The sequence below is a fragment of the Schistocerca serialis genome, chromosome 6, assembly GCF_023864345.2.
Source record: "Schistocerca serialis cubense isolate TAMUIC-IGC-003099 chromosome 6, iqSchSeri2.2, whole genome shotgun sequence".
Taxonomy (NCBI): Eukaryota; Metazoa; Arthropoda; class Insecta; order Orthoptera; family Acrididae; genus Schistocerca; species Schistocerca serialis.
The window spans coordinates 107273327-107345415 of record NC_064643.1 but is presented as its reverse complement, the minus strand read 5'-3'; positions in this window follow the sequence as shown (position 1 = coordinate 107345415).

Here is a 72089-nt window from a genome sequence, read left to right as displayed (position 1 = left end):
AGTTTACACACTCCTTAAACTAACTTACGCTAAGGACGACACACACACTCATGCCCGAGGGAGGACTCGAACCTCCGACGGGGGGAGCCGCGCGGACCGTGACAAGACGCCTCAGCCCCTACCCTGCGCGTCACAGAAGAAGGAAGTCGGAGACTCGCCTGGTCTGTAAAGCAGAATAAGCGGCTAAGTGTCGCAGACCTGACGGTTGACTCCATTGTTGGTGGAAGTGCACAAGTGTTGGGAGAACATCGTTCGGCGCACATTCTTGAACATGGGCTCCTCAACGTACGAGCCCTACCTGTTCCCACGTTGACGCAACGTCATAGTCAATTATGACTGCAGTGGGCGTAAGACTGGACTGGGTACCAATGGAAATAAAACGCCTGGTCCAAAGAAACGCGTTTCTTGTGACACCAACTCGTTGGTCGTCCAGGGGGACGGCTACTAGCATGATACCGGCAGGTGAGAGCTGCCTTATACTGTGGGGGACATTCACCTGGGCTTCCTTCGTGGTAGTACTCGAAGGCACTACGACAGCTGTGTACCGCATGAACATTGTTGGGGACACCTCTTCGTGCTTGGTATCTTCATCTACAGCGATGGCATCTTATAGCAGTATAACTGTGCGAGTTACAATGCTAGAATTAAGGCTTTTGGTGCATGATAGTGAACCCAATAATACCTGATAAATGCATGAATTTTTACGTGAAGCGTTTCTATGACTGGTGACGGAGAAGAAGGGAGGTAAAATGTAGGAGTAAGCTAATGTCTGATACGCTTTGACTAATCACAACGAAACGTTTTACATATTACAATTGATATGTGCTGTTGTTGTGCTCTTCAGTCCAGAGACTGGTTTGAGGCAGCTCTCCATGCTACTCTATCCTGTGCAACCTTCTTCATCTCCCAGTACCTACTGCAGCCTACATCCTTCTGAATCTGTTTAGTGTATTTATCTCTTGGTCTCCCTCTACGATTTTTACGATCCGCGCTGCCCTCCAATATTAAACTGGTGATCCCTTGATGCCTCAGAATATGTCCTACCAAGCGATCCCTGATTCTAGTCAAATTGTGCCACAAATTTCTCTTCTACCCAATTCTATTCAATACCTCCTCATTAGTGATGTGATGTACCAATCTAACCTTCAGCATTCTTCTGTAGCACCACACTTCGAAAGCTTCTATTCTCTTTTTGTCTAAACTATTTATCATCCACGTTTCACTTCCATACATGGCTACACTCCATACAAATACTTTCAGAAACGACTTCCTGACACTCAAACCTATACCCGATGTTAACAAACTTCTCTTCTTCAGAAACGCTTTTCTTACCATTGCCAGTCTACATTTTATATCCTCCCTACTTCGACCATCATCACTTATTTTGCTCCCCAAACAAGAAATCTCATTTACTACATTAAGTGTATCATTTCCTAATCTAATTCCCTCAGCACAACCCGATTTAATACGACTACATTCCAGTGTACTCGTTTTGCTTTTGTTGCTATTCATCTTATATCCTCCTTTCAAGACACTGTCCATTCCATTCATCTGCTCTTCCAGGTCCTTTTCTGTCTCTGACAGGACTACAATGTCCTCGGCGATCCTCAAAGTTTTAATTTCTTCTCCATGGATTCTAATTCCTACACCGAAGTTTTCTTTTGTTTCCTTTACTGCTTGCTCAATATACAGATTGAATAACATCGGGGATAGGCTACAGCCCTGTCTCACTCCCTTCCCAACCACTGCTTCCCTTTCATGCCCCTCGACTCTTATAACTGCCATTTCGTTTCTGTACAATTTGTAAATAGTCTTTCGCTCCCTGTTTTTAATCCCTGCCACCTTCAGAATTTGAAACAGAGTAATCCAGTCAACATTGTCAAAAGCTTTCTCTAAGTCTACAAATGCTAGAAACGTTGGTTTGACTTTCCTTAATCTATTTTCTAAGGTAAGTCGTAGAGTCAGTATTGCCTCACGTGTTCCAACATTTCTACGGAATCCAAACTGATCTTCCCCGAAGTCGGCTTCTACCCGTTTTTCCATTCGTCTGTAAAGAATCCGTGTTAGTATTTTGCAGCCGTGGCTTATTAAACTGATAGTTCGGAAATTTTCACATCTGTCAACCTCTGCTTTCTTCGGGATTGGAATTATTATATTCTTTTTAAAGTCTGAGGGTATTTCCCCTGTATCATACATCTTGCTCACCAGATGGTAGAGTTTTGTCAGGGCTGTCTGTCCCAAGGCTATCAGTAGTTCTAATGGAATGTTGTCTACTCCCGGGACCTTGTTTCGACTAGGTCTTTCAGTGCTCTGTCAAATTCTTTACGCAGCATCATATCTCCCATTTCATCTTCATCTACATCCACTTCCATTTCCATAATATTGTCCTCAAGAACATCGCCCTTTTGTAGACCCTCTATATACTCCTTCGACCTTTCTGCTTTCCCTTCTTTCCTTAGAACCCCGAATGGGAGACTATTTTACCTCCGGAATATTTTACCCAAGAGGACGCCATCATCATGTAATCATACAGTAAAGCTGCATGCCCTCGGGAAAAATTACGGCTGTAGTTTGCCCTTGCTTTCAGCCGTTCGCAGTACCAGCACAGCAAGGCCGTTTTGGTTAATGTTACAAGGCCAGATCAGTCAATCATCCAGACTGCTGCCCCTGCAACTACTGAAAAGGCTGCTGCCCCTCTTCAGGAACCACACGTTTGTCTGGCCTCTCAACAGCTACCCGTCCGTTGTGGTTGTACCTATGGTACGGCTATGTAGCCTGATTTAGGACGCCCCCGATGAAATTTATGTCCGGGTTTTATCAGACAGAAATATGAACAGCCTTGAGGAAATATTTATGGACGAGTTAAATTCAGTACAATTTTTGGAAAGAACGGCAAGAAGCCTTTTGCCGATGCCCTTATTGTCTCAGAGATAATTCATATTCCTGTACACATAAATGCAGTCACTGGCGTTTATAGAAGAAAAGGGAGGAGTCAAGAGAAATATGGCGTGGGGGCGGAAATTAGGGTTAAGTAACTGAGCAGCGGCAGGCAATCGAGTAGGGTGCTTCACAGTACTTGATAAGATCGTATGCTTCTTTAGAACGTGTGGTGCGTCTGTGACATGCAAGGTAAATTTATTCTGCTAGAAACACACAGATGTTAGAGAAACGAGTTTCGTTTAACGACTTCTTCTTCTTCTTCCCCTTCTTCTTCTTCTTCTTCTTCTTTTCATTTTGGCCATCTGAGGACCATGTTAATTCGCGTCAGCTTCTTTTCTTCTGGTCTCTGTCCTTGTCCAATATTCTTTCATTCTCATATTTTGCAATCTTCTTCGTTCTCCTGTCCATAAAGATTTTGTTCTGGGCCTAGTTAGGACTTATTAACCAGTAAAAGCCAGATTTTTTTTTATTTGAAAATCACTTCGTTGTATATTTCTGGTTTCTGTATTCTCATTCCTTCCAGATATCTTTGTATCTCTTGGACCCAGCGTACTTTGGTTTCCTTGTTCACCAGAGACTATTATTTGCTTTGTTAACTTCCTCTGGTCCATTATAAGGATGTGTCCGAAGAACACGCTCCCTTTTTAGCTGATGATGTCCGAGATTGTCACTATCTTCGTATACGGTTCTTGCTTCACTCGTCTTAAATTGGCCGACTTCTGTTCTTCGAGGTCCACATAACCTCATACGAATCTTTCGTTTCACCATTTATAACCTCTCTAAGTACTCCTGTTCTTCTAGGATAAGAGTTTCTACTGTGTAAAGGCTTCAGGACGGGTCACGGTCTGATAATTTCTTAATTTTGCATTAATTGATATTTAGTCTGTACGTTAAATTCATTTCGTTTATTCGTGCTCCCATTGCTACCTTTTCTGTCAGATCATTTCTGTCCATTCCCCTATGTATTTAAATCTCTCCACCTTCTGAATTTCTCTCCTTCTATTGTCATGCACCTAGGTACTGCCTTGATGTTTCTCACATACTGCGTCTTCTCGATAGAGATTTGCAGGCCTGCTTTAGCCGTTTGTCTCTGTAGCTGCGTGGTTTGGTTGACCGCCTCTTCTAACGTTTCTAACAATAGCACAATATCGTCTGAGGTCTTAACGCTTGAAAAACTTTTCTTAGTTTAGAAATTCTGTGAGATCCTGAATTCATTTAGTGTATTCAAAAACCTGTGATTCGTGGCGCTTTCCAGTAGCTGTGTTTTGCCGAAATAGTTATAGGTGTGGATCCGTCTGCTTATGAATATCCGCATTCCTAAACAGATAAAACGGTCAGGTGCTGGTTGCCTGTCTAACGGCGTCCAGGGACCACAGTTGTTAGACACTGGACTCGCATTCGGGAGGACGACGGTTCAATCCCGCGTCCGGCCATCCAGATTTAGGTTTTCCGTGATTTCCCTAAATCACTCCAGGCAAATGCCGGGATGGTTCCTCTGAAAGGGCACGGCCGACTTCCTTCCCCATCCTTCCCGAATCCGATGAGACCGATGACCACGCTGTCTGGTCTCCTTCCCCAAACCAACCAACCAACCAACCAACCACAGTTATTAGATTTTCAGTATTTCACACGGTTATTGATCGAATACAAAAATATAAAATGCTGCCATAATATGCCCAGGAAGAAGTATAATCGTAGGGTAAAACTGGCAGAGTAATTCACAGCGTGAAAATTATCTAGAATATACCGAGGTGACAAAAGTCGTGGGATAGCAATATGCGTATGGGGCCAGTATCGCGTTCGCAGGGAATAAAAGGGCAGTGAATTGGAAGAGCTGTCGTTTGTACTCAGCTGATTCATGTGAAAGGGTTTCCGTTGTGCTTCTGCCCTCACGATGAGAATTAACAGACTTTGAACGCGAAATGGTAGTTGGAGCTAAACGCATGGGACATTTCGTTTCGGAAATCGTTAGGGAATTAAATATTTCAAGATCCGCAATGCCAAGAGTGCCCAGAATACCAGGTTTCAGGCATTACCTCTTACCACAGACCACGCCGTGGCAGACGTCCTTCACTTAACGACCGAGAGCAGCGGTGTTCGCGTAGATTTGTCAGTGCTAGTGGACCAGCAGCTCTGCATGAAATAACCACAGAAATCTATGTGGGACGTGCGATGAACCAATACCTTAGGACGGTGCAGCGTAAGCTGGCGCTAATGGGCTGTGGCAGCAGACCATCGACGCGAGTGCCTTTGCTAACAGCACGACATCGCCTGCAGCGCCTCTCCTGGGATCTGACCATATCTGTTAGACCGTAGACGATTGATCAGATGAGTCCCAATTTCAATTGGTAAGAGCTGATGGTAAGGTTCGAGCGCGGCGCAGACCTCACAAAACAATGGACCCAATTTGTCAACAAGGCACTGGGCAAACTGGTGGTGGCTCCATAATGGCGTAGGCTGTGTTTACGTGGAATGGACTGGGTCTTCTGGTCCAACTGAACCAATCGTTGACTCTAAATGATTATGTTCGGCTACTTGGAGATCATTTGAGGCCATTTATGGACTTTATGTTCCCAAACAACGGAATTTTTATGGCTGACAGTGAGCCATGTCACCGGGCCACAAGTGGTCGCGACTTATTTGAAAAACTTTGTGGACCATTCGAGTGAATGATTTGGCCACCCAAATTCCCGACATGAATCCCATAGAATATTTGTGGGACACAATCGAGAGGTCAGTTAGTGCACAAAATCCTGCACCGGCAACACATTCGCAATTATGGACGGCTACAGAGGCAGCTTGACTCAATATTTCTGCAGGGGTTTCCAACGACTTATTGTGTCCATGCGACGTCGATATGCAGCAATACGCCCGGCAAAAGAAGGTCCGAGACGATATTAAGAGATCCCATGAGTTCTGTCACCCCAGTGTATGGTCATGCAGTATTTGACAAAGAGAGCACTTCGTGACTTCCGAGAATGTTAACACATAATTTCAAGCCTTTTCGATGGTTTCTCCTGCTTCCGCCCGCGCTCCCCCCCCCCCCTCCCCACACACACAAAATGAAAGGAAGAAAAATTTGTTCCTCACTACACTCTCGATGCTCGTGCACCACTAATTTATACGTCTTTAATACTAATTCTATTCGCAACACATTTTGCCAACAGTAACCATATATACCACTGAATGTATCTAAGACACTGAAACTGTTATATACTTGGGATTTTGATTCTTTAAAGAATCGCGCGATTCGGGGAAGGGGGGGGGGATCACTTGTTATAAGGAAGAAGTAAGATTCTAGAACGGTCAGAAGCTTTTGAGATCATTGTCCACTTAATTATAAATTACAGCGAAGACCAAGTTGGCGCGTGATAAGACACTGGATTCGCATTCGGAAGGGCAGCTGTTCGAATCTCTGTCCGGCAACAAGATTTGGTTTCTCTAGTCTAAATCCCTCTCCGCGTGTGCGAGGATGGCTTCTTTCAAAAGGACCCTCCCGATTTCCTCCCCTACCCTCCAGCATTCCGAGCTTGTGCTATACGTCTGACGACCGCGTCTCTTTCTAACAAATAAACATACACCGTCTGGAGCACAACCTTTTATATACCGACTACCGGTTACAATCTGCGTTGCAGAACATCTTTGCGTGTGGATTGGAACAAAAAAGCAGCAACAGTACTGATTTTGTAGAAGTGCGATATTGTAAACACTTGTCTTACAAATAACAACAAAACATTAAGAACTTTAACAAAGCTGGCGCTGCAACGTCCAGTTCGTCAACAGTTGTGTAAAATTAACATAAAAAACAAAGATGTGGTGGGAAAAAAGTTTTATATAGTCGCATGACGTATCGGTAAGACATAGATGAGAGCATTAAAACAATCTAAACCAATTCTCCGTAAATAAATAAATAAAAAGGTAATAAAAATTCAGACTGAAGGACACGTTACTGTAGTACATTTCAGCATGCATGATTCGTTACACAATAACAAATAAAAAAAAATGTTATCAACATACTGACGGCAAACTGTGCATCGTAAATTTTCGTTCTTGTTCACATATTTTAAAAGACAGTGCGAAATTACCGAACATACGTGAATTAATAAATAAGAATAGAAATACACTGAGGACTCTTACTGTAAGCTAAACAGTGGTGGAAGGAAAAGGAATCTAGATACCAAATAACCACAAAAAAATTTTTAGCAAACAATTAGTACAAATCATCGAAGGTATTCGTCCACTTGCAGTCATTCTGAAGGCAGCGTTCTTTTCTGCTTATATTAGTCGGGAGCATTCTGTCGTTCCGTATGTTCATTACATATCATGGATATCTTGAAATCGATACTGAATTCATTCGTCCGTTTTTGTAGTGGAATAGTGTGCGAATTCGGTCTGCCAAGATCACATTGTTTTCTAGGTGTGTGTGTGTGTGTGTAAGTGTGTGTGAGAGAGAGAGACAGACAGAGACCTTATCTATGATCTTACTCGATGTCAGCGTCATTAGTACTCGATAACGACTCCAAACGCGCAGCTGTTCTCTGAAATCTGTCGCATTAGGTCTTGTACATGGTTACCTTTGCAGGTGCTCCTCACGTTCTTGGAATACTCCCAACAAATGAAACACTTCAGCTAGCTTTCCCTGCATCTCGTTTCATGTTGCTGTGCCAGCAAAGTGGTCTTAAATCGTGGTACCACCATCTTTCGTGCATAATAATGTAGAATGTGCACGTAGTTGCAACGGAACTTAAAGCGATTATGTGTTCTCACGCATGCTGTGAACGTGAACTGGGCGTGTCTCTATGTTATATGCACTACTCATTGGACTTAATCACAAAGCTCGTTTATCGGTATTTGAAGGTCTGTGTAGGAAAACTGTTATCAGCCTGTAGCGCACGTGGACGCTGCATTGTGTACTTTGGAAGTAAAATAGCGCGTAGTTTTTATCGACGAATGCTTATTCGCTTGGCTCAGTCTTATCTGATGTTGAAAACTTAGCTGATGTAAGGAAAAGATAACAAGAAAAATTTTTACCTGATCGTGAAATATTTTCTCAACAAAAGAAAATCACCTGTTTCAGGCACTACACATAATTCAGGAACATCTTTCCCTAGCCGTGTATTTGCAGTACTGCACTGATTTGGCATAAGAATGAAAATATGTTCAGAGACACTAACATGAAATATACATTGCTGGCCATTAAAATCGCACCGGCAAAAAAACGGCGTGCAATGAACGTGTAATTAGCTTGGATACGGAAATGAGGAGTATTTCGGTGCTCCACAAAGTGGGTATGGGTAATGCCATATACGTACATTCTGTGTATAGTGCCTGACGAAAGAAACTAACGTACCCATGAGACGCGGTCGGATGCCAATGTAACATCGTACACATGCACAACATCGACGGGTATGCGAATGGTTAGAGCTGCAGTTCTCTGTGACCGGTAGGACGGCCTCCAGAGTGCGTTAGTGTTATTAATGTTGAGTGGTGTTACAAGGTCCGGTAGGACATGCCAGTGGGGTGAACAGCTTTAGATGTTGAGAGATTACTGTGAAGTCCACGAAGTGTGGTCAGCACCTGACAGAGTTTGGAGCCTCATTCTGGGTCTCCACTTTGCCCAGCTGGTCGAATCGTACAGTACCGAAATTTGTGGGGCATTCGGATGTGACACGGCCCGATACTGGCGTGGGAGTGAGGGGGTGGACACTCGATGTCATGGCTCCAGTCGATCACGTCTGATCACCATAAGGGAAGATCACTGTACTCTGCACGTGACAGATGCCAACCCCGTCACGACTATGTCATAGAATGGAACACTTACAGCCGTCCTTATGATGATATTTATTATATGGCTACCAGTTTCGGTTCTTCAGTGCACCATATTCAGGAATTAACGCCGCGGGGGTTAGTCGCGTGGTTTGAGGGACCTTGTCACGGTTCGCTCGGCGCCTCCCGTCGGAGGTTCGAGTCCTCCCTCGGGCGTGGGTGTGTCTGCTGTCCTTATCGTAAGTTAGTTTAAGTTAGATTAAGTAGTGTGTAAGCTTAGGGACCGATGACCTCAGCAGTTTGGTCCCATAGGGCTGTACTCCGCACGTGACAGATGCCAACCCCGTCACGACTATGTCATAGAATGGAACAGTTACAGCCGTCCTTATGATGATATTTATTATATGGCTACCAGTTTCGGTTCTTCAGTGCACCATATTCAGGAATTAACGCCGCGGGGGTTAGTCGCGTGGTCTGAGGGACCTTGTCACGGTTCGCTCGGCGCCTCCCGTCGGAGGTTCGAGTCCTCCCTCGGGCGTGGGTGTGTCTGCTGTCGTTATCGTAAGTTAGTTTAAGTTAGATTAAGTAGTGTGTAGGCTTAGGGACCGATGACCTCAGCAGTTTGGTCCCATAGGACTTACCAAAAATTTCCAATTTCCAGGTCTTAACTGACGCTAAGTAGGCTAACTCCAATCATATACACGACTCATCAGTGGCCAACGTGTATGAACTCGTTTTCGCAGACTGCCTGTAATAACATTGTTGTGTCTCAAACCACCAACTAAAACCTTTTCAGCGTCAGTTAAGGCCTGAAGATGGTGCACTGAAACACTAAAACTGGTATCCACGTAATAAGTAACGCCAATGGCCTTGCCGCAGTGGTAACACCGGTTCCCGTTGAAACGGTACAGTAGTTTCCGCTCCATAAGCAGCAGGTTTCGCTGCTCGCTCGCACCGGGAAATAGAAACAGAGGCGGCTCCGCAGCCAATTTTATTACACGACGCGGCCGGCCGCGGGTGCAACAGAACCCATGTGGACGGGTGGAAAGAAATGTGTCAGGCTTCATAATACGTATTTATATGTGTCGTGGATTATGCATTTCTTGTACGTGGATGTGAATCTGCACATGAACTTTCCTAATCCTCCTCACACCTTTCCGTAAAGCGTGGCCAAATCTCTGTTGGGAAGTAGTTCTGTAGTATAGTAGTGCCAACCTTACTCCTGGGTAGGGGATCAGAGAGACAGCACAGGCAAAGACTTTCCAGTGTCACAAGATTTGGGGTGGAGAGGTTTGTCATGGCCAAGTGGTTCGACCACCCCCTCCACCGGGGCCAAGGAAGACCTCCGGGTGCCCGCCATATTCTAGGAGTGTTACAGAAGACAGGTAAGTGAGCAGACGTGCCCTCAGTGTGTCTGTCTCAATGTTCACGCATGGAAGAGAGGTATTTGAATATTTGTACTAATTCTTTTATTTCCAGCTTCGGATTGTGTGAGGAAATGAATGTGCTCATTTAATTCCGGAAATTTGACCCCCTGTGTTAAAGTATCTGGTCCCCAGTTTGCCCGTTATCCTCATCACATAGTGAATGTCCTGTGTAAAATATAGGGAGACTTTGGTGGTATACATTTGGCTAACGCAATTCCGTCTTACCGATAGAAATGTGCGTGCAGATTAGTATATAATATACCCGAGCTATAAGTTGTAAAACTGCAATATCTGTAAACTGGAACAATTGCTGCAATCGCTGTAAAGTCGAGTGATAATGTTTAAAATAAATGGGTAATCAACTGTCATCAATCTTTAACATACCTTAAAAATCACAAAGAAGTGAAGTTAAAGGAATTTATTTAAAATAAAAGCTATAGAATGCAGGGACCACACATCAGCGTGTGAGCCCTTCAGCCCCTTGCCTAGTATCGTACAGAAAGGGCACGCTCTCTAGGTAGCGCTCTCAAGCTCCCCTCCGCAGTTATCCGTTGCGCAATCTTCATTCAGGGCTTGACGACATCAACTTTCATTTGGCGTCCCTAGGCAAGGAGGCTAGACGGTAAACTTCACCGTCAGATCACTCAGGTTAAGTGCTGTCGGGCTTGGATAGCTCTCGGATGGGTCACCATCCGGGTCTTCCGCGTGGCCGGCCGCTGTGACCGAGCGCTTCTAGGCGCTTCAGTTCGGAACCACGCAGCTGCTACGGTCGCAGATTTCTAATCCTGCATTGGGCATGGATGCTTGTGATGTCCTTAGTTTAGTTAGATTTACATAGTTCTACGTCTAGGAGACTGATGACCTCAGGTGTTAAGTCCCATACTTCTTAGAGCCATTTGAACCATTTTCTTCCGAGTGATGTTGGCAGCGGGGTGCACTCAGCCCTTGTGAGGTCAGCTAAGGAACTCCGTGGCTGGGAAGCAGTGCCACCGGTCTCTAAAACTGAAAAGAGCAGTGTGCACAACACATGCCCCTCCGTATTCGTAGGTGTTTAATTTTATTACATAAGTGAGCAGTGGAAGTCCCACAAATCTCAAATCGAAAGAATGGACATACAAAAACCTTCACAACTACGCCTGCCATCCGAGAACAAGTATATTGGACTCCCTGCAACATTTTGTTTCATTTCACATCATTTGTCACAGACTAGCAGCAGCCGAATTAGGGAATTACGGCACCATGTGTAGACTGCCGTTGACACCACAGCACAAACAGTTACGTTTCGAGAGGTTCCGCGGCCAGAGAGCACGGACTACCCATGAACGGCGTCGCACTGTGTTCAGCGATGAGTCGTGTTGTGCCTTACGCCAGATGACCATCCTCGGGGAGTACGGTGGCGATCCGGTCCTCCAACATTTTGGTGAAGCACAGCGGTGTTCTTCGTGGTGTCTCTGTGATGTGAGCCATTGGATATGACATCAGATCGCGGCTGGCAGTGATTGGTGGAACTCAGTACAGTGGTACGTCACACACATTCTGCTTCCTCATGTGTTACCTCTCATGCCATTTTTTTGAAAGGCCAATGCCCGTATACACACGGCACAAACGTCTATGAACTGTGTGCTTAATGTTGAGACACTACCGTGGCCAGCAGTATCCTGAGATCTTCCCCAGATAGAATGTGCGTGGGACCAGCCTTGACAACTCCGTCCCACTGCCAGTGTCCAGGATATCAGGACCAGTTACAACAGGTGTAGGCCAGCTTGCCTCAGAAGAGGATACAACGGTCTGATGACACATTTCCCAACAGAATTGGTGCATGCATCCAGGCCAGATGGGATTGAACGTCACTCTGGTAAGTAGGCTGATTGTTCCAAGTTATTTATAAACGTGGCTCGTTCATGTAATCACCAAAGTAACATCGCATAGACGTCTTCCCCGTCTGGGCGCTTCACTTTCTCTTGTCGGTAGCGTATAAAGAAAGAAATAGCATTCGAATGTTGTTGCTTGAGAGGACATCGTGTGAGAAGTACAGACGTCTACTGGCATGATTCCGCGTTCGACAGCGGTCGGACCGCAGCCTATAGAGACTTCGATTTATCTTTGTACGACAGTGATTCTCGAACTGGGGATATTTATCTCCTGAGGAGTTGGCAAATGGCTCTGAGCACTGTGGGACTTAACTTCTGAGGTCATCAGTCCCTTAGAACTTAGAACTACTTAAACCGAACTAACCTTAGAACATCACACACATCTATGCCCGAGGCAGGATTCGAACCTGCGACTGTAGCGGTCGCGCGGTTCCAGACTGTAGCGCCTAGAACCGCTCGGCCACCAGGGCCGGCTCCTGACGAGTAAAATGAAATTTTTTGAGGGTTAAAAACTGAACAATTCCGTTTTGTTTCAGTCACAAAACTAAATTATTTTCAAAAGATCATTACTGTTATCATAATTTTGTAAGACTCTAATACTGATTATATAAGTTACTAATGATGATTATGATTATATAAGTTATTAATAATTGCCTTTCCTCAATTAGTAGCATTAATGCGGTGGAGGTTACAGGTTCCTCACATAGTCCACCCACTACACACATATGTCGTGCTTTGTCCCGTGCATCGCTCATGATAAAAGTGAGACATATACGTAAGAAATGCAAAATAACTCAAGAAAATCTCCCCAAGTTGTAGATAGTACCCGCAATAGTTCATAAACTGCTACATTATTCGTCTCGAAACAGATAAATGACTTAATTGACAGCACGACACAGCTGTAACTACGTAAGAGCTATTATAGTTCTGTACACAGTACTATTATTATTACGAGGTGCATTCAAGTTCTAAGGCCTCCGATTTTTTTTCTAATTAACTACTCACCCGAAATCGATGAAACTGGTGTTAATTCTCGACGTAATCGCCCTGCAGACGTACACATTTTTCACAACGCTGACTCCATGATTCCATGGCAGCAGCGAAGGCTTCTTTAGGAGTCTGTTTTGACCACTGGAAAATCGCTGAGGCAATAGCAGCACGGCTGGTGAATGTGCGGCCACGGAGAGTGTCTTTCATTGTTGGAAAAAGCCAAAAGTCACTAGGAGCCAGGTCAGGTGAGTAGGGAGCATGAGGAATCACTTCAAAGTTGTTATCACGAAGAAACTGTTGCGTAACGTTAGCTCGATGTGCGGGTGCGTTGTCTTGGTGAAACAGCACACGCGCAGCCCTTCCCGGACGTTTTTGTTGCAGTGCAGGAATGAATTTGTTTTTCAAAACATTTTCGTAGGATGCACCTGTTACCGTAGTGCCCTTTGGAATGGAATGGGTAAGGATTACGCGCTCGCTGTCCCACAACATGGACACCATCATTTTTTCAACACTGGCGGTTACCCGAAATGTTTTTGGTGGCGGTGAATCTGTGTGCTTCCATTGAGCTGACTGGCGCTTTGTTTCTGGATTGAAAAATGGCATCCACGTCTCATCCATTGTCACAACCGACGGAAAGAAAGTCCCATTCATGCTGTCGTTGCGCATCAACATTGCTTGGCAACATGCCACACGGGCAGCCATGTGGTCGTCCGTCAGCATTCGTGGCACCCACCTGGATGACACTTTTCGCATTTTCAGGTCTCATGCAGGATTGTGTGCACAGAACCCACAGAAATGCCAACTCTGGAGGCGTTCTGTTCAACAGTCATTCGGCGATCCCCCAATACAATTCTCTCCACTTTCTCGATCATGTCGTCAGACCAGCTTGTGCGAGCCCATGGTTGTTTTGGTTTGTTGTCACACGATGTTATGCCTTCATTAAACTGTTGCACCCACGAATGCACTTTCGACACATCCATAACTCCATCACCACATGTCTCCTTCAACTGTCGATGAATTTCAATTGGTTTCACACCACGCAAATTCAGAAAACGAATGATTGCACGCTGTTCAAGTAAGGAAAACGTCGCCATTTTAAGTATTTAAAACAGTTCTCATTCTCGCCGCTGGCGGTAAAATTCCATCTGCCGTACGGTGCTGCCATCTCTGGGACGTATTGACAATGAACGCGGCCTCATTTTAAAACAATGCACATGTTTCTATCTCTTTCCAGTCCAGAGAAAAAAAATCGGAGGCCTGAGAACTTGAATGCACCTCGTGTTATTATTAGTACCTGTGGTCACACACAAAGTATTAACAGCCTGAAGTCGTCCAATTTCTGCCAGTTTATAAGAAAGGAGAGCAGCAATCAAGTGATTTACAAACAGTAAGCATAGTGCTCACACTTTAGCTTGTTTGATTTTAAATGGGGTTGCAGTGTGCAGGTCAAGCAAGTGTCGCAATGGAGAAGAGTAATGCAGGGAAAGTATGTTTTGTAACAAGTCCGTGCCCTCACTGTGCATTGTTAACTTTCTTATCTGTGAAGTAGTTGTGGATAGCACTTGCGATGCACTACGAATTTCTTCAATATTCATACTAAAACACAAACACACGCACACACGCACGCACGCGCTCACACACAAACTAAATATCCCTCATCTTTCATGTTTAAAAATAAAAGTGTTCCAAGAAAAGTCATTCATTCTATAGTTTAGTTAGGTGCTAAAGTTGGTGATAATATGGGGGAGAGGGCGCACAACAGATGGCAGGGTGGGGGCAGGGGTACTAGCTAATGTCTGTTTGAACTCAGGGGCCTAAGAAAGGTTGGGAACCACTGTTCTATGATCCTGCTGCTCGCGTTGGTCGGGAACCCACGACTTTCATGCGAATATCACATCACTAGGTTCAGGCGTGCATGACCACATAGCCACGTCATGTTCCTTGATTCAGGAATCGGGCTTGTTTGTAGCCAGACAAGAATCCACATGGACTGGGTATAGGAAACCATAGACTATCAGCAGTGCGATGATTCACTGGAAGTATGAAATAAATAGACGATGCACTTCGAACCCTGTGCGTCCATTATCAGGTGTTAGCTGCCTCACTACATGATTTATTTTCGCTCTTGAATGGTGTGAGATGCATGTTCCACATAATTCAAGAAATGCATAGTGTATTTAATAATACACCCCCATGAACCATGGACCTTGCCGTCGGTGGGGAGGCTTGCGTGCCTCAGCGACACAGATAGCCATATCGTAGGTGCAACCACTACGGAGGGGTATCTGTTGAGAGGCCAGACAAACGTGTGGTTCCTGAAGAGGGGCAGCAGTCTTTTCAGTAGTTGCAAGGGCAACAGTCTGGATGATTGACTGATCTGGCCTTGTAACACTAACCAAAACGGCCTTGCTGTGCTGGTACTGCGAACGGCTGAAAGCAAGGGCAAACTACGGCCGTAATTTTTCCCAGGGGCATGCAGTTTTACTGTATGGTTAAATGATGGTGGCGTCCTCTTGGGTAAAACATTCCAGATCTCCTGGCGGGGACTACTCAAGAGGGTGTCGTTATCAGGAGAAAGAAAACTGGCGTTCTACGGATCGGAGCGTGGAATGTCAGATCCCTTAATCAGGCAGGTAGGTTAGAAAATTTAAAAAGGGAAATGGATCGGTTAAATTTAGATATAGTGGGAATTAGTGAAGTTCGTTGGCAGGAGGAACAAGACTTCTGGTCAGGTGACTACAGGGTTATAAACACAAAATCAAATAGGGGTAATGCAGGAGGAGCTTTAATAATGAATAGGAAAATAGGAATGCGGGTAAGCTACTACAAACAGCATAGTGAACGCATTATTGTGGCCAAGATAGATACGAAGCCCATGCCTACTACAGTAGTACAAATTTATATGCCAACTAGCTCTACAGTTGATGAAGAAATTGAAGAAATGTATGATGAAATAAAAGAAATTATTCAGATAGTGAAGGGTGACGAAAATTTAATAGTCATGGGTGACTGGAATTCGGTGGTAGGAAAAGGGAGAGAAGGAAACGTAGTAGGTGAATATGGATTGGGGCTAAGAAATGAAAGAGGGAGCCGCCTGGTAGAAGTGCACAGAGCACAACTTAATCATAGCTAACACTTGGTTCAAGAATCATAAAAGTTAGGCTGTATACATGGAAGAAGCCTGGAGATACTGACAGGTTTCAGATAGATTATCTAATGGTAAGACAGAGATTTAGGAACCAGGTTTTAAATTGTGAGACATTTCCAGGGGCAGATGTGGACTCTGACCACAATCTATTGGTTATGACCTGTAGATTAAAACTGAAGAAACTGCAAAAAGGTGGGAATTTAAGGAGATGGGACCTGGATAAAGTGAAAGAACCAGAGGTTGTACAGAGTTTAAGGGAGAGCATAAGAGAACAATTGACAGGAATGAGGGAAAGAAATAGAGTAGAAGAAGAATTGGTAGCTTTGATGGATGAAGTAGTGAAGGCAGCAGAGGATCAAGTAGGTAAAAAGACGAGGGCTAGTAGAAATCCTTGGGTAACAGAAGATATATTGAATTTAATTGATGAAAGGAGAAAATACAGAAATGCAGTAAATGAAGCAGGCAAAAAGGAATACAAACGTCTCAAAAATGAGATCGACAGGAAGTGCAAAATGGCTAAGCAGGGATGGCTAGAGGACAAATGTAAGGATGTAGAGGCTTATCTCACGAGGGGTAAGATAGATACTGCCTACAGGAAAATTAAAGAGACCTTTGGAGAAAAGAGAACCACTTGAATGAATATCAAGAGCTCAGATGGAAACCCAGTTCTAAGCAAAGAAGGGAAAGCAGAAAGGTGGAAGGAGTATATAGAAGGTCTATACAAGGGCAATGTACTTGAGGACAATATTATGGAAGTGGAAGAGAATGTAGATGAAGGTGAAATGGGAGATACGATATTGCGTTAAGAGTCTGACAGAGCACTGGAAGACCTGAGTCGAAAGAAGGCCCCCGGAGTTGACAACATTCCATTAGAACTACTGACTTGGGAGAGCCAGTCCTGACAAAACTCTACCATCTGGTGAGCAAGATGTATGAAACAGGCGAAATACCCTCACACTTCAAGAAGAATATAACAATTCCAATCCCAAAGAAAGCAGATGTTGACAGATGTGAAAATTACCGAACAATCAGTTTAATAAGCCACAGCTGCAAAATACTAACGCGAATTCTTTACAGAAGAATGGAAAAACTAGTGGAAGCCGACCTCGGGGAAGATCAGTTTGGATTCCGTAGAAATGTTGGAACACGTGAGACAATACTGACCCTACAACTCATCTTAGAAGCTAGATTAAGGAAGGGTAAACCTGAGTTTCTAGCATTTGTAGACTTAGAGAAAGCTTTTGACAATGTTGACTGGAATACTCTCTTTCAAATTCTGAAGGTGGTAGGGGTAAAATACAGGGAGCGAAAAACTATTTACAATTTGTACAGAAACCAGATGGCAGTTATAAGAATCGAGGGGCATGAAAGGGAAGCAGTGGTTGGGAAGGGAGTGAGACAGGGCTGTAGCCTATCCCCCATGTTATTCAATCTGCATACTGAGCAAGCAGTGCAGGAAACAAAAGAAAAGTTCGGAGTAGGTATTAAAATCCATGGAGAAGAAATAAAAACTTTGAGGTTCGCCGATGACATTGTAATTCTGTCAGAGACGGCAAAGGACTTGGAAGAGCAGTTGAACGGAATGGATAGTGACTTGAAAGGAGGATATAAGATGAACATCAACAAAAGCAAAACGAGGATAATGGAATGTAGTCGAATTAAGTCGGGTGATGCTGAGGAATTAGATTAGGAAATGAGACACTTAAAGTAGTAAAGGAGTTTTGCTCTTTGGGGAGCAAAATAACTGATGATGGTCGAAGTAGAGAGGATATAAAATGTAGACTGTCAATGGCAAGGAAATGGTTTCTGAAGAAGAGAAATTTGTTAACATCGAGTATAGATTTAAGTGTCAGGAAGTCATTTCTGAAAGTATTTGTATGGAGTGTAGCCATGTATGGAAGTGAAACATGGACGATAAATAGTTTGGAGAGGAAGAGAATAGAAGCTTTCGAAATGTGGTGCTTCAGAAGAATGTTGAAGATTAGATGACATAACTAATGAGGAAGTATTGAATAAGATTGGGGAGAAGAGAAGTTTGTGGCACAACTTGACCAGAAGAAGGGATCGGTTGAGAGGACATGTTCTGAGGCATCAAGGGATCACCAATTTAGTATTGGAGGGCAGCGTGGAGGGTAAAATCGTAGAGGGAGACCAAGAGATGAATACATTAAGCAGATTCAGAAGGTTGTAGGTTGCGGTAGGTACTGGGAGATGAAGAGGCTTGCACAGCGTGGAGAGCTGCATCAAACCACTCTCAGGACTGAAGACCACAACAACAACATTTAATAAAGAACGAAAATCTCTGACCGAAGCGCTATTTAATTCATACTTCCATCGTATGGAATACAGCCACGTTTAAAGCTGCGAAATACGGATAAAATGAAAAAGTATGACGAATGTTGCGGGCTCCCTTGGTGCAGCAGCAGAAAGAGGCGCACAACAGCGGTGCAGGCTACGCCACAGGAGTGGTGCCACGTCTTGTTTTCGGACGATTCTTGTTTCTTCGTACAACGTCATGATGGACACATCCGTGTGCGAAGGCTCCGAGATGTTCATTCTGTCGAGATGATCACTCCAGTTTCTTCTGTACTCTTCAGTTTTGTATCTCACATTAAATATGTTCAACTAATTCTAATGTCGCTATTTTTCATCAGGTAATTCTAGTAGAGCCCTCAGAAATTTCATTTCAACTGCCTGGATCTTACTTTCTTGTCGTTTGCATATGACCGACGACTCACTCACGTGGAGTAAAGTGTGGACGGCCACAACTTTACAAAACTTCACTACTGTTATTGTCTTGTCTTTTACAATAGTTGTTTGTTGCTCCAAATATGTTCCCAAAATTTTCCACTTTCTTCTTTGCATCTTTGTCACTTCCCAGGTAGATAAAATGGCTTACCTGTTCTGTAAGGTTCGTGCGTAAGTTCGTAGCGTTTTTGATTTGCATGGTGGTATGCCGGTTTGTATGGGTTTATTTATTCATTGCCATTTTTTTAAATGTAGCTCACTGTTGCTGTTTGAGTTTACATAACGTAATTTTGTCCTTAGGAGATAGTGAGTGGAGCTATGGACGCTAGAAAAGGCAGTGCCAAATCGAGAATTCGGAACATTTGCAACATATTCTTCTTTTTGAGTTCAGTAGAGGGGTGACAGCAGCGGAGGCAGCCACAAGCATGGCAACAAAATGGTTTCCTCATTTTAAGGAGGATCATTTTGATATTCAGGAAGACCTTCGGGGTTTGATGAAGTTCGTTTAAACGCAATGGTACACGTCATTGTACTCGAGAAATGGCAGCTGTGATGAACTGTGGTGATTTCATCATCGTGCGACATTTGCATGCAAAGACGAAGGTTCAAAAATCGGATGTATCGTTATCGGATGCTCTAAGCAGAGATCACAGAAATCAGCTGGTGGCCATACGTATGATTCTGTTTGTCCGTCATCAACTGACTCGTCAACAACTCCGACTATTCCTGTCATGCATCGCTACTGGCGCGAGAAATGGTGTCTTTATGCTAACATAAGGAAAAGAAAGGAGTGGTTGAGCGCAAGCAAAGCGCAACTCCCCTTACAAAGATATGCTCGCATCCACAAAAGCTAATGTGATGCATCTAGTAGTACAGCGATGGTGTGATGCACTACGAACTGCTTGCACGAATTGTAACCGTCATTGCTGACAATTGTTGTCAACAACTGAGACGTCTTGCAAACGCAATCCAAGAACAACGATCATGAAGACTGCATGAAGTGATGCCACTCCAAGATAACACCCCCCCCCCCCTCCCTCCCGTCACATTTTGTTAGATCGATAAAAAGCACTGCACAGGAGCTGGTTTGGGAAGTCATTCCGCACACATCTTATTCGCCTGATCTTGCTCCCTAGATTTTCACTTTTTCCGCTCTCTTTCAAACAACCGTCCAGGAACTTCCTTCCCGGATTAAAATGCGCTCCCAACAATGCGCGATGAATTCTTCTCCTACAGTCGCAGAATCGCAAAGCTATCCCAACGTTGTCAGACGGTTCTAAATAGTGAAGGAGAATATATTATTGATGACTGAAGTCCCTGTTACGTGCATCTGTTGTATTTATCAAACGTATTTCAAAAACGGTACGAACTTGTCCACCAACGCAGTAGTACTCTATTGTCCACAAATATTTTCGTTCCTATGGCGTCCCGTATTGTGAAGGTCATTCGTTCAGTTTTCTTCGTTATATATTGTAGTAATCTGCTATTTCACTTAAAAACTAAATTCTCTTTCTCTGCTAAAACTGTGACACCATCTGCATATAAAAGACAGTTTAATTTCTTTGTCTATTGTAATACCAACATGAAAGTTTGTTTTCCATACGCGCGATAATTCGTCTATATACAAAAATTGTGGACGAAGTGCTATACCCTTGTCAGAGTATCACCATGGTGACGAAAGGTGCTGCTAGCCCTCCTTTACATCTATATGTTTGTTGTACTTGTGTATAGTTTTCTTCTTTGAGCTCCACAGTTTTTCTCTGTTACCTTTATCAAGTACATCTTCCTGAAGAACAAATGCTAAGTGATTCCCTCGATTAAATTCTGTATGTTTTTTCGGTGATCTATTTTATTAAAGATGCCGTGTGGGTTGTCGATCTTCCTTTGCGTAATGCCATTTGTTATCCACTTAACACACACTCTGACATTATCTTTACTCTTCTGTTCAGGATCCTAGCGTAATACTTGTTTATTGCGTCCAGCAAGCTAATCCCTCTATAATTCTGGCAATTAATTCTATATTCTTTTCTAAAAAGCTGTATAACTTTCACCTATTTGCAATGTTCGTGCTGTGAGACCTTTTTCAATACATACTGAATAGATTCAACAGTCTCACTTGTCAGGTTGTCGGAGAGTCCACTGTATATTAAGCGTTCATTGTTGATGCTGTCCGTGTCTGTAGCTTTTCTGTTTTTCACGGCCATTATAGCCCCCGTCACCTCTTGTACACATATATCGTCTACACTTTGCTGATTCGTATGTTCTGTCTGTCCCTCTGCAGACCAAAGGCATATGTAGTGTTCGAGCCAATGCTGTTGTTCTGTGTTATTACTCTGTATTGTTTCTGCGATTTGCTGAGAGGTTTCACTGTCTTATTTAGTAGTGCTTGTCTTTCGTGGATTTCATATTCAACTCTACCTACAAATCATTCCCAAGATTCTCGGTAAGTATTTTTTACCTCTATTTTAGCAATGTTCCTATTCTGTTTGTAAATCTGATGATTTTATTCTTTTAAGTTCTTAAGGCAATGGAGATAAGCTTTTTTTCTTGATTTTTAAGATCGCTTGAAGGTCTGATGTTCAGATTTGGAGGTCTCCTTCCTACCATGTCTTTTTCTTCTTACCCAGTGCTTCATCGCAGCTCTCGTTACTACCCTCCTTACTAACATTTCTGCTCAACACCTTCTGTTGCTTCTGCGTTTTGAAGGTACCTGTTTCGTCATCTTTGACGCAAGTCCCTGACACTATCTTCGCTACGCAAACTTATTTTATAAACGTCTTCATTTCTTCGTGCTTTGTGCAACTTGCTTATCGTCTTCCATTTTGTGAACACGTGTGTTTAGGAATTACTATTAAATGACCTGATCCCACGTCGTATCTGTAAACACTGATGTCTTATTGTTCTTCCTTATTTATCATTGATTTTTACATAGCCTTGCTGACCATGTAAATCTGTGAGTGTGTTATTTTTCCGAAAGAATCTGTTTGTAGCCTCAACGCAACCTCCTATTTTCGATTACAGCTTCCTACTACTCCTGTTCCTGCTACTCCTAGAACAGGAATATTCACACTGTTGAAGTTAGGTCCCCGAGAAATATTTTTGGTGTTTATCGTCATATTTAGTTACTAGAAAATATCATTTTAATATTACTAAGGGCCACTACAGCTGTATTTATGTACATTTATTACGTCACCACCGGTTTCGTCAAGTGACATTCTGCCAGCAGTCTTCGCAACAAAATTAATCACAGCTTGCCCTTTTTTCACATGGTATCCTACAAAGCACGAAAGACAGATTCCATATTCCTAGATTTCCGGAGCATTTGGCACGGTGTCCCACTTCAGACTGTTGTCGAAGATCCGGGCATGCGCCTTAGGTTCCCACGTATGTGAATGGCTCGAAGAATTTTTACGTAATGGTACGTTGACCTCTACAGCTAGAGTACATCAGACATAAGGGTGTCACCATAAGTGCCCCGGGTAGTGTGATAGGGTCGATTTATTCTCTGTATACATAAATGATGTAACGGACAGCCATTTACGACTGTTTGCTGATGTTGTGTTCAACGGGAAGGTGTTGTCGTTGAGTGACTGAAGGAGTGTTCTAGACGACTCAGACAGAATTTCTAGTTGGTGTGATGAATTTCGGCCTGCTCTAAATGTGGAAAAATATAAGTTAATGCAGTTGAGTAGGAAAAACAATTCTGAAACATTCGAATACGGCATTAGTAAGGTGCTGTTTGACACAGCTAGGTCGATTAAATATCTAGGCGTAACGTTGCAAAGCGATATGAAATGGAATGTGCACTTCAGCTTGATAGTAGGGAAGGTGAATGCTCGACTTCGTTCTATGTGGAGAAGTTTTGGAAAGTGTAGCTCATCCATAAAGGACACGATGGATCACTAGTGCGACCCATTCTGAGTACTGTTGTAGTGCTTGGGATCCACACCTGGTCAGATTAAAGGAAGACGTCGAAGCAATTCAGCGGCGCGCTAGTAATTTGTTACCGGTAGGTTCGATCAGGACACAAGTATGACAGAGATGCTTCGTGAAAGACGCTTCGAAAATTTAGAGAACCGGCATTTGAGGTCGACTGCAGAACGATTCTGCGGACGCCAATGTACATTTCGCGTAATATCATATGCGAGGATTTAGGGCTCGTATGGAAGCTTTCAGACAGCCAGTTTCCCTTCCTCTTGTCGCGAGTGGGACAAGAAAGGTAATCACTAGTAGTGATACGAGTTATCCTCCGCAGTGCACCGAAGGATCGTTTGCGCATTATCTATGTGGATGTAGAAAAACTGTGCGGATATCATAACTGAAGAAGTCTAATTGTCTTACGTCACGTTGAAGGCACATTCTGGAACATGAATGAAACTGGTCTTGACATAATAAATGTGTATGAATACTATTGTCGCGCTTCACAGTATTAACGTGGGTCAGCGGTGGATCACATGATGATCGAGACTGCGTTCGTGATCGTCATGTAGGTCTAGCACAAGGTGTGGTGGCATCATGTGGTGCCGATGTATACAGGACACGATCACCTCAGTTTCGTATAACCGGTAATATGAACAGCTGGCGTTGCATTTCTGACAAGTTAAGGGGACCTGGACATGAAAGGACTGAAATTTTCGAAAGCAAAAATGGTTCAAATGGCTCTGAGCACTATGGGACTTAACATCTGAGGTCATCAGTCCCCTAGAACTTAGAACTACTTAACCTAACTAACCTAAGGACATCACACACATCCATGCCCGAGGCAGGATTCGAACCTGCGACCTTAGCAGTTGCGCGTTTCCATACTGAAGCGCGTAGAATCGCTCTGCCACACCAGCTGGCGTTTCTCGAAAACATTTTTGTGTCGCCATCTGAAAGACAATTTTATCCCGTTTCATGAAATTTATTTTTAACTACTTTTAATTTGTTGATTTGGTCTTAAACACTCTTTGAACAAAACAGCCACGCTCCTGCGACAGGCAAGGAATATCACCATAAACATTTCTTGCCTGCCACAGTCATGGAAACAATAAAGCCAAATATACAGAGACCCAGCAGATACAAAATTACTTAGCAAATGTCTACATGGCCGTACACAAAACCCTAATGAGAGTTTCAACAGCTGCGTGTGGCAACGAGTACCAAAAACAGTGTTTGTTGGATGGACAGTACTCAAAATGGGTCTGATGGATGCTGTCATCCGTTTCAGTGATGGTGTAATCAGCAGGACAAAAGTAATGGACAAATTAGGCATCCAGCCAGGAAATAATATGATAGCTGCTCAGACTGCCATAGATCGTCAGCGATTAGTTGAAGCTGAAAGGGCTGTGGAAGCCGCCACTAAAGAGTCCAGAGTAAGAAGTCTACAGAGGATAAAGAAGCAGCTAGCCAGCAAGATTACGCTGCTGGAATGTTCTGAAAGAGGCATACAGTGAGTCAAAAACACTGTGAACATTCTTTTCCCATTTTCTCGAAACTACATTATCAGAACATTAGGTACATATAAACATCACAATGGTTTTATACATGTTCACCAAATTTCTCTCAAGTGAAGAATGGGATAGTATTTTTGTATTATGCCTATTACATCGCAGAAATGATCTATGTTTGTCATTCTGTATATAATTTTAGCGGTATTTTTTAGACAAAATAGTAATGTGGTATGATAAGGGTTTTTCTGTTTCCTCAGACATACTGCAAACTACGAAACGAGAGGCATAATGTGTTCCTATGAATGTTGACAGCAGTCTGCCACAGTTTGAATGCTATTAGACTGATGATGGACCAGAATGGGAACGTGTATTATAAAAATATGTATTGGGCAAAATACTGTAATTCTTAAACTGTAACAGATATTTCAATAAATTTCCTTTCACAGCTTGACTTAATGTTATTCATTGTTGGTAAAAAACCACAACTTCCTCCGCATTGTAGATCACGAGTAATGTTCACTGAGAGCTAAGTATAAAAATGCAACCCGTTCACGTCCAGGTCCCCTTACGGGCGGTGGTTACGCCGTATTTTCGAGGTCTCCATATCAATATTTTTCAACAAGATAACGCAAGACCGCAAGCTACTTGTTCTTCATTAACCTACCTCGATACAGAGCCCGTTAGATTGGTGTCATGACTAGCGTCTGCGTATATCTCACCCATTAAAATGATTTGGTAGTGGGTTTCCAGCACTCGCCAGCCACTGTTGTTTGATGACTGCTGGAATACAGATGAAACAGTACGTAATAAAGTAACTGTGCGTTATCGAAGCTCAGTCCAATATCATGCCCAGCCTGATTAGAGCCGTTGTAGGTGCCAGATGTGGCAGATATGTGTACTAAATTTCGGATCTTGTATACAATGAAATTCTCTACAAACTTAACCACATGTTACCGAACAATAAACAGTTCCTTTTTATTTACTGTCCTTCCTGGAAACACAAGTTTAATAGCCAGTTGGTGCAAATACGAAATAATACATCTGTGTATTGATAGGAGGTGATTTATCATTACCAAGCTCTAAATCGAGAGACAGTGAGCGCCACACACCGAAAGGGAGTAAAGATACCCGATCCCCCTCCTCTAGCTGGTGCTATATAATTTGCCCGTTCAAAGACAACGACTGTGTGACTAGCGCTATTATAACTGCTATTGTAATCTAATGTTCAGGCGTCAGTGCTCATAGAAGAAACAGCGTTGGTGGCAGTGCTAGTATTAGTAGTACACTACCGGCCATTAAAACTGCTACACCAAGAAGCAATGCACATGATAAACGGGGATTCATTGGACAAATATATTATACTAGAACTGACATGTGATTACATTTTCACGCAATTTGGGTGCATAGATCCTGATAAATCAGTACCCATAACAACCACCTCTGGCCGTAATAACGGCCTTGATACGCCTGGGCATTGACTCAAACAGAGCTTGGATGGCGTGTACAGGTACAGCTGCCCATGCAGCTTCAACACGATACCACAGTTCTTCAAGAGTAGTGACTGCCGTATTGTGACGAGCCAGTTGCTAGGCCACCATTGGCCAGACGTTTTCAATTGGTGAGCGATCTGGAGAATGTGCTGGCCAGGGCGGCAGTCGAATATTTTCTGTATCAAGAAACGCCCGTACAGAACCCGCAAGATGTGGTCGTGCATTATCCTTCTGAAATGTAGGGTTTCGCAGGGATCGAATGAAAGGTAGAGCCACGGGTCGTAACACATCTGAAATGTAACGTCCACTGTTCAAAGTGCCGTCAATGAGAACCAGAGGTTAGCGAGACATGTAACCAATAGCACCCCATACCATCACGCCGGGTGATACGCCAGTATGGCGATGACAAATACACGCTTCTAATGTGCGTTCAGCGCGATGCCGCCGAACACGGATGCGACCATCGTGATGCTGTAAACAGAACCTGGATTCATCCGAAAAAATGACGTTTTGCCATTCGTGCACCCAGGTTCATCGTTGAGTACACCATCGTAGATGCTCCTGTCTATGATGCCGCGTCAAGGGTAACCGCAGCCATAGTCTCCGAGCTGAGTCCATGCTGCTGCAAACGTCGTCGAACTGTTCGTGCAGAAGGTTGTTGTCTTGCAAACGTCCCCATCTGTTGCTAGTGATACGAGGCCGTTGGGATCCAGCACGGCGTCCCGTATTACCCTCCTGAACACACCGATTCCATATTCTGCTAACAGTCTCTGGATGTTGTCTTTCGCTCCTATCGTTGATCAATCGATACATCGAAGTAGCAATTACGAAAATAAAAGAAAGTTTCAGGAGCGGAATTAAAATTCAAGGTGAAATGATATCATCATAAGATTCGCTAGTGACGTTGCTATTCTCAGTGAAAGTGAAGAAGAATTACTGGATCTGCTGAATGGAATGAACAATGTAATGAGTACCGAATATGGTTTGAGAGAAAATCAAAGAAAGACGAAAGTAATGAGAAGTAGTAGAAATGAGAAGAGCAAGAAACTTGACATCAGGATTGGTGATGACGAAGTAGAAGAAGTTAAAGAATTCTGTTACGTAGACAGAAAGATAACCTTTGACGGGCGGAGCAAGGAGCAAGGAGGACATAAACAACACACTAGCACTGGCGAAAATGGCATACCGGGCCAAGAGAAGTCTACTAGTATCAAACGTAGGCCTTAATATGAAGAAGATATTTCTGAGAATGTGCGCTTGGAGTAGTGAAATATGGATTGCGGGAAAACCAGAACAGAAGATAATCGAAGCAGTTGATATGAATGGTGCTACGGAAGATTGTTGAAAATTAGGTGGACTGGTAAGGTAAGGAATGCGGAGGTTCTCCACAGAATTGGAGAGGAAAGGAGTATGTGGAAAACACTGGCAGCAAGAAGGCATAGCACGGTACTCGAGGGAGCTGTAGAGGTTAGAACCTGTAGAGAAAAACAGAGTTGAGTACGTCCAGCAAATAATTGAGGACATTGGTTGCAAGTGAAACATCCCCTTAGAAAAATTATGAATTACTGTGCTGGTAAACCTATTACGTTATTTGTTTTTCAAACAGCTGAGCAAAACTGAACGTACGCAGACATTTCTCTCTTTACTTATTCTGATCACCACTAAACTGATACACAATATTTTTAGCGCAACGCAATCTGACTTTCAATAATCCCTACAAAAGAATGACCCTGACTAACAATAACCTATACCTTTCATGACTCACTTACCTCACAAAAATCTTCGTTACTCGAACTACTGCAATACAGCGAGCGCCAATACTGCCAGCTAAGTAAAAGATTCTAACTACTGAAGGCACTAACTACTGATAGGCATAGTTAGCAAATGAAAGATTTTGATAGAGAACAAACAATGTATTTACCTCAATAGTGTTCAAAAGTCTTAATATATCAGTTCATGACATCCAGTCTTACAAATTTCCTTTTTCTGACGGACACACGTCCAGATCATCCGCTCTCAAAACGCCGCCATCTCTGCCCCCCACATCCACCACTGCTGGCGGCTCACCTCCAACTGCGCAACGCTACGCGCTGTTCACATGCAACTGCCCAACACTACAATAGCAACACATTCCAACAATGCAAATCAGCCACAGACTGCACACAGCACAGTCAGTGATTTTCATACACAGCGCTACGTGGCGTTACCAACATAAAAACCTAAACAGCCTACTTACACAAGTTGTACTCTTGAGATTTACGGGTTAGCACAGAAGAGGAATTCGTGGCGGGTCGCACCAAACCAGTCAGAGGACTGAAACAAGAATGGTGTTAGTAGTCGTAATACTCCAGTGTATTTTGAACTTTAGTGTCATTATTATTTCACCTAAGACAGTAGAAATTGCGTTGTAGACGAAAATAGGATCTGTTGAAGAACAAAAAGCAACTCGCTATAATACAGAACTAATAAATAAACAGCCTGCATTCCAGCTGCATGCGGATGGACGAAGACCAAAGAAACGGCTACACGTACACTAAGCGAATTGCAGAACTAAGTCGAAAAGACGCGTTTGGTGGACAAAAGTGGCATTTGTTGATGCACAAAACGAACCCTGTGAATATGTGACAGTTCTAGGAAGAGGAAGAAGAAGGAGAAGAAACTGATATATGCAAATTATTACAATTTATTTCTATGTTACGAAAATGCACTAGCTCCTCCGTACCAGTCTGTTGTTGTTGTTGTGGTCTTCAGTCCTGAGACTGGTTTGATGCAGCTCTCCATGCTACTCTATCCTGTGCAAGCTTCTTCATCTCCCAGTACCTACCGCAACCTTCTGAATCTGCTTAATGTATTCACCTCTTGGTCTCCCTCTACGATTTTACCCTCCACGCTGCCCTCCAATACTAAATTGGTGATCCCTTGATGCCTCAGAACATGTCCTACCAACCGGTCCCTTCTTGTCAAGTTGTACCAACCGGTCCCTTCTTCTTGTCAAGTTGTGCCACAAACTCCTCTTCTCCCCAATCCCATTCAATACTTCCTCATTAGTTACGTGATCTACCGATCTAATCTTCAGCATTCTTGTGTTGCACCTCATTTCAAAAGCTTCTATTCTCTTCTTGTCCAAACTATTTATCGTCCACGTTTCACTTCCATACATGGCTACACTCCATACAAATACTTTCAGAAATGACTTCCTGACACTTAAATCTATACTCGATGTTAACAAATTTCTCTTCTTCAGAAACGCTTTCCTTGCCATTGTCAGTCTACATTTTATATGCTCTCTACTTCGACCATCATCAGTTATTTTGCTCGCCAAATAGCAAAACTCCTTTACTACTTTAAGTGTGTCATTTCCTAATCTAATTCCCTCGGCATCACCCGACTTAATTCGACTACATTCCATTATCCTCGTTTTGGTTTTGTTGATGTTCATCTTATATCCTTCTTTCAAGAGACTGTCCATTCCATTCAACTGCTCTTCCAAGTCCTTTGCCGTCTCTGACAGAATTACAATGTCATCGGCGAACCTCAAAGTTTTTATTTCTTCTCCATGGATTTTAATACCTAGTCCGAACTTTTCTTTTGTTTCCTTTATTGCTTGCTCAATATACAGATTGAATAACATCGGGGAGAGGCTACAGCCCTGTCTCACTCCTTTCCCAACCACTGCTTCCCTTTCATGTCTCTCGACTCTTATAACTGCCATCTGGTTTCTGTACAAATTGTAAATAGCCTTTCGCTCCCTGTATTTTACCCCTGCCACCATCAGAATTTGAAAGAGAGTATTCCAGTTAACATTGTCGAAAGCTTTCTCTAAATCTACAAATGCTAGAAACGTAGGTTTGCCTTTTCTTAATCTTTCTTCTAAGATAAGTCGTAAGGTTAGTATTGCCTCACGTGTTCCAACATTTCTACGGAATCCAAACTGATCTTCCCCGAGGTCCGCTTCTACCAGTTTTTCCATTCGTCTGTAAAGAATTCGCGTTAGTATTTTGCAGCTGTGACTTATTAAACTGATAGTTCGGTAATTTTCACATCTGTCAACACCTGCTTTCTTTGGGATTGGAATTATTATATTCTTCTTGAAGTCTGAGGGTATTTCGCCTGTCTCATACATCTTGCTCACCAGATGGTAGAGTTTTGTCAGGACTGGCTCTCCCAAGGCCGTCAGTAGTTCCAATGGAATGTTGTCTACTCCGGGGTCCTTGTTTCGACTCAGGTCTTTCAGTGCTCTGTCAAACTCTTCACGGTCTGTAACGTTACGAAAAAAAAGTTACCCGCTGTGCGTCCAAGTGTGCGTCCTATACAGCCTGCTTGGAACTGTTTCGCGAACTTTCTATGTGCAACTGTCGCATTTTCTACATGTTGTTTATGTTACATCCAGTCGATACGTTTGTTTAACTTTGACATACTCAACTCAACATACGTGATCCATTCCGCTCACACAGAAAGGGTTGCCCTTTCTGCTGGAAGTTTTTGGTTGCCATAAACCGTGAGTATTTAAAAAATTTTTAATGATTACGATCAAACCAGGTATTTTCAAACTTGAGAAAAACTGTCAAACAGTACGTGGGTTGCACAAAATGATTGCAACGAAAGCTGAGCTTTCTCATTCTAATACTTGGACTACAGTACAGTATTTCATTGACAAATTTTAGTTTTACCTTGACATTATCTAATCTGTACAACAATACATACTACACAGAGCACTCATAAGCTGATAAGAAACAGCTCTCCGCGTTAACTCACTCCAGGATAATGTACTAAAAGCGAACTGATATCACTGGCGTACAGTGTCTCAACAACAGATCAACAGCATTGACACCTGAGCCACTTTCTATCACTTTCTTCTTATCGTTTAATCTTAACGATTATTTTACATCAGAATCCTATCGATACTGTGTCAACATACTTACCTATGTTCCTGATTCCATTTTCTTGTTGCACTGCATTTATACTGAAATTAATAACAGGTTCAAGTATATCTCCCGCCAGTAAAAAAGAGTGGTTAATGCGCATAGAGTGGCACGTGAAATGTTGCTATCAATGTGTGGAAATACTCGTAGAACGTAACTTTCTTTTTCGTCCTTGTATACGTATGTGTGTTAACAGAGGGAAGTTTCTTGTGACTTTTCACTGCAGCAAGAGTCCGCTGACAGTTGTGCGAACTTTGTCATTTCCGGGGAACAACTGACTGGCATGTTGAAAAATAGCCGGTAAAGGCATATGTATTCGACGTTCTTGAAACCCCTTTAGTACTGTTTCTGGGAACGTTCCACTGTTTCTGGGGATCAACGATTAGCACGTAGAAAAATTACTGGGTGGTGAATTCTCATCTGAGTTTCTTGGAACTGCTGTTGTCACATACAGCTTACCGCTGCTGCTGTTCTAGTTAAGTAGAAAATTAACAGGTGAGCTGCCATTGGCTAGCGCGCCCCTGACGTCATCAGGGAGACAGCAGTACTGTAGACTTCAGACCTCCGTTGCGACTAAGCGATAACATTCTGTCTAAACGACTGACATAAATCTTCAATGAATTTGTTGTTGGTTGGCAACGGATATGATTAATACCTCACAGCAAAAAGGGGTAGTCCAATAATAACATTCTTTTATCATGAGCAACCGAATTTCACCATGACAAGCTCTAATTCGAAAAGAAATGATTTGAATTAACAAGGATTTGGTAGGCGTTTGTACAATAGTAGTCGTAGATTGCTAAGAATTTCCGCATGGGAATTATTGAACAATAAATGAGCAGATCTCGTTAAACAGCTCTCGTTAGCCGGCCGGTGTGGCTGAGTGGTTCGAGGCGCTTCAGTCCGGAACCGCGCGACCGCTATTCTGCCTCGGGCATTGATGTGTGTGTTGTCCTTAGGTTAGTTAGGTTTAAGTAGTTCTAAGTACTAGGGGACAGATGACCTCAGATGTTAAGTCCCATAGTGCTCAGAGCCATTTGAATCATTTGAAGATCTCGTTAAACACAGTTACACACGAATGAATGATTGAAGCTGGTCCTCGCAGTTCAGAAAATAATCAATTTGGCACTTATAAAGGTGTATAATAATAAATAATATGCAATAATGTGCATATTCCTATACATGAGTGCTCGTTGGGAGTATCATGCGCATAAGGAAACTGAGGATAGGTAGGTAGTACGAGTAATACACAGCGCTCATGTGCAAAACGATAGCAGTCATACGCTCGTGGATTCGACAGACTACACAGAAAATATTTCTCTGTTACAGTTCAGTATCATGCAAGCACTATTATACAACTGACAGAGAGGCGGAACTGAGTCCCCGTGAGAACTGGCAAAAATAAGCAAAATACTGATAAATTCAAAAACTACAAAACTAATTGAAATTTACGATACATGTAGCTAACAGATAGAGTCATAAAATTGACTTCTATTCATTCAGCGACATTACAGGGGCCTATCCACTGTCTGATAGATAGGAGTGAAATTAACATCAAGAAAGGACTTAAATATATCAACTTAAAGTTGAGTAAGAACACTCTTTAAACAACTAAACCATTTACACCGAACAGCCAGAAGGTACGACCAACTAGCCAATAGCCGGTATCTCCACCTTTGGCTCGGATAACACCAGCGACGCGTCGTGGCATGGAACCTATCGGGCATTGGTAGGTCGCTGGAGCGAGTCGACACCACGCCTGCACATACAAGTCACCTAATTCCCGTAAATTCCCGGGAGGAGGGAGATGACCTCTCACGCAACGTTCAGTCACATCCCAGATTTGTTTGATTAGGTTCAGATCTGGCGAGTTGGAGGGGCCAGCAAATCAATTAGAACTCGCCATTGTGTTCCTTCAACCACTCCATCACACTCCTGGCCTTGTACCATCCCAGATTTGTTTGATTGGGTTCAGATCTGTCGGGTTGGAGGGGCCAGCAAATCAATTAGAACTCGCCACTGTGTCCCTTCAACCACTCCATCACACTCCTGGCCTTGTACCATGGTGCATTACATTGTTGAAAAATCCCACTGCGCCGGCCGGAGTGGCCGAGCGGTTCTACGCGCTACAGTCTGGAGCCGCGAGACCGCTACGGTCGCATGTTCGAATCCTGCCTCGCGCATGGATGTGTGTGATGTCCTTACGTTACTTAGGTTTAAGTAGTTCTAAGTTCTAGGGGACTGATGACCTTAGCAATTCAGTCCCATAGTGCTCAGAGCCATTTGAGCCAATTTGAAAATGCCACTGCCGACGGGAAATGTGATCGTTATGAAGCAGTGTGCGTGGTCTGCAACCAGTGTACGATATTCCTTGGTCGTCAATGTGCCTTGCACGAGATTAATTGGACCTGTGGATGCCCACATGAATGTTCCCCAGAGCATAATGGAGCCACCGCCAGCTTGTCTCTGTCCCGCAGTACAGGTGTCAAGGAGCTGTTCGCCTGGAAGACCACCTCCCATCGGCATGATGAAGAAGATATAGGGATTCATCAGACCACGCAACGCTCTGCCACTGCGCTAACGTACAGCGCCGATGGTCACGTGCCCATTTCAGTCGTAGTTGCCGATCTCGTGGTGTTGACATTGGCGCGTGCATGGGTCGGCGACTGTGGAGTCTCGTCATTATGAGCGTTTGGTGCACGGAGTGTTCAGACACACTTGCACTTTGCTCAGCACTAAAGTCTGATGTTGGTCTTCTCTTATCAGCCTGCCCAGTCTACGGAAAAAATGGTTCAAATGGCTCTGAGCACTATGGGACTTAACATCTGTGGTCATCAGTCCCCTAGAACTTAGAACTACTTAAACCTAACTAACCTAAGGACATCACACACATCCACGCCCGAGGCAGGATTCGAACCTGCGACCGTAGCGGTCACCCCAGTCTACGACTTCCGACATCTGTAATGAGGGGTGGCCACCCAACCCTGGGACGTTTGGACGTGGTATCACCTTGGTTTCCCCACAGGTTGAAGACACTCACCACAGCACTCTTCTAACACCCGACGACTCGTGTAGTTTCCAAAATGCTCGTGCCGAGCCTCCGGATCATTACAATCTGCCCTCGGTCAAACTCGGATATGTAGATCGCGCGCCTTTCCCATTCTACAGACGGACAACACACTGATACTACATGCACTTGCGTGTGTCTGCCTAGCAGTCATTCCTCACCAGGTGATCCTGCTTTCGCCTGGATGGGTTTGTATCGATAATAGGTCGGTGGAGACAATGTTCTGGCTGATCAATGTGTTGATTTAAATACACTCAACATGGCGTCTACTCACTATTCAAACCGGTATGAGATAGATAGGAAGGCACAGCTTTCTAAGTTCCCTAACTCAAAATATTTTGAATTTCGATTCCAAGATAATACTTGTCTTAAGATGCATCTAGACACTGTCAGTGAATTCACTTACCTTAAACCAAAGCATGATTCATTCGTATGATCAAAGCACGTGGCCAATGGCCGCTTGGTGCTGAACATAAAGCATTTCCGCAAAAATTACAAAAACTCCCTAAATACAATATCGTACTCATTTCAACTAAGATTTCTGTTAACATTCTAGCTCCGAAAAAGAGAATGTTAATCAGAATATTAACATTCTAACGCCTTCGTTGTACCCATTACAGTGAGAGGCACCCACATGCCTTGCTCATACTGTGGCATCAAGCAGTCAGGCCTGCAAGATGAGTGCTCTGCCAAGCGAGAGGATTCATTCTTATTTATCGAGCAACATGAACTCAAGTACTCACAATTAAGTTACAAGTTATCCTCCTATATGAATAATACGCAACGGAAACACGCTTCTGACTATCAGTAATTTACAGAACTCTGACTGTTCACTACGCACTGGCAATACCACATTTTCTCCTTTTTTTTTTATTTAACGGCTTTATCAACACGTGGCCATCGCACTGAATATGAGTGGCGCACACATTATAATTTCTGGATATCTTGACAACATACAGTTCGAAGGAAGAGGTCACCAATCTTTTTCTTTTCACTATCTTATTTATTCCGATAAATTCTATAACCTAAACACACAAATTCTATAACCTACAACAATAACACATGAGAAATTCCGCCCAGTGGGCATGGATTTACATTGGTGAATCTCTATATTATGGTCTCGTAATTATTTAACGCTACAGTGCACTTTCTGGATAGGATGGTGGATCTTTTATTACATCTCACACTTCGGCTCTCACAATCATCATCACGAAACTTTCCTCCAGATCGAGCGGTACAGAAGGAACAAGCATAACCCACTAATCTTTTGAAACTACCTTGCTACTCTCCCATGCAAACCACACATATCCAAATTACATGACATACACCACACTACAACATGGAATACAATACAATAAATAGTCACAACACTATCACTTTCAGCTTCCCCACTTCATTTGGTATTTATCCCAGTTTCACACGACACTGCCCCACTTTGTAATTCTACTTTCCTACTATGAACTCTGGAGATATATGCACATCTTCCTGTGCAATGCAAGCCAAGTGGCGTTGCAGGATAGACGGCCGACTCACCTTGCTTCTCTCTCAGAGTTTGAATCTAGCGTCATACGGAATCATATCACGCAAAGTAATATTAAGAACATATTCATCACACACGCGAGTCCTCAACTGATACCATGGACGAGTACTTCTCTTTATCCTTTGTCTCATACACAGATTGAGACTCACACAGTATCCACCACGTGGAAGTACTCGTCTCTAATTTCAAGTCCTGCACACGCCATTTCTTAAATATTTCAACTTATGGTACACACGCTATTTCTTAAATATTTCGACTTATAGTACACACACCAGTAATTCAGCTTAACTTAAGCACACGGAAGTATTTCAACTTATTGCTACATGTGGTTTCATTGTGACCGTTGGTCACTTCTGAAGATTACTATGATCCCATTAATATTACCTGCCTGACATTTAATTCTCCCCACAAAAGTTCCTGAAATAGAGAAATTATTATTTCAAACTACTCTTAAATATTCCACATGCATACCATGTCTCCACTCTTTTGTCTTTATGGAGCACACCCAAGACAGGTCTTAACAGCACAAGATCCAGCGGCAGAGTGCCGAAACATGGCCGTTCTTCAGGTCCTCTCGCACCTCTGGTGAAGTGGGGGAGCACCTCGCTACCGTATTGGTCAGCCACATTTCAGGCGCTCAAAGCTCAGGTAAATTTCATCTCTTTGGTCCCACCAAAGGTGGCCAAAGGATCGTCTCAAAGATGATCATATATTCACATTCACTATCTGCGGTTAGCAGACGACCATACATTCATTCATTTCACAGATCTCACCAAACTGGATGTAGGGATTTATTTTGTGGGAGTTCACATGTGATCAATTAAATAAATAAATTGTCATTCTTTCCCACACTGGTATCCGGCTTCGCTGTATTAATTGAAATTGAGTTATTTTACAAAGAAATGTGTTGTTCTGACAAAAATACTGAAGTATGTTGTACCTATTTCCAATGTCGGGCGCTACTGTACCCTTTCAACAGAGTAAGCTGGAAACACATCTGCCTTACGTAACGCCCACGCGGAGAGAGTTGCTCAAAACTGTCTGCTGTTACTTAGTCCGCTTAAATCTGGTGACTATGTGTGTGTGTGTGTGTGTGGGGGGGGGGGGGGGGGGTATCCTAAAGAGGCAAGCCGCAACCTCACCAACTTAGCAGAACCACCCTGACCAAGACCTCCTTCATGCCGGCACACAGTTAATCTCTCTGTACCGGCACTAGAATTCCACAAATTGGCAAACCTTAACAGACAACGAATTCTATCACCCACAGGAAAATACATTTACCTCAATTTATCAGGCAGTTACAGTCACACGCAGGATTAGGATGAAGGGAATAATGATGATATCCTTTATATAGAGGTAAAAATAAAGGAACAAAACTCTTTTTTCCTCAAGGTCAGATATTATCCCAAACAGGTAGCGAGAGGTATAGACAACACGACAAGATTCATTATTATGAAAGAGATGCGACATGTCCATTTCAAACTACGCCTGCTCTTATTCTTTTCATCAAAACTGCAGTTTTCACTAGAAAAGTAGCGCTCTTAACCTACTCTCCAGCACAGGAAACCACCACTGCTTGAAGATTGCATCGAGCGGAAATATCCGGTCAGCTGTCGTGTGTCTCAGTCAGTGACTTCAGAGCAGGCAGCGAGTTGCGCGCATAAAGCCGTCATACACTTCAGTGGCAGATGTTGATTTTCTGTAACAGCCTTTCTACGAGACATACCCGGAAGGATGTTGTGTACCTCGTTAAATCTACTGCAACTGACACAATAAGGAACGCACACTGAAGTGTCGGCAGAAGTGCCAACACCGTGTTGTTTGAGGAAGCCGAAATGCACGCTATAAGCTCACGCAGGCTGGCGTGAGGTCTGAAACAGGATACGTAATGAATGCTATAAAGAAAAGTACGTAGCTGCTGGAATACTTAACTTTAATTCATCATTTGAATACATCGTTCTGGATGGTACGTTCAAGACTATAAACTCTTAATGGCGACTTGCTAGGTCGTAGCCATTGATTTAGCTGAAGGCTATTCTAACTATATTCTCTGCAAATGAGAAAGGCTTCGTCAGTGTAGTCGCTAGCAAGTCGTCCGTACAACTGGGGCGAGTGCTAGTAAGTCTCTCGAGACCTGCCGTGTGGTGGCGCTCGGTCTGCGATCACTGACAGTGGCGACACGCGGGTCCGACATGTACTAACGGACCGCGGCCGATTTAAAGGCTACCACCTAGCAAGTGTGGTGTCTGGCTGTGACACCAGACACACAAACATCACGTCCCAATACATCGGGACGGCGGCGGTTCAATTCCCCGTCTGGCCATCCAAATTTAGTTTTTTAGTGGCTTAAATCGCTGGAGTCAAATATCATGATGGTTCTGTGAGAAGAACACGGGCGATACCCTTCCCCTCCCTCCCCAATCCGACGTTTTTGTCCGTCTTTACTGATCTCGTCGTCGTTTGGATGTTAAACCCCTATCCTGTTTTCGTTTCTTAAGATATGGACAGCGTTATGAGGTGCATGAAAATTAAATGACCGTCTCCCATAACCGAGGTCACTGATACACTTTCTTATACTATCGCTCGACTCGAAAGCAGGCAGTTAAAAGCCCTTCTAGATCCTGACCACCAGATGTTGCTCTAGTCTCCCGGGGTTTGATTCCAAAGTGTCACATTTGACACCATCGATAGTTACCATCCGTCGAATCGGGACTCTTTAAGAATGGTGCTGTTCTAGAGGAATAGTGTCAATACCTCATTTCACTTCTTCACTTTTATATCATCGCCAACTCCTCAGATACAAACATGACTTCAACCTACCGAGCATAGACTGTGACGTCTATGGATTCTTTGTAGGTAGTGCGGACGGACAAATTTATGAACTTGAACCCTTGAACACTTTTCTCGAAAACTATCTTGAGCAGCTATTTCGACAGCACACACTGTTTTGGAATCTGTGGGTGCAAATAGGCCTAACATTATGGAATTGTCCGTATAGAAACAGGGATCAAAGATCATGATGTGATCAGAGCGACGATGGTTGCTAAAGATAACAAATCGAAGAATCCTAAGCGTTTTTTTGCTAGAAAAAGCAGATAATTAGTTGTCAACAACTCACTTAGACAATCAATGGACATCAGTTAGTTCCTGAGATGGATGTGGAGGAATTGTGGGCAGAGTTTAAACTGATTGGAAATCGCTCTCTGGAGAAGTACCCGCCGAGTAAGTGGATTAAGGGCAGAAGTGACCCACCGTGGTTTAATAACAAAAGTCGCAAAATGCTGAGGAAGAACGCGCAATTAAGAAGAGGCAAAAGTTTGTAGGAATTCATGGGTCTGTAGAAAGATTGGTGCTTCCACCGCCAATAATATAGCAAAAGATCTTGCCGAGAACCCGAGAAAACGCCCATCCTAGGAGGGGCGTTAAATTAGTAATGCAATACATTTTTTTCTGAAAGCACGTTGGTTTTATTCACGATTCCAGTAGACCAAATTATTCCTCACTCTTTTGGCTATAAAACCCTTTCTTCATCATAATGTCTGTTCAATGCGGCGGCCTGACGTCACCATCCTGGGAAGGCCTGAATGCCGGCGTGGTACGACTCTACTGGTCGATGTCGGAGCCAACATCTCGCTGCATCAATATCCTCTCCATCATCCACGTGCTGCTTCCCGCGGAGAGCGTCCTTCATTGGGCCAAACATATGCTCTTTGTGGTCTTCCGTTAGCCTTTGAGCAACCCACCGGGCACTACAAGCAGAGACGTCCAGTTGAGTGGCAAGGTATGTGATTGTGACCGGTCGATCACTGGAATGAGGCTGTCCGCACTGAAGTCACAGCAGTATGTGGCCGGCAGGCACGCGGGGAGATGGGACTCGTTTGCACGATCTTGTTGCGATGATGACAGACGCCCTGCCCTACGGCTCATCGTGCTTTTGTTCACTGCCAGATTCCCATAGACATTGTGCAAGCGCCAATGAATGACTGCAGGGATCTGGTTTTCCGCTAAAAGAAACTCAGTGACAGCTCTCTGCTTGAATGGACGTCGTTTTGAATGCTACGTATAGCGTCGCCACCTATCGGTCTTCATGAAACTATAGGGGCTGAAGCCGGATTATTCCACGATATCCCACAACAAATTTCACATTCTATTCAACCGGAATTGGCCGAGGAAAATAATGTGTTGCATTACTTATTACTTGTGTTGCCAAGCCGGTCGAAGCATTCTGCTGTAGCAGTAAGACAGTAAACGGAAACCTGAAGTTTTAAATTTCGCGTTTAAGAAATCATTCACACAAAAGGGGATCGTACAAATATACCGTCGTTTGATCGTCGCACAGACTCGCGTACGAAGGACATAGAATTGGGCATCCCTGGTGTAGAGACTTAACTGAAAGAGTTGGAAACAAGTTGTAAGGTCTACGTGGAACCCCTATTCTGTTTTACAGAGACAGCTTTACGGCATTGGCCCATTAACTAGCTTGCAATTATGGCGAATCTTTCGCGCTCTGCTAAGTCCCAAGACACTGGGAAAAGGCGCAGGTGACTCCTGCATGTAAGAAGGATAAAATAACGAATGCGAAAAATTATAGACCAACATCCTTGACATCAAAAAATGGATCCGAGCACTATGGGACTTAACATCTGAGATCACCAGTCCCCTAGAACGTAGAACTACTTAAACCTAACTAACCTAAGGACATCACATACATCCATGCCCGAGACAGGATTCGAACCTGCGACCGTAGCGGCCGCGCGGTTCCAGACTGAAGCGCCTAGAACCGCTCGGCCACTTCGGCCGGCTCCTTGACATCAGTTTGCTGCAGATTTCTTGAACATATTCTGAGTTAGGGTATAATAAATTTCCTTGTGAGGGAAAAGCTTCTGTCCACAAAAAAGGCGCCGCTCGTGTGGAACTCAGTTTCCCCTTTTCTCACGTAATACCCTGCAAACCATGGATGGAGAGCAACAGCTAGATACGACGTTGCTAGGGTTACGGAAAGTGCTTAACACGGTGCCCCACTGCAGGCTGTTGACGAAGATTAGAGCATCAGGATTAGAGTCGGTTATGCGAGCGCCTCGAAGACTTCTTAAGTAATGGAAACCACTGTTATGTCCTCGACGGCGAGTGTTCGTCACAGACAAGGGCATCGTCAGAACAGCTCCAGGGAAGTGTGATAGCACCGCTCTTGTTCAGTGGTCAGTGGTCTGACATACTGGGTGATCAGCGATCTGTCGCTGTTTGCTGACGGTGCTGTGGTGTAGGGGAAGGTGTCGATGTTGAGTGATGTAGGAGGATACAAATAACTTAGACAAAATTTCTACGCCGTGTGATTAATGTCCTTCTAACTCTAGAAAAACACACTGAAGAGCCAAAGAAACTGGTACACCTGCCTACTATCGTGTAGGACCCCCACGAGCACGCAGAAGTGCTGCAACACGACGTGGCGTGGACTCGACTAATGTTTGAAGCTGCTGGGTACTGACACTATGAAACCTGGAGGGCTGTCCATAAATCGGTAAGAGTACGAGGGGTTGGAGATCTCTTCTGAACAGCATTTTACAAGGTATCCCAGATACGCCCAATAATGTTCAAGTCTGGTGAGTTTAGTGGGCAGCGGAAGTGTTTAAACTCAGAAGAGTGTTCCTGGATCCACTCTGTAGCAATTTCGGACGTGTGCGGTGTCGCATTGTCCTGCTGGAATTGCCAAACTTCGTCACAATGTACAACGGACATGAATGGATGCAGCTGATCAGATAGAGTGCTTACATACGTGTCACCTGTCAGAGTCGTATCTAGACGTATCACGGGTTCCATATCATTCCGACTGCAAACGCCCTACACCATTACAGAGCTTCCACGAACTTGAACAGTCCCCTGTTGACATGCGTGGTACATGGATTCACGAGGTTGTCTCCAAACCTCTACACGTCCATCCGTTCGATACAATGTAAAACGAGACTCGTCCGACCAGGCAACATGTTTCCTGCCATCAACAGTCCAATGTCGGTGTTGACGGGCCCAGGAGAGGCGTAAAGCTTTGTGTCGTGCAGTCGTCAAGTGTAGACGAGTGGGCCTTCGACTCCGAAAGCCCATGTGGATGATATTTCGTTGAATGTTTCGCACGCTGGCGCTTGTTGACGGCCCAACACTGAAATCTGCAGCAATTTGCGGAAGGGGTGCACTTCCGTCACGTTGAACGACTCTCTTCAGTCGTCGTTGGTCCCGTTCTAGCAGGATATTTTTCCGGTTGCACCGATGTCGGAGATTTGATGTTTTGCCGGATTTCTCATATTCACGGTACACTGGTGAAATAGTCGTACGGGAAAATCCTCACTTCATCGCTACCCCGGACATGCTGTGTCCCATCGCTAGTGCGCCGACTATAACACTGTGTCCAGACTCACTTAAATCTTGATAACCTGCCATTGTAGCAGCAGTAACCGATCTAACAACTGCGCCAGACACTTGTCTTATACAGGGTGTTACAAAAAGGTCCTGCCATTCCTCACACACAAAGAAAGAAAATATGTTATGTGGACATGTGTCCGGGAACGCTTACTTTCCATGTTAGAGCTCATTTTATTACTTCTCTTCAAATCACATTAATCATGGAATGGAAACACGCAGCAACAGAACGTACCAGCGTGACTTCAAACACTTTGTTACATGAAATGTTCAAAATGTCCTCCGTTAGCGAGGATACATGCATCCACCCTCCGTCGCATGCAATCCCTGATGCGCTGATGCAGCCCTGGAGAATGGCGTATTGTATCACAGCCGTCCACAATACGAGCACGAAGAGTCTCTACATTTGGTACCGGGGTTGCGTAGACAAGGGCTTTCAAATTCCCCCATAAATGAAAGTCAAGAGGGTTGAGGTCAGGAGAGCGTGGAGGCCATGGAATTGGTCCGCCTCTACAAATCCATCGGTCACCGAATCTGTTGTTGAGAAGCGTACGAACACTTCGACTGAAATGTGCTGGAGCTCCATCGTGCATGAACCACATGTTGTGTCGTACTTGCAAAGGCACATGTTCTAGCAGCACAGGTAGAGTATCCCGTATGAAATCATGATAACGTGCTCCATTGAGCGCAGGTGGAAGAACATGGGGCCCAATCAAGACATCACCAACAATGCCTGCCCAAACGTTCACAGAAAATCTCTGTTGATGACGTGATTGCCCAACTGCGTGCGGATTCTCGTCAGCCCACACGTGTTGATTGTGAAAATTTACAATTTGATCACGTTGGAATGAAGCTGCACATGGCACGGAAACAACTGGTTCTCCCGTAGCACTCTCCATACAATGACGTGGTCAACGTTACCTTGTACAGCAGCAACTTCTCTGACGCTGACATTTGGGTTATCGTCAACTGCACGAAGAATTGCCTCGTCCATTGCAGGTGTCCTCGTCGTTCTAGGTCTTCCCCAGTCGCGAGTCATAGGCTGGAATGTTCCGTGCTCCCTAAGACGCCGGTCAATTGCTTCGAACGTCTTCCTGTCGGGACACCTTCGTTCTGGAAATCTGTCTCGATGCAAACGTACCGCGCCACGGCTATTGCCCCGTGCTAACCTATACATCAAATGGGCATCTGCCAACTCCGCATTTGTAAACATTGCACTGACTGCAAAACCACGTTCGTGATGAACACTAACCTGTTGATGCTACGTACTGATGTGCTTGATGCTAGTACTGTAGAGCAACGAGTCGCATGTCAACACAAGCACCGAAGTCAACATTACCTTCCTTCAATTGGGCCAACTGGCGGTGAATCGAGGAAGTACAGTACATACTGACGAAACTAAAATGAGCTCTAACATGGAAATTAAGTGTTTCCGGACACATGTCCACATAACATCTTTTCTTTATTTGTGTGTGAGTAATGTTTCCTGAAAGTTTGGCCGTACCTTTTTGTAACACCCTGTATAGGCGTTGCCGACCGCAGCGCCGTATTCTGTCTGTTTACGTATCTCTGTATTTGATTACGCATGCTTGTACCTGTTTCTTTGGCGCTTCAATGTAATTGACATCGAAGTTAAAACCAATTGCGACAACATTTAAGATAAAGGGCTCTAAGGGTTTTGTAAGTAAGAATACAATAACAAGAGATCATTATTCGTATTTTTACTTTCCGTTCAATGGACTGCTTTTTATCGTAACGAAGTATTTCTAACTCGTGTAGTAAATGTTGAGATCTTAGTTCAAACGACAGAAGAATTTAAGATCTTATGTGAAGTCTGTGAAAGGCTGCTCTGCACCGTGTAGGACTGCATATACGACAGTTTCGGCTTTTGCTGTATGCATACTAATGTGTGCTGTGTGTCTAGTTGGAAAGTTCCTACCATTTTGTTCTAAGTATGACTGTAATCATTTTCTATATATTATTTTACTTTCTAAAATCAGATTTTTTTTACTTCGTCAGATGCCTGTATTAATTTTTGACGTAGTTTATTAGTTATCGAGAGGACTATTCTGAACCTGTGAGGTCCCATTACATTTGCCATATTTTGGACAATATTACTATAGAAGAATTCTCGCTGCAAGAGCGTGTTTTTGTCCTTTGTCGTCTTTAATCATGTCTGATTTTATCGGTTTTTTATTCTAGCTATCAAAGGGTTGGGGAAATCACTGGGACTCGCAGTTTCTTTTATTGTGTTTATTTCAATATAAATGATGTTTTGCTGGATTTGGTCACTGCTTTTATTCTGTGAGCTGTGAAGTTCCGAGTGGTAACAAGTCACCTCTCCTAAGTAAAGAGTACTGAAGCGTTAAGCGTAACGAAGTAGTAGTTGCTAGGGTTATACACACCACTCATAGTAGAGAAATGACTCATTGTGGAATCCCACCTAAGTGTTAGTGTCGGCAAATCCGTAACCTTTGAAGCGTGAAACAAAAAAAAAAAAAAAATGTTAGGGATCTCCCAAAAGTAGGGGAAGAGAGTTTGCTGTGAGTGCGTCACCGGTGTGACGGCAGTGTTACCATAGTACTGAAAATTTACGTCCCTACCAGTCTAACTCTAGCTTTTGGATGGTGGATCTACTGTTAACATAGCGAATTTCATAGTACTATTGGCGACATCTCGGCGCTGTTTCCATATCATGGCAAGAGGATCTACATTGTAGATTCCATAATATACGTACGAAAGATTAACAGGTCCTCATGTAATCTTTACCCAGTATCTAATGACAGGTTGATGACAAATCTGTGTTGACGCTTGAAAATTACTGAAACGTATTCTTTTGTCCTCATTAAACCTTGTGGCATGCATCTGATAATGAAACTAATAATTCAGAATATTGTTTTGCTCTAACAGACGAGCTAATAAAGCCAACTGGCTATAAAGAGAAATTTGGAAAAGTTGGAGTTTCTACTTGATTACCTCAAAGAAAAGCACCGTGTCTAACATTTCCTTCGGTGGGATGACTTTTTCTACTCTTTAACGGAGTGTACACCAAGCGTAGTGGAACATTGGTAAATCATTAGACTGACATTGGAGAGTGTTGTGGTTCAAATCCCCGCCTGTATGGTACTTAAATTTCTCAAGTCAAATGCCGAGATGGTTCTTTTGAAAGTGACACCGCCAGTTTACTGTGCTTGTGCTCCGCAACTAATGATAGTATCTTCGAAGAGACGTAAAGCCTTCCTTCTCTTTCAATGTGGAATATCCTTAATATTTCTGATAACTTAAAATTATGTCCACTGACTGGGACTCAGTAGGATCTCCTGCTATGGTGCTACATCAACAAAGTTTGGAGGAAATAGTGAGAACCAAATAAGTAGCTGACATTTTCAAAATGGTTCAAATGGCTCTGCACACTATGGGACTTAACTTCTAAGGTCATCAGTCCCCCAGAACTTAGAACTACTTAAACCTAACTAACCTAAGGACATCACACACATCCATGCCCGAGGCAGGATTCGAACCTGCGATCGTAGCGGTCGCGCGGTTCCAGGTTGTAGCGCCTAGAACCGCTCGGCCACCTCGGCCGGCTGACATTTTCAGTTGCACCTTGAGGCGGGCTCAGGGCACTACCAACGTACGGGATTTTATTGACAGTTTTATCACTGCAACAGTGGGATATCAGAGCTGATCTAGAAGACACTTATCAAGCGTAAATGCCCAGATATGTGCGTGTAAGGGTCGACACAGATAAAGACCTGAGAATAGGGCTGAATATTTGACATTCCAGCAGTAACACCATCAAAATATTATGGAGAAATCGTCTTGTGAAACGACAGGAAGATGAAATTAAACTGCAGTCTGTTTTGAGGCATCACCATCAACATCATCATCATCGTCATCATCATCAAATTCAGTCACTTGGTGTTGTGGTTTCTCTTGAGTCGATGTGCAACGTAGGACCCAGTAAGTTCATCCATTTCTGCCAATATTGAGCTTCATGTTGCCAGTTGTATTCAGCTGTCTTTCTTAAGTCTTTGTCCCACCTGTCTGGTGGTCACTCCCTCTATCTGTTACTGTAAATTTAGCTCCAGTCTAGTATTTGTTTTAACTATCTGCCATCCTTTCTTCGAGTGTCATGACCAGGCCATTACCATTTCAAGGTATTTACTCTGTCATTTATGTCACTGACATTTGTTGTATGTATGATATCTACTGCTTTCTTTGTGTAGCCCTGCATATATAATAAGCTTGGACGAAATGATCGATTTGTTTAAAGTTGTTGTATATAAGAGCAATTTGTCCAAAATTTTAGTCTTCCAAACTGAAGACATATTGAAGTTAAAACATAAAATACAATGTGCATTACTCTTCTCACCTTTAAAAGATAATGTATAAAAATCACAAACAAATAATACTTTTGCCTCTTTTGCACCCTCATACAAGTGTACGATGTCGGTTGACCTGAAGAAAACTGTTTTTGTCTTATAGAAACTACCAATAATAACTTATACGTTATACGTTAATAACTTCATTTGAACTACTATGAGTTTTCTAACAATAAACAAATTTTTTGTCCATGCCTAACAGCCATAAGTTATTATTGGTAGTATCTATAAGACAAAAACAGTTTTCTTCAGGTCAACCGACATCATACACTTGAATGAGGGTGCAAAAGAGGCAAAAGTATTATTTGTTTGTGATTTTTATACATTATCTTTTAAAGGTGAGAAGAGTAATGCACATTGTATTTTATGTTTTAACTTCGATATGTATTCAGTTTGGAAGACTAAAATTTTCGACAAATTGCTCTTATATACCACAACTTTAAACAAATCGATTATTTCGTGCCGGCCGAAGTGGCCGTGCGGTTAAAGGCGCTGCAGTCTGGAGCCGCAAGACCGCTACGGTCGCAGGTTCGAATCCTGCCTCGGGCATGGATGTTTGTGATGTCCTTAGGTTACTTAGGTTTAACTAGTTCTAAGTTCTAGGGGCCTAATGACCTCAGCAGTTGAGTCCCATAGTGCTCAGAGCCATTTGAACCATTTTTGATTATTTCGTCCAAGCTTATTATATATCCGGGGCTCGACAAGAAATGGAAGCAACCGAACTGTTAGCCCCAGATGACCAAACGTTTGGAGAAAATAGCATTTCTGGTGCGGGTCGGGCAAGGCATCAACCATTTATGTGAGAGCAACTTCCAGGTGGCAATTGGCGCAGTGGAAAGAGTACGGCAGCGTGCTCCAAAGGTCGTGAGGTCAAGTCCATGCGTGGAATTTTTTCAGTTATTACGTTAATTACACTGCAAATAAAGCGAAAAATGTTCAGTATATTGTATTTATTAATAATATCATAAACTTTTTCAACATAGGAGTATATAGCCAACCGGTTGGAAATAACTTTCGACACCTTCTACGAATGTCTTCATCAGAATGAAATTTTGAGAACTGTAAAATTACGTTACGAGAAGGGAACGGTCAGAATTAAGAACAGATGTACTCTAATCAAAAAATAAATAAAGGTCTTCCACCTTTGGCACGTGTATCTAGGCAGGAACAACATGAGACTAAGGCATGAAAAGAAAAGCAAATGAAGATTAGAGATTGGAAAGGCGTGCAGCAAACTTCGTACGTAAAATTACACGTTTTTAACGTTTTACAGTCGATGATGTAGACATGCTGGGATGAAATTCACCTTAGAAACAGGAGAGTAGTAATTTTGTCGTCATCATGCGCACCTTATAAACGTCGCATTTTGACAGTTACGTGGGTGGCGTGGAACACTGCAATTGTGCCAGGAGAAGGTCCTCAGAAATAATTGCAATCAGTTGCCACTTATGATTCTTCAATTTTTTATCTACCACGACCCATTTCGGATCGCGTAGCGAATCCATCTTCAAATGATACCATGTACTGGATGTGAGGAGGGTTGTGGGAGATCCATTGGTTTATTCCTGGTGCAGACATTCTACTGGAAAACATAATGTTGTTTTCATATCTATAGCACTGCAGAAACTCAGCCACAGGAAGCAATTCGCGCGTCCTTTACACAAAATAAATAAACCAAAGATATTCATTTACATCGTGCAAAGTACGTGGGAATTGCTACCTCTGGAAGAACCACAGAGATATATTTACAGTGTGGAAAGCACATCGGAATTGCTACATGTGCAAAGTTTGTGTAGTGGCGTGGATTCAACATTACTGCAAAACATACTTTATGTTTTTGGGAACTGTGTGTGCACCAAAAAGAAAGCAACGGATGCTCAAAATCCTACATGACCTCCAAAATGCTTCACACATTCAGTAAATGTGTACCATATGATGATGAATCACTAGACGTTTCGAAATCGGTCGTAGTAAATAAAAATTGAAGAATCATAAAAGGCATCTGGTTGCAGTTCGTTTTTAGTTATATGATTGTTTCAATGTTTCCGTAGAAAACAAACTCGTTTAAATTTATAAAAGGTTCTCTCTCTTTTCACAGTTTGGAAGTAAACACCGCGTAACGCATCATTTCGCTTAATATTGGCGAGCACTACTGGTGATATACAATTCAATGTATTTTGGTGGAGTTTTATCGGAATGTCATTTCTTTATCTCTTTCGATGAGGTACTAACAGTTTTGAAGTTTGTTGGTCTAATTAATTACCTGACGATAACAATTGACATGGCAGGGTCGCACTAGCGGAGTGTATTTGCCGGCAGTCACTTTAATACTACACGATGGCTAGCCTTGTTCATTTTCAAAAATTTCACCGTATAAGTGTTGATTTGTTTGTGTTCCCACGGAGTGATTAACAGAAGAAATTTGTTCACATGCACGTAGGGCTTCATCAGATCACTCAAACACTTTTGGTGCAAGGCTGTTGTAAGTTTCCCACATTTTAACGAATTATGACTGCGTTCATACATTTTGCCGCATAGTCATCCACCGTTTTCTGAATCCTCGATCCAACAGAGCCAGCACTCTCTTGTAGGCATACGTAGATTGTTCGCAGTGATTCCGCAGAAAGGATTATAACATATACGAGTGGGTTATTCTGCTCATATATCGGTTAATTTGCAGTGTAACTAACGTAAAAATGGAAAATGAAAAAGTTTCCGCACTGGGACTCGACTTCACGGCCTTTAGAGTACCGCCGATCTCTACTGTTTCCGCCGTGCCAGCTGTTGCCTGCAGACCGCACTAACAGAAGTAGGCCTTGCCTTTCCCGGCCCGCGCCAGAAACGTTATTTTTTTAGAGTTCCGTACCAGAATCGGTAAAAACGGTCCTCTTGCATGATCACATTATTGTCTGTCTGACTTTCAGGGCCCCTTTTTTATCAGGAGCGGGTAGAGGTATGACGTTGAAATTTATGTCGCGTACCAAGGTCAATGGTCCCTTGGTGGAGCAAAAAATTTAAGCTTCTAAATCAATGCAAGCCAAAGATAAATACGGCCATTTATGTCACATTTTTTAACACTCGCAAACTCGCTCTTCAGTACCTACTAGGTACTTCTCGTCGATCTAGCACCAAAAAATTTCGCGAGAAGTAAGGTTTCAGAGTACAAGTAGAGGAGAAACTCGCAAAATTGTAATTTGTAATTGTACCACATAAAAATACTTCTTTTGGTCATTTGTTGTCTGGCGTCTGTCCATTTGTTTAAGACCCCTTATTCCCAGGAACGGGTGGAGGTATCGATTTGAAATTTGCGACTACAGTCCCTAGCCGGTGTAAAAAAATTAAGCTTTCAATGTAATTAAAAGATACGGCCGTCTTTAAAGGCCGGCCGGAGTGACAGAGCGGTTCTAGGCGCTACAGTCTGGAACTGCGCGACCGCTGCGGTCGCATGTTCGAATCCTGCCTCGGGCATGGATGTGTGTGATGTCCTTAGGTTAGTTAGGTTTAAGTAGTTCTAAGTTCTAGGGGGCTGATGACATCAGATCTTAAGTCACATAGTGCTTAGAGCCATTTGAACAAACCCACAGAGCGCGAGTCGTAAACACACTTGCCCATTTTCATTAACGCTTGTCCATCTGGAGAGCCGACTTCCGTCACTTTCGTGTTGGCCAAGCCCTGCATACATCACAAATCAGGACGATCTGGTGCTGACGCGGTCCCCTTGTAAAAGCAGGGAATGTCCCGCGACGGCGAGGGGACTGCCGCAGACCACCAGCATGACGCGGCGTGTGGTTTCGGTCTTTAGACTTGACAACTGCCGGCCTCCGTTACAAGAACTGCTCCATGCTCGCCGTGTCGAACTCGACGCCGCGTCGCCTCAATGAGCTACCACTTGTTTTGCTAAAACTTCGAATATCGCCAGTCACCAAAATAGCCAAAGTTTTAAACTACGTGCGTTTCATTACGATACTTCAGCAACGGACTTAGATGTTATGTTCAAAGAAGGAAAACAAATTTAGGGATACATCTCTTCGACGAAGAAGTGTTTAGAGGAGGAACATAAGCTATGATCTACAATAGTAAACCGCTAACCCGGGGCTCCAGCCTGTTACAAATTGCCTATCTGAGGACTTAGATAGACAACAAGACATTGATTTTCAGTATTTCGTATAACTGTTGTGGAACCTATGGTCGCTGACGGAAATTTCTGAACCTAGATACGATTTAGCATGCTAATTACATCAGTGACATTTACAGGAACTGCTCGAATGCGTTACGCACGCAGTACATGGTCGGACCACGATTGTCATGTCCATTTGAAGATGCCTCGCATCTATATCTACATCTACGTCTATACTGCGCAAGCCACCTCACGGTGTGTGACGGAGGGTACTTTGAGTACCTCTATCGGTTCGCCCTTCTATTCCAGTCTCGTATTGTTCGTGGAAAGAGGGATTGTCGGTATGCCTCTGTGTGGGCTCTAATCTCTCTGATTTTATCCTCATGGTCTCTTCGCGAGATATACAAAGGAGGGAGCAATATACTGCTTGACTCGCCGGTGAAGCTACGTTCTACTGAGCGTCTCTCCTGCAGAGTCTTCCACTGGAGTTTATCTATCATTTCAGTAAAGCTTTCGCGATTATTAAGTGATCCTGTAACGAAGCGCGCTGCTCTCCGTTGGATCTTCTCTATCTCTTCTATCAGCCCTATCTGGTACGGTATGGATCCCACGCCGGTGAGCTGTATTCAAGCAGTGGGCGAAGAAGTGTACTGTAACCTACTTTCTTTGTTTTCGGATTGCATTTCCTTAGGATTCTTCCAATGAATCTCAGTCTGGCATCTGCTTTACCGACGAATAATTTTATATGATCATTCCATTTTAAATCACTCCTAATGCGTACTGCCAGATAATTTATGGAATTAACTGCTTCCAGTTGCTGACCTGCTATATTGTAGCTAAATGATATGGGATCTTTCTTTATATCTATTCGCAGCACATTACATTTGCCTACATTGAGATTCAATTGCCATTCCCTCCAACATGCGTCAATTCGTCGCAGATCCTCCTGCAATTCAGTACAATTTTCCATTGTTAAAACCTCTCGATATACTACAGCATCATCCGCTATATATATATATATATATATATTGTGAATAGCAACGGCCCTACGACACTCCCCTGCGGCACACCTGAAATCACTCTTACTTCGGAAGACTCCTCTCCATTGAGAATGACATGCTGCGTTCTGTTATCTAGGAACTCTTCAATCCAATCACACAGTTGGTCTGATAGTCTATATGCTGTTACTTTGTTCATTAAACGACTGTGGGAAACTGTGTCAAACGCCTTGCGGATGTCATGAAACATGGTATCTACCTGGCAACCCGTGTCTAGGGCCCTCTGAGTCTCGTGGACGAATAGCGCGAGCTGGGTTTTACACGATCGTCTTTTTCGAAACCCATGCTGATTACTACAGAGTAGATTTCTACTCTCCAGAAAAGTCATTATACTCGAACATAATACGTGTTCCAAAATTCTACAACTGATCGACGTTAGAGGTATAGGTCTATAGTTCTGCACATCTGTTCGACGTCCCTTCTTGAATGTCCGCTATGGCAGGAGCAGCGACGACAATTCTAGCGACGATGTCTTCTTTTGTTTCCACAACAGTTTCGCACACCACCCGCTTGATATGGCCCCCAGAGAAACAAATCCGAGTATTTGAGGTCAGGTGACATGGTTGGCCGGGCCACAGGGCCATCTCCGCTAATTCATCGTTTTCCGAAGGTGGCTGTCAGATGAAACTTCACAGCAATTCTGAAATGGGATGACACCCCACCGTTGTGGTGGTACATCCTTTGTCTGGCTTTCAGAGATACATCCTACAGGAATTCTGGCAATACACGTTCCGCGAACGTGCGATATCTACGTCTGCTGAGGCAGAATGAAAAATGTATTGTCCAGTGAACCTACCTCCACTGTTATTACGAGGTTTTGCCACGTTCGTAACGCTGGTTCCCATCCCGTCAACGCTGGGCTCAGTTAGTACTCGGATCGGTAACCGTTCGGGGAAAAGTAGATGCCGTTGGTTTTAAAGGACACACAAGTCGCCAAAGTGGCGTCCAATTGGAAGGCTTGCACAATGCAGCGGTCATCTGGTGCCGTAGTTGACAGTGGTCGACCACTTCCTCTCCTTCGGGCAGCAGTGTCTGTGGTTCGGAACGCTCCCCGTGCACGTGAAACAACGCTGTGAGCAGTACCGAACCCCTGGCCTAGAATCACCACACGTCGTTCTTCTTCCTGTTTCGCCACTATTTCTCCGCATGTAAAGTCGTCCAGATGTTGTCTGCGGCTCCTACAGTAATGAAGAACACCCTCACAGTGCACCATCATGTGCTGGCTGATTGACGCACACTGTCTTCTCCCGTTTATTCAGCTGCCTCGTGTTGTGTGGCCAGTCTCATTTGGCGCCATAATCTCGCTGACCCCACGCCATGTGACATCTAGCTTTCTGTCCACAACTAGGACATCCTTAGCAGCATTATCTCGCACTTTCATTCATTTTCACTGAATAGTCAATACGTTACGGTACTTTATCTATCTCGTCCTTACGGCTTGCAGTGCAGTGTGTTAAGACAATCCAGAGGTGCTGCAGGGAGAAACTACAAATCACACAGCAAATTATTTGTATTCGAACAAATCATTATGCCTTTAACATTTGGTAAATTCTAAAAATGAAACGTGTTTAGTAAACACAAATATAAAAACTAATTCACAAAAGGCGAAAAATGTTTATTCTTATCTATGAGATAAACATCTTTGAAAAACACTACTTAACAAAAACAAAGAAAGAAGGAAACGAAATGAAAATTTACGGGATGAGAGTTTGTGTGACGTCGTTTCAGTAATTACAAAAACGAGTCAAGTTTACAAAGAACTTGGCTTTGTGAGGCCACTTATTAGTATCACGTAGTACCACCCTGTCCCGCCTGGATGCATGCATTGGATCGGTGGGAAATGCTGTCATAAAGCAGCGTACTCCAGCTGTACCTTAAAAACTGGCACAGAAAAAAAACTGAAAAAGTAAATCAGTTCACTTTCTAGAAGCCACTTTGACCACAGACAACAATGTGTGAATGTGTGACTTATACATTATCTAACAAAAAAAAGAAGAGATAAAAGTTAAATTCTTTGAAAGGAAAATTTTGGGAAGTTATTTAGAGACATCCAAGATAAAACCACAGCAAAATGGAGAAAAATAACAAACACAGAGGACTCTGATTTACACAAAAAACGGTCAACACATCCACAATTAAAGCTGGCACACTTCCTTAGATTGGACAAACACTTGGATTTCTGGCATAAAGGAAAACCCACTGAGTTTGTATTCAGTACGCTCAAGGACGAAGGTCTCTGGAAACCTAGGCTAAGCTATTTAGACAACACCAGAGGAGATACGAAAATCCTACGTCTGAGGAACTGAGAAATTAAACGCCAAGACGGAACTCATTGTAAAATCAGCGGCTTAGAGTTTTCATGGTTTCAAAAGCTTGTTAAAATAATAATTTGCGCGCATATCACTTCAAAACGAACGCCTTCAGTGAGTTGTTCGGACTTCTGGCTATTTGTAAGACACTGTAGCTTTTGTAGTTGTGTACAGCGATAATAGGGACGACAAATAAACACATTCGTAGATGTCATCGTTAAGTGACATTGCCTTTACGGACTCTACTGTTTCTCTGAAGAAGATGACCACAGACTTCATGCACTACAGTGTATCTCTGTGGAAGACGACGTCAACAAGACGTGAAATGTTCTCATTGGCCAACGTGCTCACGTGAAATGTTCTCATTGTCCAACGTACTCGCCTCAGTTCCGGACATTCGAGTTCCTCACTTCTTCTCGGCTTCGCCAAAACAACGCAGAGAGGTGCAAAATCGAACAGTCTTTTGTCGTTATTCCGTATGCTTCTAAAACACACACACACACACGCACACACAAAATAATGAGGATGCATCGAAAAGTTAGTTCCAGTACCATGTCAGTACTGAGGGAAACGTCAACAACAATTTTTTATTGAACAAGTAAACAAAATAAGTACACAACTCCTACTAGTTTCTGATAACACTGACTCACATATTAACACATTTAGCGTAATCTCAGAACCAGTAATGGTCGTTCAAATCCCGGTAGGTCATACAGACGTAAGTTTTTCGTAAAAACTGACTAAGATGAAGGTGATGGGATGGTTTTTCTGGAAAGGACGCGGTGCTTTTCTTTCTCAAATTGCAACTAGTTCCGGTGTACCGAATTTGAAGAAATGTTTCGTCTGAAACGATAAAAAAGGGTAATATTTTCTCATCTTCACAACAACACTATCGTCGCTGACCTGAAACGTATGTACTCGCCAATCTTCTGACCAAGTTACGGGAATATTTCTGACTGACAGACTGTACAGTGATTTGGTGAGAGCACGTAATTTCATTCCTCTTAAGTATTAAGTGAAATATTTATAAACATTCTGTTTTTCACACACACATTACCGTCCTTCGTAGTTCAATAGTTTAAGATTTGTTTACCTAATTTATATTTCTTTAAAAATTCATCATGTGACTTGTGATCGATAAATTTCCACAGAACGTTTTATTTGTCTTGTTACTTCTTAACAGCTCAAGCAAAGTGTCATAAAGCCTAAGTGTTAGCTGTAGCGTAGAAAAATTTACTTTCATTAGTTGGCCCTGGTTTCCACATTATTTGTAAAGAACCAAAAGATGGAGGTGTTCGACTTGCTGTAGAAAGGTTATTTACGCGGTGCAGTGCAGCTGTTTTTATACTCTGTGTTGTGGTTAGCAGGAGAGCCAGCACCGTTTTACTAGAGGAAGCCGAAAGGCACGCGTTTTAGCTCACGCAGGCTGGCGTGAGGTCTGGAACAGGACAAGGAAATTAGAATTTAGAAAAAACGGACGTAGCTGGTGGAATACTTAACTTTAATCCATTAATGGTGAACGTCGCTCTTGACGGTACATGATTCACAGTATCAATAGTAACTGGTAACGGCGCCTTGCTAGGTCGTAGCAAATGACGTAGCTGAAGGCTATGCTAACTATCGTCTCGGCAAATGAGAGCGTATTTTGTCAGTGAACCATCGCTAGCAAAGTCGGTTGCACATCAGGGGCTAGTGCTAGGAAGTCTCTCTAGACCTGCCGTGTGGCGGAGCTCGGTCTGCAATCACTGATAGTGGCGACACGCGGGTCCGACGTATACTACCGGACCGCGGCCGATTTAAAGGTTACCACCTAGCAAGTGGGGTGTCTGGCGGTGACACCACACTCTGCCTGACAAAAATAAAAAAAAAACCAAAAAAAACAAAAAAAAATAAAATAAAATAAAAAATGGCACACCCGGAAAGCGAGCCGTATGCGAAATGAAATTCCACGGGTTCAGATGATGGACAGTGAGGTAAAAAAAGTCATGGGATTCCTCCTAATATCGGGTCGGGCCTCCTTTTGCCCGGAGTAGTGCAACAGCTCGAAGCAGCATGGACTCAACAAGTCGTTAGAAGTCCCCTGCAGAGATATCGAGCTATGCTGCCTCTATAGCCGGCCATAATTGCGAAAGTGTTGCCCTTGCAGAATTTTTGCGAAAGTGTTGCCTGTGCAGGATTTTGTGCACGAACTAACCTCTCGATTATGTCCCATAAACGCTCGATGGGATTCATGTATGGCGATCTGTGTGGGCAAATCATTCGCTCAAACTGTCGAAAAAGTTCTTCAAACCAATTGCGACCAAATGTGAACCTGTGACATGGTGCACTGTCATCCACAAGAATTGCATCATTGGTTGGGGACCATGAAGTTCATTAAGGGTTGCAAACGGTCTCCAGGTATCCGAACGTAACAATATCCAGTGAATGACCGGCTCAGTTGGGCAGAAGACTTACATCATTCCAGGTAAACACAGCCCTCAACATCCACCACCAGTTTTCACAGTGTCTTGAGGACAACTTGAGTCCACGGCTTCGACGGGTCTGCGCCACACTTGAACCCTACTATCAGCTCTCACCAACTGAAATCGGGATTTATCTGACCAGACCTTCATTTTCCAGTCGTCTAGCGTCCAACGATATGGTGACGAGCCCAGGAGAGGCGGTGCAGGCGCTGTCGTGCTGTCAGCAAAGGAACTCGCATCGGTCGACTGTTGCCACAGCCCATTAACGCCAAATATCGCCGCACTGTCCTAAAAGATACGTTCGTCCTACGTCCCACATTGACTTCTGCGGTTATTTCACCCAGTGTTGCTTGTCTGTTAGCACTGACAACCTTACGCAAGTGCCGCTGATCTCGGTCGTTAAATGAAGGCTATCGACCCCTGCGTTGCCCGTGGTGAGAGGTAATGTCTGAAATTTGGTATTCTCGGCAAACTCTTGACACTGTGGAATATTGAGTTCCCTAATAATTTTCGAAACGAATTTCTCACTTGTGTAGCTCCAACTATCATTTCGCATCAAAGTCTGTTAATCCCTGTCTTGCGTCCATAGTCACTTCGGAAACATTTTCACATGAATCACTGGAGTACTAACGACAGTTTCGCCAACGCATTGCCCTTTTATACATCATGTACGCGATACTATCGCCATTTGTATACGTGCATAATACTAATCAATGACGTATGACGTTATTTCAGTGACTCCAAAATCTAGACAAATTTACAAAGAAGTTGGCAGTATGAGTTCACTTTTCAGTACGACGTTACACCCCTCTTGCCTGGATGTATGCACTGATTCGGTTAGAAATGGTGTCACAAATCAGCAGTGTCATCTCCTGAGGCAAGATGGCCCACAGCTGTTATAACTGGTCCTAGACATTCCGGATGCTGGCACTGCTATGGAGTTGACGTCCGAGGTGGTGCCAAACATGTTCCATTGGGCACAGATATGGGGATCTTCAGGGTCCTTCACCTTTTTGGTCAGGCAGCGTAGATGGCTTCAGTGATGGCGATTATAGTGCCAACGGAATAGCTGAATTAAGGAAGAATCTCTCGTCACGAGACAGAAAAACAACTGAGCAAGAGGGGAAAATTAGGGCACTTAAGCTGGAGGTGGGCAGTGCTGTTATAGAACTGAAATGGTTAATTTGGAGAAGGTTATGAGAAACGGGATGTGGTAGCAGGAAACAGTGGCCGCAGGAGAATCCCAGCATGCGATACTTTTGGCACTGGCAGAAACAAGTACTTTTGTTTCGCAACCTCAGTTACACAAGGAAGAGTCTACGTTAGATGTACGTGTAGCCAAAGCGCAACAGGCTTTCGATACAAATCCATGAGCTTTCAAAGAGAGTAGGAAAGAGGAGAAAAGTCCTGCTGTGAGGTAGTAGTCACGGAATAATGCTGGCCAGTTGCTGCAGGAAAAAGTAAGAAACAAGTACCCCATCAGAAACTTCGTCAGGCCAAGTGCGTTTCTGAACCATGTAATAGACAATATAGGTCTTTTGTGCAAGGAATCATGCAAGGGATCTTGCAATGATAATGGACGGAGTCGAAAACATTATTGAGATGGATCAGGACTGTTTCATTGAGAGTGACTGGTAAAGATAGTTTCAACATCGAACCTTATACAGATATCAAAAAAAGTTTTGTATCACCCCTGTTCCCAGAACTCCTGAAGACGTTCACTGTGGATATCGTATCACAGACACAGTCCCTTTGACTGTTCATAGATATCACTAAACCCCCCAAATATGTAAACAACCATGCATGAGCAACGCCTATTAGACGGAGGGGGTCCGACAGTCGATCAGTTCCAGTCATTCCATCAGGAAGGAGGTACATGGCTCATGTTGTCTGTAGTTCAACCATGCGTAGACGGTCAATGCCGCTTTTCGATCGCGTCCGCATTTTTACTTTGCGTCAGGAAGTACTCTCAACAAGGAAAGTTTCCAGGCATCTCGGAGTGAACCAAAGCGATGTTGTTCGGACATGGAGGAGATACAGAGAGACAGGAACTGTCGATGATATGCCTCGCTCAGGACGCCCAAGGGCAACTACTGCTGTGGATGACCGCTACTCGGCTCGGAGGAACCCTGACAGCAACGCCACCATGTTGAATATGCTTTTCATGGAGCCACAGGACGTCGTGTTACGACTCTAACTGTCTGCAGTAGGCTGCATGGTGCGCAACTTCACTCCCGACGTCTATGGCTAGGTCCAGCTTTGCAACCACGACACCATACAGCAGTACAGATGGGCCCAACAACATGCCGAACGGACCGCTCAGGATTGGCATCACGTTCTCTTCACCAATGAGTGTCGCATATGCCTTCAATCAGACAGCCGGCCGGAGTGGCCGAGCGGTTCTAGGCACTACAGTCTGGAAGCGCGCGACCGCTACGGTCGCAGGTTCGAATCCTGTCTCGGGCATAGATGTGTGTGATGTCCTTAGGTTAGTTAGGTTTAAGTAATTCTAAGTTCTAGGGGACTGATGACCTCATAAGTTGTCCCATAGTGCTCAGAGCCATTTGAACCATTTTTCAATCAGACAATCGTCGAAGAAGTGTTTGCAGGCAATCCGGTCAGGCTGAACGCCAAGACACACTTTCCAGCGAGGGCAGCAAGGTGGATGTTCCCTGCTGTAATGGGGTGGCATTATGTGGGGCCGACGTACGCCGCTGGTGGTCATGGAAGGCGCCGTAACGGCTGTACGATACATGAATGCCATCCTCCGACCGATAGTGCAACCATATCGGCAGAATATCCCCGCCAGGCATTCTTCTTCATGGACGACAATTCGCGCCCCCGTCGTTCACATCTTGTGAATGACTTCCTTCAGGATAACGACATTGCTCGTCTAGGCTGGCCAGCATGTTCTCCAGACTTGAACCCTATCGAACATGTCTGGGATAGATTGAAAAGGGCTGTTTATGGACGACGTAACCCACGAACCACTCAGGGATCTACGCTGAATCGCCATTGAGGAGTGGAACAATCTGGACCGTGCCTTGATTAACTGGTGGATAGTATGCCACGACGAATACAGGCATGCATCAATGCAAGAGGACGTGCTGCTGGGTATTAGAGGTACCAGTCCGTACAGCAATCTGAATCACCACCTCTAAAGGTCTCGCTGTATGGTGGTACAGCATGCAATGTGTGGTTTTCATGAGCAATAAAGAGGGCGGAAGTGCTGTTTATGTTGATCTCTATTCCAATTTTCTGTACGGGTGATGCAAAACGTTTTTTGATGTGTGTATATCTTGCTTTTTTAAGCCGTTCTGACAGAAGAGAAATGGCATTAGCCCAAGTTGATAGCAGAATCTTTAACGGAATGCAGCATTGCTGTTGACAACATTGTTATGTGTGCTTCGATTCTAAAAAGTTGGAAGTATTTTTCCTAAATATAATGGTCGCTCAGATGTCGTTTAATATGAAAGAGCCCAACACTAAATGAAAAATGAATTGACGAATTCAAAAAGCATTTGCGAAATGCACACTGGAAAGGCGTACACAATACAGTTAGTGTCATTGAAAAATTTAATTAATTTATAACATAGTCATAGAGTACTTTGAAAACTGTTGTCCTAATAAATTAACACATGTAGGCAGATTACCTAAATCCTGGGTTACGAATGGAATTATAATATCATACAGAAGTTAGAGAAGGCTCTAGTCACTGTGAAGGGACACACAAATGACAGGAATTAATCCATTATAAGCTAAAGTCTAAAAATGTATATATTGTCAAGAAAAAATAACCTCCCCCAACAAAATGGTTAAAATGGCTCTAAGCACTATGGGACTTAACATCTGAGGTCATCAGTCCCCTAGACTTACAACTACTTAAACCTAATTAACCTAAGGACATCACACACATCCATGCCCGACGCAGGATTCAAACCTGCGACCGTAGCAGCAGCGCGGTTCCGTACTGAAGCGCCTAGAACCTCTCGGTCACAACGGCCGGCCCAACAACATGAAAAGAACTATTTGGAACATAATGGAAAAGACAGGGAAAATGAATCACTGTAATTGCAGACACGTTTAATAACATTTTTCATCAGTACCATACAAGAGAGGTCTGAACATTTGCTTAGTAGAGCCTGCAGTTTCTGAGAAAACCTTTGCAAAACGAATTTGACGGAATTCAGTTACATCATTCATCTACAAAAGAAGTATTCAACGTTATCAATATTTTTAGAAAATAAATGTTGAACCGGTTACCATTAAGTCAGGTGTGAGTACAGAGAAATACAGGGTGAACATTAATAAAATCGACAAACTGCAGGAATGGATTTCTGGCAAGAAATGGAGGAAAAAAGGTCCTAAGAACATGTGTCCAGAAATGGACGGTGTGCGTGCAACGACAAAAAATCGTCCCGGAATTCAGTACGGAGCTGCGTCGCATCCGCGTCACAACAGACATTCAAAGTGGCCCCCCTGGAATGCAATGCACGCGTTCACACTTTGCATCATGGATTGCCGCTCTCTTTCACACGTTCCGGTCTCTTTCCGAATATCATCGCAGACGTCGTGAACATGCTATTGAAGGGTCTGTACATCAGGAAGTCGTTCAGCATACACAACGCTTTTCAGGTGCGCCCAGAGGTAAAAAAATTTAGCGGGTTTAAGTCTGGTGGTCTAGCAGTCCGTGCTACAGAGACTGGGGTGTCCCATCCAACGTGTGAGGAAGATGTTGTTGAGGTATCGGCGAAGTGCTATGGCGAAGTGGGGTGATGCTCCGTCATACAGATACCACATAACCTGTCGTATTGCCAAATGCACATTATCAAGCAGCACAGATAGAGTACTCCGCAGGAAGTCCAGGTACGTTCCTACCTTGGACTTTGGAGTATAACAACCGCTCTAAGTATTGGTCGCCAAGAAACCCTGTCGACACACCGATGCTGAACCGGTGCTGATGAGCCGCCTCAACCATTCCCCATGGATCGTCTGTAGCCCACAGATGACGAACTTGCAGATTGATGATGCCAGTTCTGGTAAACGTTGCTTCGTCAGTAAGGAGGACTGATGACAGAAATCCCATAATTGTGATGGTCTGATGCGACAACCATCGACAAATCCCTTCCCGTAGAGGGAAATCCGCTGCTGATAATCCTTTCATTCACTGCAGGTAATAGAAATAGTAGTGGTTGTCATACAGGATACACATAATCGCACTTTGCCTTAGGCAATGTTGGCGGGCCACTTGCTTGGAGCTTTTACTAAGGTTGTAACCTCCCCACAAAAATTTTAAACACAATAATATTAAATGAATGGGAGCCAAGCGTAACCTCCCTAGCAATTAAATTTAATGACAATAAAAATGAGAATCGCAATCTGACTCAAGGTGTAAGCTGTCACGAAAATAATGAAAAACAATTCAATGCTAATGAGACTTCAGTGACAATGTAAACTCAATTAAACCAAAATATCGGTCTTTGGCCCTGTGCAAAAATCAGAATTAATTTCTTACCTCAGTATAACTGCATGTCAAAGTTCTGCTCTTATTGTTGGCCGCCGCTTGGAGGAAATTGATTGCAAAAATTTTGAATTTAAGGGAAGCTTTTCTTTAAGGAATATCAAGGGAATATTTCTTTCATTAAAGAATTCTTTGTTAAAAAAATTGCTTTGAAAACCAAAAATTATTATTGGGGCGATTATTGCACAAATTAGTTACAGTTAATTTACATTATTAGCTGAGCGCATTTAAAAATAATATACCTCATCCTGAATCTTGACCAGAGTGCCATGTCGACGCCCGCCGACTCCTCACACACAACTGCACTGGGCTGCTACTACCGACATACTACATCACACAACTGTACTGCACGACTACTACTGACAGAGTACCGCTCGCAACTCTCGCGCGGTCAAGCGCAGACTAGCCACGATAAAAGGCTCTCTGGTCAGAGACTCTGCAATGCCTCGCCATTGCTGCCACACAACATACGTGTTTCATAACCCTCCACTGGGGGGCAAAAATTTGGCAGCGATGGTGAGTCATTTGGACTTGTCAAGCGCGGCAAAATTTTTCTTTAATTAATAAACTTCTACAATTTACAGAATATTTAGATACATGAATTAAATGTTGGGCACATGCACCGAGTACAAAACATTTCAGACAAAGACAAGATATGAGTACAAAACATATTCACATATCAGAAAAATGTATATACAAATTATTTGACAGATAACAAAGTGCACACGCACTGAAAAAATTCTTTAGCATTTTCAGAACAAATAAACAGAATGGCAAAAAATCATGTTGACAAGTGACATGAGTGCACATGCACTGCAGTTGAGAACATATCAGCAAATGGCGAAATGTATATACAGTGAGTAACAAATGACATAAGTGCAAACGCACTGAAGTATTGAACATACAGAATGAGTACAAATCATATTGAAAAAATGAGAAAAGTGCACAGGCACTGAAGTTCAGTAGAAAACATATTAACACATAACATAAGTGCACATGCACTGTAGTTCAGAACATATCATCAAAATAAAAATGTATATACAATATAAAAGACAAGAGTGCACATATACTGTACTTCAGAACAAATCGAAAAAATGTGTTTAGCATTTTCACAACAAATAAACATAATGGCAAAAAAAATCATGTCGACAAGTGACATAAGTGTACTCGCACTGGAGTTCAGCAAATCGAAAAAAATGTATATCCCATGAACATAAATGATGTTAGCAAAAAAATTATTTTCACTATTAGGATAGGAAAGGGAAGGATTGCATCATGGTTGTAGCACTTTAGATTGCACACAGCTGTCCTGAAAGTCCATATCTTTCCACAGAAGTACAACACCAAGTGACACAATTTGAAGTTCTTTCCCCATCAGAATTTATCAGCGTAGCCAAGACACTGAACTGTCGTGGTAATATTTCCTGTTATCATTTTAGCAGTACATCAGGTACACCAAACAGTGGGACCATAATAACGTCTTCATCGCTCACGGTGGTGGACAGCATGTCGTGTCAACACAACGCTCTTACAAGGCACACCAACGTAGAATTAGTGCAAAAACCAAATATAGTGCTCCATGATCATGAGGATGGACGGGACAAATGGATATTGCAGTAATTCAGGGTAGTTAGCTCATAAGGTGAGGGACATTAAGTCACATAATAGGCTTCATTGAGAATTACAGTAGTAGTTTGCGGCATTCATAGCCCAGTTATTGAACATTTCTGTACCAAGTATGTAGTATTACAGAATAATGTTCATAAAATTAAATTATTGGCATCATGGGTAATCGTATTACAATAAACAGTGGCAGTCCTTGGCCAGTTACAAAGCATTATTTAGTATGACAGAATAACGTTCATCAGAAGTCTTAATTGAAAAGGAGAGTCAATTATTGGCCTAGCATTAACATAATACATTTAGTGATACAAATTATTGGCACTCATTGGCCATTTACCAAAACATGAAAAGTCAACATTGAAAACAAGAGCTAATTAATGGCATAATTAATAACAAAATTCATTTAGTGACATTAATTACTGGCACTCACTGGCCAGTTATAGAACATGAAAAGTCATAATTGAAAACAGGAGCTAATTAATGGCATAATTATTAACGTAATTCATTTTAGTGACATAAATTATTGGCACTCATTGGCCAGTTACCAAAACATGAAAGGTCATAATTCATTTAATTAGATTAATTATTGGCACTCAGTGGCCAGTAAGTATTGAATATTATAAAACATTGTTCATCATTCAGTATTATTCAGAACTTTCTTAAATGAGTAGCATTATTTGAAACTGGTGATACACACCATTAAGAAGTCATGATTAAAAATCAGTTAATTACAGTCATAGCATTAATAATCATGGGCATTATAAGTAGTCTCATTACAATAAACAGTGGCAGTTATTAGCCAGTTACAAAGCATTATTATTTTTTTTTTTTGTATCATTAAGAAATCATTACTGAAGTGACATACTATTCAGAGCTGATCAGTATTATTCAGAATTATCTTAAACTAGTAACATTATTTGGGACTGGTAATACATTTTTTTGTTAGCAATGCATTGCGTCGGGTAATCATAAGGGAAAGCGAGAGGAAAAAAAAATTGTTTCTGGTTTGTTGGTATAAATGAAAATGTGTAACGTCATCCGTCATAAGTCAGCTGTGGCAAGATTATGAAACAAGTAGAGTATATGTAACCACATTCATAGATTTAATGAACAACTGCTTATAGCACATTAATCTCATAAATAATTTCTCCTGCAAAAAATATATAAAAATGGATTATTAAGCTGAAAAGAGAAATGCATTTTATGCTGAAAAGCAGTGAACTTCGAATTAACAGGTAGTGAAATGTGTATAACAAATGTGTTCCATAGCTGTCCTTTCCAAAATCTTCAGTCATTATACTGTGCAATATAACACCTGCTGTCAAAACGAACTGCAACAAATACTTAAATAACTACATAGCCTAAATATAACTTCAACATTATCCTCATCTGCAAAGAAAACTTCATTATCCATATCATCAAAAACTCCATTATCATCATCACCTGTAAAGAAAAACTTCATTATTCATAGCAGCATATTCTTCATCATTATTCATCAGCATTCATTATCATCTGCAAAAAATCACTTCATTACTCATTACACAACTATTCCTTATCTCTAGCATATTTCATCACTAAAACTAAGATGTGCAGTTCTGTCTGACAGCCTGCATCAATCACCTTGTATTCTGAAAGAAAAATTAGTTAAGACTGCTATTCTACGATGAGTATAGTATATTCTTGTTAATGCTTGTTAATCCTGATCCATTTACTCTTCCTCATAAAGTTATTGCATCTTCTTTCGTTTATTCCGTAGGTGAAATTCCCATTTCTGTTGAATTTATTTCTTACACGCATCATTTCTTTCTGAAATTGATGAACAAAGATTAATGTCTTGCATTTAAATCATATATCCACTAAATAATGACTGGTTTATGGTGACATAATTAACCATACAGCATAACATGACAGAAAACGTAATATGTCAAAGACATTGACAGTGTTCAGATGCAAAAATGTACACAGAATAATACAATGCGGCAGCAAAAAACGTAAAACAGTCACGATCTTGAGATGTCATAGGGCAAAAAGAATGTCAAAATCAACTGGTGTGTTATACCTTAACTATTTCACAGTGCATATAAACAAAACATGAAAACAATCGTACATAAAAAGACAAAATGTGACGTTCGTTGTGTTCAGCTTGTATGTAGTGTAGTTAATAGAGGCGAGAATTAAAGACTTTAATGGAGAGAGAATTTGATAAAATTAATACGTCATGACATAGAATTGCATAATTATTCATAAAATACGTAAGTTCATCTGGAAAAAAATGTGCACAGTCAGATGTGTAGCGACAAGAAAAGCAACCTGCTAACCTTACCTTGCCGGGCACTTGCCAAGAAAAAATACGATAATCATCAGTAATTAGTCATGTGAATATAATTGCATAAGTGGTCATAAAGATTAGTAAATGGCATCATAGCATGTTAAATCATAAAGTGTCTTCATTCAATAAAGGGTTTAATATTTGACCAATGGTGGTTGCCTTTCGATTTTCTGGTTCTCAAAGTTTCGACGTGTGCCACATTGGGATGAGGAATGCTGCGAATCCGATATGGTCCTGCGTATAGAAGTTCAAATTTACTGCACTTACCTTTTATTCTGCTGGATAAATAGTGTGTACGCACTAATATCTTCTGTCCAACGTGAAAGTCGCGGCGTGTACAAACCTGTTTTTGCTGTCTTCTCCGGCGCTCTGCGGCACGTTTGATGCTGTTCAGCGCAATGTCAATTATTTCGTGGTGTCTTAGTCGATGACAAGTAGGGAAGTTTACTAACTCTTTAATTTTGTTTGGTGGTTGAACGTTTTTTAGTATAACAGACGGAGATAGCATAGTGGATTCATTTGGAATGGAATTAATTACATCTTGGAATGAGAGTATGTGTGTATCCCAATCAATGTGTCTTTTGTGGCAATATATTCTACACAGTTTACCAATTTCTTTCATTAATCGTTCACAGGGGTTCGAAGAAGCATGGTACTTGGATATATAGATCGGAGAAATGTTTCTAGCTCGTAACATGCGTGTCCATGTAGCAGAACGAAATTGTGATCCATTGTCAGAAATTACTTTCATCACATGCCCTACATGAAATAGAAAATGTTTTACAAATGCTTTCGAAACAGTTTTAGCAGTAGCTTTGCGTAACGGAGTGAAAGTAACAAATTTTGAAGTGAGTTCAACAGCGACAAAGATGTAGCAAAAACCTCTGTTAGTTTTCGGAATAGGACCAAAAATGTCTACTGCGGCCATATGTCTTAATTTAACAGGTACAATAGGATATAAAGGAGGAATATGTGAAGTGGTGTCTGACTTAGCTTTCTGGCAAATTTTACAAGACGCTAAAACTCGTCGTATACGTTTCTCCATGTTGGTAAAATAACAGTTCTGTCTCAGTATAAGAAAACACTTTCTGGGTCCGTAATGTGCGTAACTTAAATGAGTGTACCAGATTAATTTGTTAACCAGTTCGTCAGGAATGCGTAATAACCAATTGTTACTGTCAGGATGAGAGCGGCAAAACAGAATGTCATTGCGTACAGTGTAATGGTTTCTAATCGTAACATTATTCCTATCTTGCCAAAGGTGTTTAATTTCTTTCCACACGTTGTCTTTGTTTTGTTCTTGTGCTATGTCCTGTAATGACGACGAAATAAAATTTTCAAATGCAACTTGTTGAATGTACATGACACTGAAATTTGCTTTGCAGAAGTTGGTTGCTACGTCTTGCTGATTGTTGCTCAGAGAACGCGATAGTGCGTCTGCTATAACATTTTGTGTGCCGGGAATGTGGACAATCGTAAAATTAAATTCTTGTAAATAAAGTTTCCATCTACTTAATCTATCGTGTGTGAATTTAGCCGAAAGTAAAAATTGTATCGCTCTGTGGTCTGTGTAGATGGTGGTATGTCTGCCATAAAGAAAGTGCCTAAATCTCGTGAAAGCCCATACAACACATAATGTTTCCAGTTCTGTAATGGAATAATTTCGTTCAGCAGGTGACAGAATGCGGCTTCCAAATGCGATGTTTTTAATTACTGTAGAGCCATCTTCTTCTATTTCCTGGAAAATGTGTACGCGTAAAGCGGTATTGGAACTGTCGGTGGCAATGGAAAAATTTCTAGTAAGATCTGGGTGCAATAAAAGTGGAGCATTCAACAAAGCATGTTTCAGGTTCACAAATTCAGAATGTGCTTGCTTATCCCAAGACCAAATAGTGTTTTACCTGTTAATTGGCATAATCTGGGTGTGTCTAAAGCAGAGTGATGAATAAATTTACGAAAAAAGTTAATTAAGCCCAAAAAACTGCGTAATTGTTTTTGTGTCGTAGGAATAGTAATGTCACGTAGAGCTTGAAGTTTTTCCGGATCTGGCACAATGCCTTCTGCTGATATTACGTGTCCAAGAAATTTTATAGAAGTTTTGCCAAAGTGCGATTTACTAAGATTAACTGTGAGTCCTTGTGCATGGAAAGTTTGTAACAGACGTTCTAAAATCACATTGTGTTCAGACCAGTTAGCTTCTGCAATAAGAATATCGTCTACGTACGTCGTGATTCTGTCTTTAATGCAAACGTGTGTCGGATGGCGTCAAAATTAATAACATTTTCGTGAACAAGATTCTGCGTGTCTAAATTATTGCTTACGTTACTGGAATATGCAACCTGTGCCGTCTGGTCAAATTCTGTCGTACGTGCTATTATTTACGGGAGGATGCTGTGGCATTTCGACTATTTGAACTGCTCTGTTATTTCTTACTGACGTGTTATGCTATAGATGACACCTATTGCCTGGTTCATTCATGATTATTTGTTGTTGCTAATGTTCTTGCTGCTGATAAGATAGACTGTTATTAAATGTACGCTGATAATTGTGCTAATTATTTTTACGTCTGTCATAATAGTCATTCCTATACGGTGCATTGCAATAGGAATTGAAATACTGCCTTCTTTGTACGTAGTTGTTTCTTTTGCTGCCGTGCGTTACTATTTGTTGGATCTGGGACTATACATGCACGCGGCGAAACATTAAAGTTTGGTTGACCTTGTAGACTGCATTGTTGGTTAGGTATGCTAAGCGGCTGACTTTCATGCTATTGTAGTGAAAAACGTCTATTGTTACCAAAAAATGCGTTTGCTGTTAATTTTACACATACTGATGATTACGATTTTTACCTGTTATTAATATTCTCGTGGTAGTTCTGGAGTGCCTAATGAAAATTGTCACTTTCGGCAAAAATTTGTCATATCGGGTTTTCTTTAGTCATTTTTCTTAATTCTACATAGAGCAATAGTTAAAGAGCTGTTTTGATAGATATAAAGGATAGTAGAAGAGAAGGCAGCAGTGCAGAAAACTAAAGATGAAACAGCACTACTACAGCTCGGGGCCCTATGCACGCTACGGCACATATTCATTAAAGTGTAATGAATCCCCTGAGGTCATTTACGCACTGCAAATAAATTTTAGCTTTTGCGTTGCAGGCAATAGCGGTAAAAATCCAAAAGCAAATTGTTGTATTCTTGCTAATTCCAATTTCTGCATTACAGGTAATGCTGTTGAAAGTACAATAACAAATTGTCTTATCGGGTTCAAAGCCAGCTTCTGCATTACAGGCAATAGCGGTGAAAGTACAAAAATAAATTGTCTTATAGTGCAAAGCGTGTACCTGTGTTCTGTCATTATTAAATTCTTTACATTTTCTTACGGATAAAAATTGCTCATAATCTACGTTCTCGTCACTGAATTTGAGAACACGTTCTGGTTTGTGTGAGAATTTGTTTGTCTGTGTCATTTCGTACTTCAAGTTACGTAGCTTTTCAGATTTTAAGTCGCGTGGCTTTTCGGATTTTAAGTCGCGTAGTTGCTGTAAATTGCTCAAATTATACGCACTGCGTAAGTCTGGCAAATGTTCGCAACGTGGCGGATTCTGTGACGTGTTGGTGACTGAAATAGTTTTTAATTCTGTTACTTTAAAACTTTCGACATTTTGGTTGTTCTGTCGTTCACTTTTATTATTGACTTCCGTATTCGGAGTGTGTGAAACTTCCAGTGACTCTAAATTAAACTCGTCGCGTATCTGTACTGCGTTTTTAGGGCATTGTTCAGTGACTGCATTAATTTCGTGTATCTGTGTTGCGTTTGCTGAACATTGTTCAGTGACTGCATTAATTTCGTCTTTGTGTGATTCTGTTGTGCCTACACGTGTACTACTTAATTCTTGTGCAACAGTGCCAACTTCTTTATTACTGTTTTTAGCACAAGCCTTAGTATACACACGTAATGGTTCTTTAATGTCCTGACATTGCACGGTAACAGCTGTACTCTGTTCACTAACTTGTTTATTCCGTTCGTTAAGGTAGTCTTGTTTTTCGTTCGTTAGATTGAAACTTTCTTCAAGTCTTTTGATACTTTGTAGCAACAATGCCAGAATTGGATCCGACACAAAATTAGCTTTTCTATTCTCTGTACTATTTAATGATGGATCTGGAATTGTCTCGTTTTGTGTGACCATTTGGTCATTCTGTAATTTACAAAAAGTTTTATCAGTCGGATGTACACTGTCAGACACTATTTCGGAATTAAATAGATCCGTCGTACTTTCAGTACACTGTTCATTTTCACTAGAAAAATTTGTCTGTACATTATTTGAATTTTCTAAACCGGTTGTGTTAGGCTGGGCAGCGCTCATTACAATAGAGCGTCCCGCGTCATCGATTGTCGTCAAATCAACAGAGGACATAACCGAGTTCGTTTGTTCATCATTAAGACAAAAGTCATCATTAGTGGTTGGAATGCACTGATTATTAGTGAAAGCAGGATTGACATCATTACACTGCGTGTCACATGTCCTATCGGTAAAGTTGTTTGAGTCGGTAATTTCATTCATAATACCTCGCGATACACTATTCACAGTCTTTCGCGGCATTTTTACAATAGTCAAAATTATTCACAAAATAAATAAGCACAATGCAAAAGCAACACACAAATACAACAGAGCAACGAATTGCCGTTGACCTGTAGAAAGAACAAGATTAGTAAAAGCGTTGCGCCAAATTCTAATTATATCTAAGCAAATAAGAGCAGATATCTGACTGTTTTTCAAAAGACTCTCAACGAAATTCGATCCTGGACTGGGTGTCGCCAAGTGTAACCTCCCCACAAAAATTTTAAACACAATAATATTAAATGAATGGGAGCCAAGCGTAACCTCCCTAGCAATTAAATTTAATGACAATAAAAATGAGAATCGCAATCTGACTCAAGGTGTAAGCTGTCACGAAAATAATGAAAAACAATTCAATGCTAATGAGACTTCAGTGACAATGTAAACTCAATTAAACCAAAATATCGGTCTTTGGCCCTGTGCAAAAAATCATAATTAATTTCTTACCTCATTGAAACTGCATGTCAAATTTCTGCTCTTATTGTTGGCCACAGCTTGGAGGAACTGCATCGCAAGTAATATTTTTTTTTTTTTGAAATTTAACTGAAACTTTTCTTTAAAGGAAATGGAAGGAAATCGTTCGTTCAATTAAATAGTTATTTTGTTAAAAATATTGCTTTGAAATCAAAATTATTATTGGGGCGATTATTGCACAAATTAGTTACAGTTAATTTACATTACTAGCTGAGCGCATTTAAAAATAATATACCTCGTCCTGTATCTTGACCAGAGTGCCATGTCGACACCCGCCGACTCCTCACACACAACTGTACTGGGCTGCTACTACCGACAGACTGCACTGCTCACAGACTGCCCACTGACACTGCTCGCAACTGTACTGCACGACTACTACTGACAGAGTACTGCTCGCAACACTCGCGCGGTCAAGCGCAGACTAGCCACGATAAATGGCTCTCTCGTCAGAGACTCTGCAATGCCTCGCCATCGCCGCCACACAACATACGTGTTTCAAGGTTCATCTCAATATCCTGTAGAATCCGGTCCTTCAAATCTGGCGCACACACAGTCCGCCGTCTCCTTGCACGTTCGTCTGTCTGAAAGGACCTATGCTAACGCAAATGCCCAAAAAGGGCTTGAAATGTGGTGTTATGCGGTTGGTGTCTATGAGGGTACTTCTTTTGGTATAGCCGTCTGCTTCTCGACCGTTTCCATCTGCTTGGGCGTATTTTAATACTCTGTCAATTTCTTATCGCACTGTCAAACCTCTCATCTCATCTTCATCTACGTCCTTTATCATTTCTATAACATCGCCTTCATGTTCGTCTCCCTTGTGTAAACGTTCTGTATATTACTTCTACCTTTCAGCTTTCCCTTCTTTGCCTAGTACTGGTTCTCCATATCGGCTCTTCATGTTCACACAGCTGTTTCTCTTTGCTTCAAGTGCCTCTTTAATTTTCCTGTAGGCGATATCTGTCTTACCCCTAGCGATATATGCTTCTAAATCCATACATTTGTCCTCTAGCCATTCCACATCAGCCATTTTGCACTTCTTATCAATCTAATTTTTTTGGCGTTTATACACTCCTGGAAATTGAAATAAGAACACAGTGAATTCATTGTCCCAGGAAGGGGAAACTTTATTGACACATTCCTGGGGTCAGATACATCACATGATCACACTGACAGAACCACAGGCACATAGACACAGGCAACAGAGCATGCACAATGTCGGCACTAGTACAGTGTATATCCACCTTTCGCAGCAATGCAGGCTGCTATTCTCCCATGGAGACGATCGTAGAGATGCTGGATGTAGTCCTGTGGAACGGGTTGCCATGCCATTTCCACCTGGCGCCTCAGTTGGACCAGCGTTCGTGCTGGACGTGCAGACCGCGTGAGACGACGCTTCATCCAGTCCCAAACATGCTCAGTGGAGGACAGATCCGGAGATCTTGCT